Here is a 58,505-nt window from a genome sequence, read left to right on the forward strand (position 1 = left end):
ACTTGCAAGTGCATTTTTTAGGGTTTTAAACCGTGACTCCACCCTGGAGTTGACCATAAGCGGCTGAGCATGCAAATACATTTGTCTAATCCCCTTGGCTTGACTCAATTGTTGAGTCACAAATTATTTAGAAGTTTCGTATTCTAAATCATTTCAAAAACCTATTTTTACGACTTTTTCTTCAATGTGTTAATGAGGAAAAATATTTCCTTGCTGAACAATAAAGAAAAAAAAAACTTTTTTTAGAACAATTTATTTTTTTTCTAATAATTACAGTTGTTATTTGAATTTTCAAAAAAGAATTTTAAAAAAATATTTAAAAAACAATATATTTACAATAAAATTATATTTTGAAATTAATTTTTTTTCACTCCTTTCAATTGTTTTAAAGTAAAAAAGATTTAATTATTCTTAAAAAAGAAAGAATATAAATAAAATTTAATTTAATTAAAAATTTAAAAAAACTATTTACAATAAAAAAATATTAACAAATTTTTTTATTACTTGAATGATTTAAAATTTTTATTTTTGTTAAATTCTAAAAACATGTTGGAATGCATTCCCGGCTCGTCTTTGGACCCATGCAGTATGCTTACATCCAAATGGTCCCGGGCTTTGGTGATTTTGGAAAGCATATTATTATTGCACATTGTAGGAAAATAAAAATAAAAATTATAGTTTCTAAAAGCTGAGATACAGTTGATGAATTTTGTAAAAAAATATTTACCTGGATCATCCTGGCTTCCTTCCACTACATGAAAACGGAGGCAAAATTTAATTAGTCACATGTATATACTGCTTCAATAATTACGTACTTCATGAAAGTAAGTCAAAACAAAATTGGAGGCGCAAACTGACAAATCTTATTTTTAATTTAGAACATATTAAGGTGAGAACACACTAAGCAAATCTCTGCCAACGAAAGACAACCAATATATTGGGCCGAATGTTGGTTGCTACCACATTGGCCATCTCATCAAACCATGGGTTGAGTCCAAGGATTTGGCCATGTGGAAGTTGGCTCTAAAAACAAACAAAATTTGTAGATTTCTCAGCACTTCTAGTTTTGTTGTATGGTCTTGCAGATCCTCCTCTGGCCAGTGTGTCTGCTTTTTCGTTACCTAAAATTCCTTTGGGCCTTGGCACCCAAGATATCCATCAGGTTTTGTTTTCTGAGGTTTTGTAGATTTTGGATGCATTCACTGACTAATTTTGATGTGATTTTTTATATGTTAATGCTTTAATATTTACTTGGATATCAGATCTTATAAGGATTTTGTTACCAGTGAAACCTCTTTTAAGATTTTCTAGGGCACAAGCATTTATGTTATGTATTCTCCTTGAAAGACGAAGTGTACTTTCCTGATGAGTTGCATTGCTCATCTTGTACAAAAAACACCCGATCGAGTTCCTTTGTTTGTTTTGGAGTCATCTGGATACTATATCATTGTGTCTGAAGCTCTCCTGACTTCTTCATTTCCTTTATAAGATATTGTAAAGAATGTTTCCGGGATCATATAGTCAGTCCCCATTTCTAAGAATGGGTGCCAGATTTTGTTAATTGTGGTTGTGTGCCCAAATTGTTTAGTTCCTATCCTGTTTGATTGCTTTTGGAGCCTACATGAGCTTTTCCTTGTCTCTCCTTTTATAAATGTTTCCAGTGGAGGTAGCAGATTTTCTTCTACACTTGTAAGGGTTGTACTCATTGCACCTTTAATACACAGGTTTCTAATCTTTGTATGCTGCCTAGTGATTGAGTAGCTCTTTTTGTTGAGCTTTGGTCCACCAGATTAATGATCCATAGGTTATTTTGGATCTTGTTATTGCCATGTATATCTGGTTTTAATCCCCAAGATTTTGCCTAGGGTTCTTCTTGTGGTCATTGGCGATATTTTACTTTTTGCTGTGGTATGCTGCAGGTGAGGGTTCCAGGTTAACTTTTTATCAAAGATTAGTTTTTTAAATGCAGCATTTCATTATAGAAACGTAGGCCTTGTATTTCTGTTTTTTTTCTTGGTGAAAGCAATTAGGGTAGTTTTTGAGGGGTTTGCTTTAAGTCCCTGTTGTGAACACCTTTCACTAAATATGGAGGAACATTTAGTGCTCTTTGGGTGAGCTCTTTAAATGTTGAGTAGAATTTTCCCCTGATTAGTATGATAATATCATCTGCATAGTCTGATATAAATTCTATATGAGATCATACACTACCACATTCCACAGAGGAGGACAGAGTATTCCTCCTTGCGGACATCCTCTTGCCACCACTGCTTCTACTTTTTCGTGGAACATGGAGGCCTGCACTTTTCTGCCATTTAGCATTGGTTTTATCCATCTGCAGCAGGTTTTGTCAGTTTCTTGCTGTTTGAATGATGTAACCATTGCTTCAAAAGTTTAATCAAATGCTCCTCCAATGTGCAACAGGGTTCCTAATGCTATTTCTTGATTGTTCAGTGAATCCTCTAATGTATCGTTATTTGGTGTAGTGCTGATTCACAGGATTTTCCTTTCTGATAGGCATGTTGATATTTATGAAGGGGTTTTTCTTCTAGCGAGCTGCACCTTACATCTTTTCTTAACTAGCCTTTCAAGTACTTTGAGTAAAAAAGATGTTAGACTGATCTGTCTAAATGATTTTGCATCTGTGTAATTTTTCTGTGCAACCTTCGGAATAAAAACTACTTTTTCAGTTCTCCATGTGCTTGGTATGTCCCATTGCCAGTTGCCAGGCAGCTTCTGTATATTTTTACAAGTAGAGGGAATAATGTTATTTCACCCTTTTGTAGGAGTACTGGGTATGTCCTGTCTGTTCCTGGAGATTTGAATGGGCTGAAGTTGTCAATAGTCCATTCAATCTTTTCATAGGTGATTACTGTTTTGGCTATTTACCAATCTTCCCTGTTGGCTTTGACAAGTTCAGTTTTAAATCCATTACAGTTCGTGGTCCGATTGAGCAAATAACTTTTTTCAATTAATATTTATGAAAGGTATTGGTTGAGATAAAATTCAATGTCACGAGCGGGATTCGAACCCACGATTGTTCCTTATGTTCAGGTTGGCAGTAGTTTTTGATTTTGGAAAGTGAATACTTATTAGAAAATGTTTTCTTCCCCAGTAACTCGCTGTATTTCTCCCAGTTTGTGTTTTGGGTTTTTCTACTGGTTGCAAATGTCGGATCAGACTCAGAGCTCATAAGCGATTATACATTTTAGTTCATTTTTAATGCATGTTCTCGTGTTTTGTCGCATGCGGTCATATATATTTCTTCCCTTATCTCCCAGCCCTGCTACTCTACCTTTTACTAGCCAGGGTACATGGATAAGGGCTACATGTTCTCTTTGGCCACACGACAAAGCACTTTACTGTGCTGGCGGTTTGCTTGAAGCACCCTCAGCACAGTCTTTATCTTTACTGCTTTTTTTATTTAGATGGATGGTAGGCACTGTTGCCATGAGCCATTCCTTGGTGCTCTGGTTTTTGCATGTTATCAGGACAGTCCCTTTTTCAAAGTACCTATTCCTTAACTGAGCTTTTACAGCTCCAAACTCTGACCGGCTGGCTGTTAGTTTGTTCTTGCCCAGGTATTTGTCTGACACCACAGCCATTTTTAACAACACTGCTGTCGTTGGGTTAAATAATTAAGTTGGGGGGGGGAGCCCTGTTCTAAACTGTTTCTCTACACCTGGCCTGACTTCATTGTAAAGTTCACCCACATTGAATGTGTTAAGGATTATCAATGAACCATTAAACTTTGAATAAAACTAATATTGTTGGACATCTCAGTTGATGGGATTAAATTCTTTTAATTCATGTTATAAAAAATTAAATTCACTAATTTCATGATCCGCTTGACCAATTAATATATTACAATTAATTAAGGTTTTTAGTTGAGATAAAGTCAATGGCACGAGCAGGATTCGAACCCAGATCTTCTTCTAGATACGCCGTAGAATTTTCTCTCCTTTTTGCCATTTTTCAAATGTTGTGTAATCGGATCGGATTCTCGACGACAAATGAAATGGCCACTGAGAGCTTTAGTGAACTATACTTCATTTTAAATCAGGAGGGAAAATTCAAAAAGGTGGGGTTGAGATGGGAAGTGGTGCAGCGGCGTATCTAGCCGAAGATTGTGGATTCAAATCCCGCTCGTGCCATTGACTTTTTATCTCAACTAAAAACCTTAATTAATTGCTATAAAAAATATTCATTTACACATAGTCAAAGGTATGCGTTTATACATTTACCTTATAGTAAAAGAAATACACAGGGCAATATAAACAAGACCAAATAGGAAAGATGTACTGTTTTTTTAATTTACATTTATGTTGTAAATAAGTTAGATTATGCCATTTTTGTGGTTTTGCTCAAGTACCATGTTTACAATAAATAATGAATCAAGTGATCTAAGTAAAAAAATGAAAAGAGAAGAGAAGAAAAGCAAAATGCTAATCTTATGAATTTGCGTACCGATAAAACAAAAACAAGAATTTCCGCAAGTAATAATACATTTTTTGTTTCCACCAATTTGAAGAAACCATTGAACAAAAAACAATGAAACTATTCTTGTGTTAACAAGTTTAGAAACTGAAATTAATATTACACTATAATCAATACAAAATTAATAATAATAAAAATAAAAAAAAACATAAAATCCATTTTACCACCATCACAAATTTATTATAACATTGCGTTAATGAGAATATTTAGTTTATTGTTCAACTCAAAAGGTACAAATAAATAAATGTATATATTGCAGGCCTTTGAAAAATAATATATAAAAAATGAAGGAAAAATACAATAAACTTCTTTAAAAAGAAAACTGATCACATTTTTAAACTAACGTATTTTAAAAGTTACAACCAATTAATTTAGTTTATGTTGGGTTACATTGAAGTGTTCTTGGTTCAGTCAAGTATTCGTCACTTGTACTATTCCTGTATCCTTTAGATTGTTTCATTGCTTCTTCTTCAGGGATCATTTCAACCATGTTCACTTCCTCAGCGTTATCCGGAATAATTTGCTCAACCCTGTGTAAAGCATAAATATGTTAATAAAAAATGAAAAAGTTTTTAGTGGAAGGAGGAAAAAAGGGTGAGACGAACCTTCCTGGCAAGCAGGATTCTAACTTGGGCACTACCTCCGGAGGAAGATGTGAAGGGAAATTCACAAGAAATTGAATAATTAGACGTCCTTTTTCGAAAGGGTTTTTGTATTGAGGCATCCCCTCGCCAATGATGCACTTCAATTCCTTGTGCTTGATGACCTCGCCTTAAAAATAAATAATGTGTAATTTATATAATTAACATATTTGAACAATAAGTGAAAAATAATATTAATAAAAATTACCAGGAATAGAAGTAATAAGAAGATGTCTCCCGTCTAGTGTTCGTATAGTCTTCTGGAATCCGCACAGTGCCTCAACCAGTTCTAATTTCATCATCATAATTAAATCATTTCCAGATCGTCTATTGAAACAAAAATAAACAAATTAATATCAAAACAATCATTTATAGAAATGTTTAAATATAAATTAAATATGAACAAAGTTGCAACGAAAATTTGCTCACCCATATGGGACATCTTCTGGTACATAATGTCTAAAAATAAATAAAATGGCTGTCAATTGTATTTTAGCTCTTTTTCGAATAAATTGAGTCTTGCTTTCAACTTTTCCAAATCAAGGTTTTATTCGATTTGTTAAATAAAAACAGTCTTACATAAAAGTGAATTTTATTCCAAGCAAGATAAAAAGTAATTAATTAAGGATTTTAGTTGAAATAAAAAAGTCAAGTGGTAGAGTAGCGGCATATATATCTAGCCGAAGGTCGTGGGTTCGAATCCCGCACGTGACACTGACTTTTTTATCTCAACTAAAAACCTTAATTAATTGAAAGATATTAATTGGTCAAGGAGACCATGAAAACTAGTGAATGTAAAAAGTAATTTTAAAAAAGTGCAAAACAAACACCTAATAATTTCTTAATTTTTAACATAAATGTAAAATTAATTAATTAATTTTCTTTCCATGCAAGTTATTTAATACCAATGAAAATGAAGATTTGTTAGTCACTTGAAAAAATAAAATATATAAAAATACTGAAGAAATATTTTGTACATTTTACAGCCCCTTATTTTTTTTAACACAACTGGGCAGCAAGGGTTTTGTTTTGTTCAACAGTTTTATTTGCATTGAAAACAAAAGTATACAAAAAGGTTGTTATTCTAAAAAATGTCAAGATTTCTATGGTTTAAAAGCTTAAACTTCCTCAGGATTTTGTGGCAGATAAGAATATTAAAACCACGATAAATGTACCAGAGACCCCAGTATGAATATTAAATGAAAGATTACAATTCTCAATGGATGCTTCAACTCACTTAAAAATTGGATGTTCCTCTTCTTCTAAAATGATGACAATATCACCAGGCTCGAGATCAGGTTCTTGGTTGCCTTCTCCAGTGAAAACAACTTTCTGCTCATTGTGCATTCCTTTGTCAATGGGAAATTCAATTATCTTTTTCTGATGTATAACCTAGAGGAAAAACAAAATTAGGATTACATTTATTCAAGTTTTTATAATAGAAGATTTAATTTGAAATACTAACTTTCTTTCCTTTGCAAACTGTACAACAATCTTGAGGCTTAATAATTTTCCCTTCACCTCTACATTCCACACAGACGGACTGGATTTGTTGAATGATCCCTGCTCCGTACTGTTGTATTTGTACTTGCATTCCGGTACCGCCGCAGTTCCCGCAGTTTTGAATTGCGCCTTTCTTACCGCCCCTTCCTTCGCATTTCTCACAGATCACGTTCTTCCCGACCTGGACGTTCCTGACACCGCCGTTGTAAAGCTCTTCAAGGGTGACCGAAAGGGGGTAAACTATGTTCTTTCCCCTTCTCTCTCTCCTCCTGCTGCCGAATGATTTACCGAAGAAAATATCGTAAATGTCCATCGGGTTCGAAAACATGGAACCACCTCTTGATGCACCCTCCTTCAACGCTTGTTCTCCACCCTCATCATAAATCTGACGTTTCTCTGGTGTTGATAATACTTCATATGCTTGTGAAATCATTTTAAACTAAAAATTACAAATTATAATTAAAAACAACCAAAAAATTAAGATTTATAATTAACTTTTTTTTGTAAAAAGCAGTACCTTTTCTCCCTCATTTGGATTTTTGTCAGGGTGATATTTGAGAGCAAGCTTCCTATAAGCCTTTTTAAGTTCTTCCGTAGAGCAATTAGGCTTTACGCCCAAGATATCATAATAAGTTGTCTCTTTCACCATTTTAGTTGTTCAAAACTACAAAAGAAAACAAAAATATTAATATTTTATTATGCAATGCATATAAACTTCTTAACTATTATAGGTAACAAAAAAGAAAATGTTCGTATTTTAAAACAGGTATGTATGTATACTGAATATTCCTAAAACAAAAAAGTAAAACCTCAGATTGTATGTTTGAAATTTGTTTTAATACTGTTGTCATTTTCAGCCAGATATTGATTTTTAAAAATCAAAATTTTTAATGATTTTACTGTCTTGTAATTTTGTCTACCTATCCTTGTGGTTTCAGTGTGTCTGTCAAGACAGACCGAATGGTTGGTAATGACAAATTAACCAGATCACCCCATAGGCCACAAGAGGAAATCTCACGATGTAAATTAGTCTATATGATGGAGGTGGGGTGAGTATGTACACTCACTTTTTGCAAATTATGTATTACAAAGGTTAAATTAATCTAGCTGAATGATTGAATGTTGACCCAAAAATAACTATCCTTCTGCCTCCAATTGTGGGGAAGGGTTTACAGTTTATTATATTTCAAGCGCTCTTTATGATTTTACACTATGCCGCACTAAAATGAAACTATTGAGACGTGGAAGTTATAAAAGATATTATTTTGTGGTTTCAAACTGTTACAAAAAGAAGTGAACCATTTATAAAGTGTGTATTACAGTGACATGTGTAAGGAGAGTGAGGATGAATACACATATAGAGATGGAGATAGAGATGTTGAAGGAGAGCGAGAAAGAAAATACATGACCATCGTTTTTCATTTCAATGTCATCATCTGATAAATATATATTTTATTTATTTTTTTATTAATTCAGGTATACACTTTAAACGTGTGTGGTGTTTAGTGACTGTTAGTTAATGATTATTTGTAGATCGTGAGATGCGGTCTGGTGTGACGGGGGGCTCAAAGTGTTTGTTTTCTGTGTAGATGTGTCATTCTGGAGTGTCGTGTTGAGAGTGAAGATGATCTCAATAATGATCGAAACGTTGGCATGATAAAGAAAATGTTTTTTTAAAACCTATGTCACACCAGACCGCATCTCATGATCTCCAAATAATAATTTTAATTAACTTTAATTTCAAAAGTTGTACTAGCAAGATAACTGTTGTCATGTAAACGTTCATTATTGAACCTTCATACTGTTGGACTTTGGAGCATTAATTTTGTAAGTACCTTAAAATAATTTGTAAAACGATTCAACAATAAAAACCTACAGTTAACCTTTTTAAACCAACAATAATCATTATTCAGCCAAAAAAGAATGTTATTTTAAATGATCTTAGTGATCCTTCCAAAACTCTTTCTACTTAGAGTAATGTTCTATATGAAACGAAACAGCAGTTAAGTACGAAGGCAAACATTCTTAAAATAATATCATGGCGTTAAGAATTGTTAATATTCAAGAAAATGAAATGAAAGAAATCAAAATCAGGCATAATAGTTTTATTTAATTTAAATGTAATGAGTTAAATTATGAGAAAAATTAGCATAAAATTTCTTAGAAATAATTCTTGAAACAGAATAGTGATTCTAAAAGCACATAAAAGAATATGATGGTATGGTGGATACGAAAAACTGGAGTCCCAACTAAGCTCTATACAGCTTAATATACATGTTTATGAGCTCGCAACACGTGAATTAAGCCCCCGTGTGCCGCTTTTTCTTACATCAAAGAAACTCATTTTCGAACAGCACTGGGACCAAATACAGCGTCACCGAGATCCAATCCTGCCCCAGACCTTCCACACTGAGGAGTTTCGTGTCAATTTTCATTGCCGCCACCAGTCCCCTTAGGCATCGGACAAGAAGTCCAGAGGCAAAGGTGGGAATCTACTATAACCACTCACTACCATGGTCTCCACTAAGGGGTTTTAGACTTGAATTTATTACTTTAATGGATCTTTGTAATCCTTCCAAAACTTACTTGTTTGAGTAATGGTATATGTAAAACTGTACAGTTATGTATAAGTACGTAACTTATGTACAAGTACTTAACTTACGTACAAAAGCAATAGTACTTAAAATAGCCTGTTGTGAATTATTAAAACTAAAAAATTAAAGAAAAATCAGGCAAAATATTTTTATTTTTAAATGTAATGAGTTAAATTAACAGAAAAATCAGCATAAAATTTCTTAGAAAGACATTCTAAACAGAATGGTGGTTCTAAATGCACACAAAATAAATTTAATATAATTGGATATTCAGTTCAAAAAGGGTTTTAAACTTGGTTTTTTGTGGGGCACTGGTCGCAGCAATAGTTTGACATTCACATGGCACTCATAAGGTGGTATGGAAAAGGCCCGGGTTTGAATCCAGTTTCCCTACACATACATAAAAATGGGCTTTTTTCTCAAAAACACTGGCACCTTCAGTTCACATAGCCTCGTAGTTGAAATACCCTCATTAAAAATTTAAAAAATTAATTAAAATTATTATTTGATCCTTACAAAACTTAAATTAAGTTATTTTATATGTGACACTAGATGGTTTTTAAGTACAAAAGCAATAATATTTGAAATATCATGTTCAGAATTGTTACAACTCAAGACTTGAACAAAATCAGGCAAAATATTTTTATTTAATTTAAATGTAACAAGTTAAATTATGAGAAAAATCGGTTTGAAATTACTTAGGAAGTCATTCATGAAACAATGGTGTTTCTAAATGCACATAAAATATGTCTAATATAGTTTAGGGATGGATTTTTTTTTTTTTTTTTGCAGGGCATCGTAGCTTAAGCGTTGACACGGTGCTCATAAGGTCGTAAGGTAAAGGTCTCTTGTTCGAATCCAGCGTCCTTGCATTCAAACCAGACACCATGCAAATGTTTTTTTTTTAAAACAAAAATACAGATACCCTGAGGATACATATAACCCCATAATTGAAATACCCTCATTTCAAAAAAATAAGTAAATAAAAAAGTTTATTATTTTAAAGATTGATCCTTACAAAACTCTTACTTCTTAAAAACAAAAAAACCAGGTTTATTAATTTAAAGATTCTTTACTAAAGGTTTTTTCTTTCAAAAACCAACTGCAAGGATTCATATAACCTCATAATTGAAGCATATCACGTTAAAAAAAAATTAATTAAATTACAGGATCTTGTGATCCTTGCAAAACTACAAAAATTGTTTGAATACTGTCATATATGGAACTATATATTTAAGTACGAAGACAATAATATTTAAAAAGTAATATCTTTCTCAAAAGAAATTAAAAAAGGTTAATTACTTTAAAAGATCTTTGTGATGCTTACAAAACTATTACTTCTTTGAGTAATGTTATAAGTGAAACTACACGGTTTTAAGTACGAAGGCAATAATATTTAATAATAACAACTTTCTCATTAAAAATAGGTTTACTATTTTAAAGGATCTTTGTGATCCTTACAAAACTCTTACTTCGTTGAGTAATGTTATATGTGAAACTATATGGCTGTTAAGTACAAAGGCAAAAATCTTTAAAATGTCATAATGTGGGGGAAATTGGGAGGAAAATCACCATAGTTTCTTAGAAAGTCTTTCTTGAAATAGAAGAATGGTTGTGTTAAAAGCAGACAACACAAGTTTAGTATCTCGTGGCATTGGAAATTCAGCACGAAAGGGTTTAAAAACTAGGGTTTATTGTTTAAAAAGGTCCTTTGGGATCATTCCAACTCTGTATAATACGAGCCTTGGTCGATGCTGAACAATACAAAAAGAAATAGTTTCCTACGAGCTTCCACGCGATGCCCGAGACAAAAGGATAATTGAAGTTAATTTTGAATTGCTACATTCGTGTTTTTGACAGTCATTGTTTATAGATATCTGAACGCAAAGACGCAACGCGACAAAGCGTCTTTGCTAATTCAATCGTAAAATTTTTGCTAAGTCTAGTGCTACTTTTACTTTTTTTTGTTTCAGGAATATTCGACGTGTAATGGCAGGTCTGATGGGAACCATGGCGAATCGCTTTTTTGGTTATGTCCACCGAGTCCATTACAATTTGTTCACAACTATGCACGTCACTTGAAAAGAGAAAAATATACTTTTAACGCTCCAAATAAACTAATTTATATTTAAGATATTTTTTCTATTATAAGATGTATATGTCTAGTTTAAAAAATAAATAAAAATAAAATTATGGGGTACGTTCTTTTTATGATATTCTGAACAATAAAAGATTAATTTATACTTCAGAATATACAGGAATAAATAAATCCAAGTATGTATGAAATAGTATTAAGCTAGTACAATTATATTTTAATAAGAGAAAAGGGAAATAATTGAAAAAATGATGCAATAACTAGAAATTACTAAATTATTTCGTTTTTTCGAAAATCAGCTTACAACTTGACTAGAACAGTAATTAATTGGCAAGAGAAAAGACGCAAGAGTTGGGAAGAGACTTTCTTGACACGGACCGATGGGCTTAAGGGCAGACAAAAGAAGCCCTCGTGGTGTTGGAAATTAAGGCCAAAATGGGTAGAAATAAACTTGTTCAATACTCACTTGGTTTCGACTTAGAAAAAGAGACTAATTGCAATTTCAAATTGGACAAAGTTTCGAGAGGAACAGACTTATACGACTTGAAGTGCTTAACAATACTGAGCGGAACAGGATACGTCCTTCGGGTCCGTATAGGAATGGAACGTTCTAGAATATTCTCAAACCCTGTTTCTGCTTTATTGACTAGCGGCCGGAGGGATCTTCCTCGTCCCATCATGCCAGCCTGTTTCATATGACTCTTTCCAACCTTTCTAGTTATATTCTTAATATATTTCATAAGCATAAAAAACATGTGATTTATTTAAGATGACGTGACTTTATTTTTCTAATGTTTTGTCCAATTTTTATTATACATGAACATATTTCTGGCGGGAATCAACGCGGGGAGTTTAAATTTGAAACTCAATAAACCTTATTGCTAGACGTCCCAAACCCCCAAACGTAAAATTAAAAACTAAATCTAAAATTAAAAAACATTTATTGTGATCTCCACAGACATGTTTTCGCTATGAAACAAATGCCAGCCTCTTTTAAGAAAGTTTTGGATGAGACTGCAAATTATTAGTTACACCAAGTCCCAGCCATTGAAGTCAAGACTTTCTACAATATTATATGACAATATGGGAACCTTTCATCATTCCCTGCTTCTCTATATAGAAGTCAGATGGCTGCCTTACAGAAAGTACTTTTAAGATTACAGGAATTACGTTTTTTAGTTTTATCTTTGTTGATGGATCATAATGTCAAATTGGCCAATGTTTTCAATGATGTATATTGTCATTTATCAGATATTTTTGTGAAAACGAATGAGATGAGTCTTTCTTTGCAAGGGAAGATAATCACAACTTTTGACCTTGCAAACGCTGATTATGAAATAAGTGAACACCTTCGAAGTTTGGAGAGGTCTGTTGAGCATAAGCACTACTTCCCAACAGTTCGAGATAGAAAGACTTGGGTGATCGAACTGTATACAGTTTTGACAAAGCCAACCAGGCTTCAAGTGCATACAACTGTTTGATAGACATTACTTCAGACCCTACCTAGAAATCTACTTTCGAGCCCAATACTTACCCCCATTTTTGGCTCCATTGGAAAACAAAAAATTTCAACCTCTCGAAAAATCAAAACGTGTTCTTCCATTTGGCACAACTTACTTACGCAAAACAGGATTTTATACAGCCACCTTAACTAAACTAAAGCTGTCTAGATGCAGAACTAGATATCCATCTTCAGCATCAAAAATTAAAACCAACTTATCCAAATTGTGCAAGCTAAAACAACCTCACTCTTCCCATTAATTCATTAATTATTATTATTATTACTTTTACAATTGGCTCGAGTTTTACATACCTATTGATTCTGTTCTGTCCAATTTGATTTTTGTGTTCCGGATTTTATATACAAAGTTAAGTATGTATATCTAACGTTTGTTTGCATAGTGATTTCCCCCTCGATCACCTATTAGGAATGGACTGGATAATTTATAAAACTTTAATTTACGACATACTATAGATATATAATTTTAAATACTTCAATCAGAGGGTCCGCCCTGGATTTTGTTCTGTGAAAGGGGTCTGCTGGCTAAAAAGTTTGAGAAGTCCTGCCTTAATGCATTAAACCAAATTTTCAATTGATCAAATTATTAAATTGATAGAACACAATTATTAATTGATTCTGATTTATTAAGCTCATCTCTGCACGCAAATGTACATGCATACAAACGTGTACAGCAACAGAGCAGAGTCTATCATTTTCCGCAGTCCATCAGCAATTTTAGCTTTTGTAATTTACAAAAAAAATTCCGACAGGCTATGAGAATAACTCTCATTGGGTGTTGGTAGTCTGAGGTCAAACCTCGGTTTTATCCGTCCAGCCACTGGGGACGAGGATGAACTCCAGGGGCTATTAACACTAGATCATTTCAGTCCCAATGCAGAGGATAAGCGGATTGGACCAATGGATTGTAAACCGTGACCCCATTCAACCAATATTTGTAGCCTGGTTTGGCCAACGAATGAGTAGATTACTGAGCCCATTTGGACCCAGCAACAGATGACAAACACAGATGATAAATCAAATGACAGCTCAGTTTTCAGGTTTGATGAAATTTAATGAAACAATAAACATGTAAATACTAAAAATACAGTTTCTTCACACATTCTGCGTTGTGAACAATGAATTATTTTCATAACAATAATTTGTTGGTCATCTTCTTCAGGGTTCAGCTGATGTTCTGAAAGTTTACTGAGGTACTCCATCACATTGCGGTATGTTATGTTTCCTTTAAAATTAAACTTACTCCAGGTTGTGTTAAAAAAATCAACCAATTCACGAGCATCTTTTCATCGGGTTTTCAGAAACTTTTTTAATGCTTATGAATTTCATATTAGATTCAGCTTGGATTTGTTTGATAACAGTAATTACAATATGAACAGTCGGATGGGGTGAGTAGAATTGACAGTTGTAGTCTGCGTAAAATGATTCTGCAATATTTGTAGTTCATATGTTTGTATTCAGTGGGGTTGACGCCTATATTTGTGGGGAAATGTGCAGTCATCTGCTATGTAATTCGTGAGGGCATAGTAGCTGAATTCCATCACTTTTACAGGTGCATCGGCCATCAATGATGTGAACACATACACCAGGGCGCTACGCTCAGCCCCTTTTCGACTCACAGTTGGTCCAGCTGGGAATTCCCCCAACACAATCTCTTTTTAGATTCAGACCCACTCTCTGAAATACATTCTTTCTTATTTACATACCATTCACTCAGTTAGGGTGTTGGAGTATTTGATATTCCTTCACCCATATTATATGACTAATATAATTGAGGTCAATGGGGTACTCAATTCTCACGCCAATAAATTCATTCACAAGCAAAGAAAGAAAATAGACCAAAATGTATGGCAATGTGCGACCTATCAAAGGCATTCGACAGTTATACGTTCTGTTTTATTAAACAAATTGTATTATAATGGTATAGGTGGAACTTTGTTGAATTTTTGTGAAAAATTCATGGCAAATAGTAAGTAAGTAGTTGCTTTTAATAGAATGAACTCAATTCAGGGTTTAGTGGAATTAAGAATTACGTAAGGATCTATCTTTTTGTTATTTACTTTCAACAAATACATATACTATTAATAAAGACAATTTTGTTAGCCATAGCTACTTTTTATGCAACTGTGCTATTGATGTATTGAAATCAGAAATCTTAGATTATTTCAGGGCAATTTTTGTTAATTTTATGATAAGTAAAATTTATGGTTTATACATAAAATTAAATTGACAAGACAAAATTAATTTCATATGTAAAAAATCAACATCATTATGCTATAATCATGCTATTAATGCTTAACGGTGTTATAATCTTATCATTCTGAGGATAGTTACTCTGAATAAATATTTAACACAGATGTGAAGTAGGGGTGCAAATTGAGTCTCTACACCTATTTAATATATTTATTACTGATCTGTCAATCTATTTGAAAGGTGAGATTACTCTATATGACAAAAAATACATATATATCTTGATAATATTGTTGTTATTAGATAATGCCTTAATTTTACAAAGTAAGATTTCAAGACTAAAGAATTATAATGATAGCAGGAACTTAAATATAGTTCTAAAACAAAGAACAGGAAATTCAGAAACACACTACTGTGTTCAAGAACCATTCTTACATCTGGTGACATGCCTACATGCTCTTTATAAAGAGCGAAAGCATGACAAGCTTCTAGTAAGTGGGACACATATAGCAACCTTTTTCTGTATAAGGGGCATCTGATAATGCATATTTATGCTTGATTTCATGTAAGTGAAGAAATATTTATTTTGGATATGTTACCAAGCATGAATATGATGTGTACCACGTATAGACCTAAATTATATTTGTTTTTTGCCCCTTGCTGCCCAAATAATTTCCTTGTTCAATTGCAAAAGATATACTTCTTTTAAGTATGATGTATAAAGTAAAATGTAAATTTTACTTTATACTTTTAATATACTTATATTTACTAAAAAAGTAAATTTTAAGTATGACATACATTATACAAAGTATTGCAACGATATGTTGGAAATGATTTACATAATGTTATTATATTGAAGTCAGATAGATCTTGCTCTGGGTTTATCTCTCCTGTTCTCAGAGCCCATAAAAAAGTAATACTTCATATGAAAAGTAGATATTCTGAATATATGGTTTTATTGAGGATACATTTCAGGGGCCATAATTTATTAACAATATTAATGATTATTTGGAGGACACCCCCTTATTTCTGATATATCTCTCAAAAACATACACCTGCTTGGAACTTCGCATAATAGAGTATTAGGGCAAAGAAAAATTTATTAATTGAAATATGTTTTAAAAAATGTTAGAATATTACATTATTGTAGCAAATAAGCTTCCACCATATTTTTTGTTATGTACTGTTTTTAGAACTGACTGTCCAATTATTTTTAACCTAATCAATATTTTCTTGACTGTCTATTGGATATAAACTGTATTAATCAAATGAATCACCTTGCCACCCATCATTAAAATTAACTGTTAATAATCACACTTGACTAGTGATTGAATACTTGGTATTGTGATTTTTAACTAAAGAACTGCATACTTTGATTTTAATTATTAATAATTCGTGAATTAGAATATGGCTAATTGGAATATGTTTAGTACACTAATACAGCTGTTATTTAACAGTAAAATTTTGAAAAATAAAAATATGTATGGTAAAACCAAAATATAGGCAATTATAATTTAACATAATTAAAATAATTATTTATTTATATTATTACTTACCTTACTCTGATGACAGTATCTCACCATTGATGATGGCGAAAGGCCGATATGCATATGACAAACACAATTAAAGAAAATAGGCAGACCAAAATGATCGGTAACAGCTGAATTATAGTTATAGACTGTTACCAGATCTATTTTATTCAATTTTCAAAATCATTTCTATTCATTCATAGCAGTTACTAAATTTGAATTATTTATAACTTTTTATGAGATATAAAACAATTATTAGATATCTTCACTATACAGTCGCAACAAAGCTTTTTCTATAGTTTGGTCTTTTCTAATAACTTTGGTCTGGTTGATGACTATTGTTACTGTTTTGTCTATAACACTATTCCACCGATGATGATGGCAAAACGGTGGAACAGGTCTGACATGCAAACCAACAAGGATGAGCAGATCAAAATGATCAGAAACGACCAAGCTACAGGTTCATTGCTCTTCGAAAAGAAATCTCGATATCGTCATTTTTTCTTTTCACTTTTGAAGATTTTTTTTAACAAGTATCATATGCTACTTAAGAATTTTTTAAAATCTGTAATTGTACTTGAGAAATTGGGATAATAAAAAAATTGTCTAATTTTCATCATTTCAGCTAAAACTAACTTTTTCATCTCAACCAAGAATAATTTATTACAAGTGTAGTTTGTGGCACCACCAAGCACATACTGTATTATCAAGGATAATTGTATAACTCCTGCTTGTACATTTTTCCTAAATTATTTTTCTTTCTATAAAAATAAGCATTAATTATTTTAGTCATACAGTTATTATTCAATGACTGTATTATACAAATTAACATTAATCATTCAAAAATTTAACTTTTATGTAATAAATTAACATTGATTAACCAAGTGCAGCATTACTTTTATATACACCTGATATCAATTATTCACAAAAAAAACCACTTTTGCATAACACGACATAAATTATTTATAGATAATGAATTTGAATGGGTAAAAAAAGAAATAAATGAACACAATGTATTATATTTGAACTGAACTGTATAATGTAAAGCCATATCACCATTTACATACATATTTGGTATAAAATATCACAACATCGAAACACTGGTATTCACCAAACAGGTACAAATAATGGAAAAAGTTACAAATGTTGTAATTAAGAAAACAAGAATTATTAACTAAAATCCTTAAATACACACAAAACCAACTAAAAGTTGCCCTTCAATAAAGAAGAATGGAAAAATAGAATGTTATAGTAGAAAACCAAAAAGAAAATAAGATACAATTACTGACCCTTGTACAAAACAATAAATTATTTAAATACCAACTAAACATATGTAAATACCAAAACAAAAAATTAGTGTATAACAAGATTTGTGTATGGTGTTACATATAGAACAAATAATATTAAATTATATTGTCATTAAAACAAAAACAATAACAAAAAAAAACAAATGCCTGGATAAATGCATGTCAATGTGATTCTCAATACATTTAATTTCTTTAGAAAGAAGCTTTGTCTCTTAAGCCTAAATAATAAAAAACCAAAAAACAGAAAGTATAAAGAATATACTCTTCACTTTAGTACTTAAATTCTAGTTGGATAAATGTTCTCAACTTTAAAGTACTTTAATCCTCGAGGGGAAAAAAAGAAAAAAAAACTATGTCTTCTAAATGAAACTCTTCCAGCGTGTTCAATTTAAATGAAAAGCAATGATAAAAATGTAGCCACATTAAGTTTTTAAAAAATATAAATAATTAATTTCTATTTTTGTTAAAGTATTTACCTGTAAATACTAGAATAAATGCACCATTGTGATATATAAAGAAAACTAATGCTATTTAAATTGTGATAATGTAAAATGTCTTTTACACGCAATAAAAAAAACGAAATTTTTTTTTTATCCGTAAGCTTTTGAAAGATAGTTTTGCTAAACTAAAGTAAATGAATTTGTGATAAGTCCTTAGATTATTAGTTTACAAAAATATTTATCGCGAAAAATTGCAAAAATAATTTGCCCAAACTTTGGTGTTAACATTTCTTTCTTAGCCTTAACGATTTGCATTTATTTAAATTTCGAAGGCAAATTTATTTTAGAATAATAAAATTCAATATGGGACTTTTGATTAGAGATCAATCGCCCCGCATACATTATTATAATTTTTCAACATAAAACGTTATGTCTTAAAAGGCTCAGCAGTTTTTATAACCATGTGAAGCCAATTAAAAATATAATCTACTAGTTCATCAAACTTCGTAAGAAAACAATTGAACCTAATTTGCAAATGCTTTTTGTGTTGTTTACTATCTTTCTTATAGCTCAAAAGCATGTTTGAATCGGGATTAAAAGCAGGCCGCTTAATTATAGGCCCTGGCTGGAAGCTTTTAACTTATTCAATTGTGATTCTAAATCCTCTATCCTCTTGTCACGATTTGCCAACTGCTTTCTCAACTGAAGAACTTCATCATAGAGCCGATCATAAGCTCTCTGCAACTGTTAAACATTTATATTTTTATAAATATATTTCTGTAGGAGTTGGTTTATAATGTTAAAATTTATTATAAAACCAAGTTGTTTGTTTTAAATGTATTGTATTGTATGTGATTTATTTGAATAAAAATAAAAAAAACAAATTGTAAGTTTAATAAGACTTCTTGTCTGACTTTTTTTTTGTAGCCTATAGTTTTACATATATTTATGTTTTTTGCAGGCAACCTCAAATTTCCTTGAAGGCTGACTCAGTCCTAACATTGCTAAGGATGTCGAAAGCTTGGCAGTAACAACTGAATTTGCCCCTTTTTAAAAAAGGATTGAACTCCACACTCACCCCATAATTTATAATTTCTACTGAATTTGCTTTCTTTTTCAAGGCCATATTTTGACCCAGAACGTTTGTGAGTGAAAAAGTGGCCAATATTTCTTACACTGAAAACAGCAACTTTATTACGAAGATATGCAATTTTGGTCTTTCCTATTATTAATGCGTACATGTTTAGCAGTCATAATTAACCATAACAATTAGTTCAATTAATTATTCTTTTTCACTAAGGTCTTGGCTAAGATGAAAAAGTCAGTGTCACACAATGAAAATGAATAATTAATATGGTCAATTATGACCACTAAACATGTATGTATGTTCCCCATGGCCATTTGTCACACAAGTCGCTGAATCAAATCCTAATACACAACATTTGAAAAATGGCAAAAAGAGGGAAAATTCGAATTGTAGGTTACTACTGACCAGTTCACATCTCCACTATTTGTCCTTATAATTTTTCTACCAAGCAATTTTAGGATTTTACTGTGGTCATTAGAGGCAGAAAACGTGTTAAATTGATTCTTAAGTAAGAAATAATTACAATTAATTAAAGTTTTTAGTTGAGATAAAAAAGTCAATGGCACGAGCGGGTCTCGAACCCATGATCTTCGGCTTGATACGCCGCTGCTCTACCATTTGAGCTATCGTGACCTCGATCCACTTGGACACCAACCTGGTGGTCCAAAAGGTGCGGTTGAGATAGGAAGTTGGTGTCCGAGTGGATCGAGGTCACGATAGCTCAAGTGGTAGAGCAGCGGCATATCAAGCCGAAGATCGTGGGTTCGCTTGTGCCATTGACTTTTTTGTCTCAACTAAAACCCTTAATTAATTGTAATATTAATTGGTCAAGTGGGCCACGAAATTAGTGAATGTAAGAAATAATATGAAGTCTACTTCTTAAAAATTGAAAAGTTAATTAAACAATGAGAGCACACTTGGCACTCAACACGACAGACAAGAATGACACATCTACACGGAAAACAAACATTTTGAGTCCTGAAGAGGATCTCAATATAGATCGAAATGTTGGCATGATAAAGAAAATGTTTTTCTAAAACCTACATCACACCAGACCGTATCTCACGACCTACAAATAATCAATAATAAAATTGAAACTACTGCATCAAAATTGATAATTTTATGCTCAACAACAAAATTTTATTATTTGATTAAACATAAAAATAGTCAAACAATTATTTTATTTATAAGATGCTGATTAGACGAGACATTCTTCTGGGCTGAGCTACTTATGAACCAACAAGGCTATTTAAATTTAAAAGGTGGTGAGACACAAGTTTTTATGTGCAACTTTATGTGCACCCTAACCATCCCTAAATGAGGGTTCGCAACAGCAGAGGTCATATAAACGCTCAGGGTGCCGGTGTTTTTGAAAACAAAAAACCCATTTGTAAGCATGTCGGGTAAGAATGCTGAGCCGCTGGATTCGAACCTAGGACCTTTACCGTACAGTGATGAGCGCCGTGTCAACGCCTAAACCATTGTGGTAACTGACAACCCTTTTTATTCTTATCATATTTTAACTATTGTCAATTATTTTTTTTTTTTTAAGTTTCCATTATTACTTTATTATTCAAATCAAGTTCATAAGTGCAAGATAATTTTTTTCATTATTCCTGTATCTTTCTTTTCTTTAAAAAAAAATTCATATTTTTAATCCAATAATTTTTTTTAAATTGTACACTCAATCTCAGCTCTCTCTCTCTCCTTCTATTTTTAAATCAAATTTTAAGAACTTTTTATGTATGAATTAACTATTAATTAAATTATTCACTATATTGTTTTCATTTTTTTGTTATTGTTTAACTCACCTGATTCTGACTCTTGGGCGACATTTCCACATCGATTTCGTTGTTTTTATTGTTCATTTTTTCATCACTGAAAATTGTCTTTCCAAATTTTCTCTGAATCTGTTGGAACTTTGTGCATTGATTTGTCGATGTTTTTACATTCTTTTCATTTTCTATACTCGTCTGAAAAAAAGGAAACAATTTTTTAAAATTAAAACAGTTGTATATGTTTATTTTTAACTAAAGACAATAAATAAATAAATAAATAAATAAAAGAAAAATTGACGCAAACCAAGCAAAAATGATTTTATTACCTTGTTAATGTTAATATTTTTTCATTTCTGGTGAATTTTCAATGACAAAATGACTTCTTGTGTCACATTGAAAGGTACTAAACACCTCTCCATTTAGAAACAAGAATATCATTTTTGTTTTTTTATATTTGGAAGATGCAGAATAAGAAACTTGCAGTTTGAAAAAGCATGCAAAATTGATTCTTCTGAACGACAGTGATTTCACTTCATGCGAACAAACAGTCAATTCTACATCTGTACTTGTGCTCATAAACGAGGAAAGGAGGAAGAAAAACAAGAGCGAGAAAGTGAAGCGAGAGAGATGAAAAATGAAAACAAAAAAATTATATTTCAAAATTAAATGCATCTTATATAATATATGTACAATATGGTAACGATAAGTACTTTTTTTTAAGAGATCAGTTACTATTTAGTGAATAAATTTGTTTGTAGTAATTTATTGATTTATTAAAACATAACCGATGCAATACCATGATAGGTGGGCTGGTTTGTATATAGTGCGTAGGAATCGTGTTCTGCACAACATCAGGAACAAGTGGCATTTCACGTTGCTAAACAATACACAAACAAAAACAACATTACATAAAGCATTTATAACTAAAATTAATTTTGATATGTTAAATGTTTAAGGAAAATTATTTAAAATCAGCCTTCAATAACAAGTTTTATACGGTGCCATGCCAACAAATTTAACATTTTTAGCAGTTGTTTTATTTTGAGTTATATTAAATAATTTACAAAACCCTTTGAACATTTTCTAAATTTATCTCTTCCACTGAAAAGTTTTCTTTCTTTTTAATATATTTAATTCTGACTTTTTGACTTTCATTTAGGGTCATTTCTAGAATAATTAATTAAATCTTAAAGTAAATTAATTAAATATCAACAAAATTTAGTTTTTGTTTTACTGAAGAATAGATTCCTAAAACAATATTATTTTTTCATAAAATGAGAGTAACGGTCGCCCATAAATTTGGCCATTCTTAACAAAAAGCTTGGTTTTTCATTAAAGTTAATACAAATAATGGTGATGAATTTTTTTTTAAATTTTTAAGCAACTGACTTACATCCAAAGGTCGATAATCAGGTGTAGTGCATTTGCTCAAAAATGCAAATTTCATTTGGTACTTATTATTAGAACCTGTTGTAATCCCGTTATTTATTTTCGGCTTATGAGTTCTTATTCCTGCCCCTGAAATTACACACACATTAGCAAATTAAATATTTTGTTTGTTTTCGTGTATTTTACCGATTTTCATTGACATCAGCTGTGGTGGCCTGTTGATACCGTTGACCCAATCAGAGGCAGACACTGCCGGCATGGGTGCCGCTGTATCCGGATACAAATCATCTTGAAACTGATCACTCTGTACAAAAAAAATACACCACTATTTATCTAAAAAAATTAATTTTGCAATAATAATGCTTACCTTTCGCGGAACTATCATTGAGATCGGTTCACATAATGCTTTGGTTGTATGCAGCTTATAAAATCTAAATATTTCACATTTGCTTATATCACATCCTCTCTTTGGCATAAAACCCAGGCTTCTCTAAATGTACAAAATAAATTAACATACAAAACCAAACATAATTTGTTTTTAAACAATGAATAATAAAAATCAATTTTATTCTAATGCACTAAAAAAATTCAAAAAATGAACTATTTCTATCATAATATACATTTATATAATTCAAGAATATATGTACAAAATAAATACCTGAGGTAATCCTGACAAGAACTGATTAAGGAAATGAACCCATGGTGATGAGTCAACGATCTCATAGTAACGAATATTTCCATCCCCCTGAAATAAATTTATTATTAAATTGATTCCCCTTAATTATTTTTTTTTTTTTTTAAATTGTATAAGACCTTTCCAGCTAGGAAGAGTATATTGGTGTCATAGTCAAAATACGGCAATATAACACCTGAGGAGGAATCGATAACTTCATTCGTAAGCGGTGAGGTGAGCGAGTTCTCGTGCCAAATCGCCAATTGTCTATCGCTGTGGCGAGAAAATCCAACAGTTGCCAAAAGTCCATTCTTAAGGTAAACAACTTTACTACTACGACTACTACCATTGTGGCAAAGACCCTCCTATAAAACAATGTTTAATTTTAAAAAAATTACAAGTATATAGAATATTAAAACTTACCGAGATCACTAGACCTGTCCTCGGATCGATAACCCTTAACTTTTTATCTTTACAAGTTGTAGCAAACCTTGAACCGTCCCTGTTGAAAGAGAGACTTTGGACAACATCCTGGTGGCAATCTATAACATTGAGAGCCTCACCTTTGCCTACGTCCCAAAAGATGACCTGAAATACAAAATGTTTAATCAATAGGGGAAAAAAAACCTAGTTGTAAAGATTTAGCATCACACTATATGAAGTGATTGTATTGAAATGTTTTGTGAAAATGCATCAATGATTTTTATACATATAAAAAGAGTAGTTCATGTGGAACATTTGGCTTACAAGGTAGTCAAATCCGACACTGGCGATGACATCCTCTGCAGTCGGATGCCACTCAATGTACCCGACCCTTCTTTTGTGCCCATGCAAATCGACTAACCATTCAGTCAAATTCCCATCTAAGCCGCCTTCTGGTATATACCATACTTTTATCTACAAACAAGGTAGAAAGATACAATTGTCAATAAAGAATTTATACCCCAATGAGGATTAAAACATTTTATAACATCAAATAACATTAATAAAGAAAATTCTTTGCTTAAAAAAATAAAAATTCATTTGAAAGTCAAATTTTTCTTTGTATAGAATAAATTAGTAGGTATAAAAAGTTTTAATTTGTCACCAATTTTACATATTATTTTTTATCTGAGCCCATTTTCTTTCACTACTATTTCTATTTGTATCAATAATTACATATCTATTTATATAATTTAGTAATATTATTTATTAAATAACATTAGTACAATATCCTTAACAAGAAATTCAATATTCTCTAGATAAAAAGACAAGACTAAAAATTTTTCAAATTAACAACTGGATTTTGTTCATCATTGCCATAGAAATGATGCAAACAGAAAAAAAGGTGTGAGAAGTTACGTGAAATGTAAAAACATTTGTAAGAAATTGTGCAATACCTGAAAAACTATTTGTGAGAAGTTTGTAAAACAAGGAAAAAGCTATGAAAATTTGATTGAAATGATAAACTGATCATTAGAAACTGATAAAATGAAAAATAACTGTTGATTTTAAAGCTATGTAAAATTAGAATAGCTATTTGAAAGTGTGGCAAAATGAGGGAAAATCCAAAAGGTTGTAGGTTGAGATGAGGAGTGGGTGTTTGAGTGGATTGAAGTCATGATAGCTCAAGTGGTTAAAATATCGATGTATTGAGCCTCAGGTCGTGGGTTCGAATCCTGCTTGTGACACTAACTTTTTCATCTCAACCAAGACCTTATATATAAAGTATAATTAATTGCAATTAGAAAAGCAGTTGTTAGTATTTTTATAAAACCAGAACAAGACTTTATTGAAACATGCATAAAATATGGAAATAGTTTGTGAGATTTACATAAGATTAGATAAGCAATTGTGAGGGAATGCACAAAGCTTGAAAATAAGTTTATGAAAAGCTCGAAAGACAATGAAAGTGGTTCTGAGAAATTACATAAGATTAGAAAAGCATTTGTGAGAAATGGTTTAAAAATAGAATAGAGAAATGGAACCCTAATTTATATGCAACAAAAATCCTCAAATATGCCATATAATTTGCAATATCAGCTAAAAATATGAAATTACTCAGCATGAATATCAGAGACTTCACCCAATAGATAGACAATAGATAACTTTTTTAACCTAGACATATATTTTCTCTTTGGTCTAGAGCATATTCATTTGGAAAGGGAATAAGACAGAAAAATCTGCCACGCATAAAATCATATAATTTAAAATTTTAAAAATAAGTTTTTGATCTGAATTAAAACACATTGATATTATTTCAAAGTTAGTTACAGTGTTTATCGCTCATCAAATATTTGTAACTTGAAAAAGACTTCAATGTCGACAGAAATGATGGGAGTATACTTGTAGGAACTTAAAATAACAGGATTGTCGATTCTCTGTACAACAACTTTACTGTTTCCATTTAATATTTTATTAATTTTCCCCAATTCAGTCAATCCTGTGTTTTTGTCAAGCATTTTTCTAATTTCTGTTTTGCGAAAGGAAAAATCCAACTTGTTATTTTAGAAGTTGAGCTCCCACTTTTAGCATTTTTTAGGTATACTAGGTTGAAAATATGAAAGAGAACTGAAAATGACTATTTTGGTGTTTTAAATGAGGTCTTTTTCCACAACTTCATAAAAATTAATTTTTCAGAAAAGCAAAAAAACTACACCTAGAAGTTTTGAAAACAGGGCCTCAAAAAGGTACTGATTATTTCAAAACAATCCTATTGTCAGATTGCTTACGTCTTTGCTCTTGGCAAGTGAACTGAAATGCGAATCAAAGTTTAGATTTTTTTTCTACTCATGTTCTTAGTTGCTTCATTTATTTTTATGCAATAAAATTTTTTTAAAAATTTGCAATAGCCTTCAAATAATATTCATCAAAATAAGCGGAATAAAATTTAAATCACTGTACTATGGAGATATGGTTTTGATAAATATCTGATCACCATGGACATAAGTTTTAGCAATACAAATATGCAATTGAGTACAAATCTGAGCTCTAATCAAAAATGAAAAAAAAAAAAAAAAATAGGTTGTGAGTAGTACAAAACTAGGAAAAAAGTTAAAAGAATATAATCAGTATTAAATTAAACTAACAAGTAAATCTTATAAAATTATATTTCTTTAGATATTGGTTCTAAAGTAATGTCTATTTTAGACAAACAATGTATAACAGTAAACAGTAATACAAAAAAATTACATTTTGTGGTAGTTCTAGTGCAAATTATCAATTTGAAAAAATTTACAAAATGGTAGATATATTCTTATAGTATCAAAGCAATTTTAATCAACTTACGGTACAATCATCACTGCATGATGCAATAACATTATCATCAAAAGGGTTCCACTTAATGTCCAAAACTGGCCCTGAATGCCCTGTCACTTTGTACGAGTTTGGATCAACTCGTCCTGTCTGTAAATGAGGTTAAATTTAAAAAAATTAAACAGTCACCATAAGTATTTTATTTGTGATAGTGGTTTTTTAATTATATTTTGTTCAAAATTTGTCTACTCTAATACAAAATATTATTTCTTTAATTAATAGTGTATTCTGATTATAATTTTAAAAGGATATACGTTCATTATTTCTCTTTGGCAGTTGTTTCACCATTTTGCACTTGCTTTTTGTATATTGCTTATAAAGAAAAATATAAATGTGCAACATTGGTGTGTGTCACTGGTTGGAAAGTATACACAAAATCCGGATTCCTGCTTGCTGCTTACAACCAGTTTGTGGGTATAACAATCCTTTCCAACCAGCGAATTGATTATACTCACCCCACCTCAATTATTTCTATTGATGAGCGTAACCTGTGGCTTCAACACTATGGTCTATTCTTGGCGGTTAACTTGCAAGCAGCAAATTCATAAATGGAGACAACTGACAACATAACAGGCTGCAAATTGTGTCCTTTTATAAGTTTTGTAAAATGTAAAAAAAATTAGATTTGTAAGATTTTTTTTTTAATTTTGGTTTTCCCATTATCTATGTGCTGCGATGTGTACTGCTAAGTTGGTCAAAGATGAAGCCCAGGGGCCATTGATCAACGCAGAGATTGGGAAGAGAACGCAACCTTTAGATTTTTTTTTGTTTTTGTTATTTTAAATTGGCTATCTCCATACTGAGGACGCTGATGAAAACCTGTACCTTTGGTCTATGGGGTGATACCTTTAATTTGATTCTTACCGATAAATCTTTGTCTACCTACCCTAGCTGGGTTGGTATGTCAGACACATTTCAGCATTTCTTCAGTATGTTGACAGGCCAATCCATAGTAGGCAGACCAAGATGGCCAAAAATGTAATATTGAGCAATTCCATGATCCAAGAGAATCAAACTTTAACCAAAAAATATATATATATACTCACTGATCCGATGGGCAGTACAAGGAATGCACCTCCTCCAGCAACTTCTGTAACGACTGCAATAAACTTTGGATTGACAGCACAGAAGTGCGAATCATGAGCGTTCTTCGTTATATTGATGTTATCGTAGCACTGCTCCCTTTTCAACGGCTGTCCGTATACATGGCGGAACTTTGAGCTACGCACGCCCCGGAACCAAAGCTGGAATTACAATACGAAATGATTGAAACTGAATCAAAACACGCATTTCGGACAACAAATCTGAAAATATTTTACCTGCGTGTTTGTCATGTTTTTATAGCAAATTCCCTTAACAAAAAACCCCGAATAGTTTGTAATGCAAAACTTAAAATTTCATTCAACTGTGCAATTGAAAAGGAACGTATGTGATAAGTAGAATAATCTAATCTAGTGCTACTTGTGAATTATCTCTAAAGCCGACTTTTTATTTTTTTTTTTATTTTGCTTTTGTTCTAATTGATTATTGGACACAACAGTCTATTTACAATGACTGGCTGACTGAAATACAAAATCAACAAGTTTCCTCAGAGCAGTAGGGAGAAAAGGAAAAACAATGCAGCCCGATGTAGGAAGATTGGATAACTGTTATGGTCCGATAATTTGCAGCTAATTAACAAAGCGAGTTGATACACTGAATCCAATTTTATACGGTTCAGCCACTTTAAATGTTACGCATCAGGTAAAATGCCTTTCTCGCAGACAGAGAGATAAAAAAATAATACAAAGCATAACTCTCATCGTAATTACATCCACACACAAAAAAATTAAAGGAATGACTTCCGGTCCTGTTCAAAGTATTCATAGTCAAAGTTCCGATCCTGACTTAAATCTTGACTTCAAAAATCATATCTAGTACTTTAATTTTTTTTAAAGAAACGCAGTTTTACTTGCATTACAGGAATAAACACGGTACCCTCCAGGGTATTCAGAGAATAAATTTTGCGGAGAAAAGAAAAGTGTCAAAATACATTGCTGAACACTTACCAGAGAATCGTTAGCGCCCTGGGAAGTACCGAGCCTCATTTTGTGTCTCCTTCACGCATAAATATGTTAAAATTCGGCCAAATCCCAACTGTTTAAGTAAAAAGTTCTACATTTTAGTTTTTGCTCAGAGGATCAGTGTCGTACTGTAATTACAACTCGGTATTGTCTGTTGTTGCGTTTATGCAGCGATGAAGATTGAAGAATAGAGATTCGATTCTTTTGGATCGATCCTCCTAAAGGTCATTGGAAAGGTCGTCAACAAAGAAGTAGCATACAACGACCCGGAATCGACCGACGAGGATTCCACATAATTTATTAAAATTTTCGTTTTCTTTGCACATCCCTAAGACTTGAATCTTTAAATCTTTGCAAGCCTCGTTAATGACACAATGAAGTTTCTAGTCTAAAATTTTCTCCCTATTTAGCAACTTTTGCATTTTTCAACTTGTACAAAAGGTTTTTCTTAAGCATTTTTTCTTTTATTTCTAATTCTTGACTTAAAAATATTTAAATTATTTTTAGAAGATTTAAATTAACATTACCGAGATTTGCAAAGATTCGACGGTTCAAGTATAAGTTGGAAGGAAGAAGGACTTGAGGAATCAAAAGCTATTTTTGATTCTTCAATTCTTCTTCCTAATCACGTCAAATCATAAATATTCGAATCCTTTCAAATGCCGAGTATCTATAGAAGAATGTTGATGGGTTTATCGTAAATATTACACCATAAATAACAGTGAAAAGGAATTAAGATAAAAAAGTCAAGAAAGACGATAAAAATCTCGTTCATGTGTCATAATCATTAATCAGAATTTTTTTCTCAGTTTTACAAGCTTTGGATTATTATTGATCAACCCATTCTTCAATTCTCCAAGTTCTCCTTTTTTGGTTTTTGTTCACCTTTCATGATTTTTAATGTTCAACCATCCCATTATTAAAAGTTATTAGTAAATTTTCCTCTTTGATAATGATCCTTAATGTCGTTATTTTAATATTCGTTTTGTTGGATTATTTCCTTTTTCTACATTAATGCCTTTATCATTTTGAAGCTTTACTTCTTAAAGTTCTAAATCCCTTCAGTTCAAGACTTAATCTTCAAAATTATGAAAATATCATTAAAATGTTCATTTTAGTAAAAGATTATTTTTTTCAACTTTTAATGTTATTTTTCTTAGCCTTCTATTTTATTTCTGGTTTTTGACTTTAAAATACACACTTCATAAATTTCATCTTTAATTTATGGAGCATTTAAATTAACAGCATTGTGAAGATTTGCAAATATTCAAAGGTTAAAGTATAAAATATGTAAAGGGAAAAAGATCTTGAAGATTCATAAACTATTTTTATTCTTCAAATTTTTTGATGGTGTCCATCCTGATTTTGTGGAATTCCATAATAAGATGATGGATTGGAAATAAACCTCTTTGGACTTAGTCGTCGTCTTGGTATTTGTTCAAAAAGAAAAATTTCATTCCAAATAACCCATTCTTGACAGACTACTAGCCAAGTTCATAATCGTCAAGACATCCACTTTTGAATTTACTACAATGTAAAAAACCATCAAACCACCTTATGAAATAGAAAAAGTCACCGAAGATGGTCTATATTAAGCCGAAACGCGATTGCCTATTATGGAAAAGATTATTTATTTCCAGCCCTTCCTTTTGTTCTTCAACTTGCCAAGCCTATAATTTTCAAGTCTTCAAATACTGGATCTATAGAAGAATGTTGATAGGTGTAATATATCCAAAAATAAAGATGAAAAGAATTTAAGAAAAAATCAAGAACGACATTTTTACCCTTAAATCTTCAAATATCTGGAAATCTTGTCCTGTCATTTTAAACTTTAATCTTTATTTTTATTTTTATTTTTTTTCAAATTGCCTCTACTAAACGTAAATTATTATTAATTTCAGTCATTCTTCAAGTTCTCCTTTTTTGTTTTCTGAACACATCGTTCATTGTTTTTAATGTTTTACCTCTCATTTTTGAATCCATATATTCTTAAAATTTTCTCCTACTTAATTAAAATCCGCTATTTCTTTATTTTAATTTTAACTTCAATTTTAATTTAATTCTTCAAGTTCTACATCCCATCTTCATAAGATTTAATATTCAAAATTATTCAAATCTTGTTTAATCATCAATTTAATCCTTTGCTTCACTTTTGCCGCATTTTTCATAGCATAAGTGTTGTTTAATTTCTAATTTTTAACTTAAAATATTTTAATTAGTTTTATATTTAATTATTGAACATTTAAATTAACATTATCGAGAGTTGCAAAGATTCGACGATTAAACTTTTATAAAGATAGCGGGAAGAAAACTGAAGAATTAAAGGCAATCTTTCATTCTTCAGTTCTTTCTTTACAGTTTGTCAAGCCCTTTTAATCTTCAAGTCCTTTAAAGCGTACATATTTGATTGACGTTGAAATGATTGAAGATCAAAAAGTTATGAAGAACAACCCTGTAATCTTCATATCATTTCAAATTTCTTTTGTGTATCATTTATTTAATGGTATTTATTTATTTTTTACTGACAATAATTTTTTATTATTATTAATTAGCCCATTCTTCGATTCTTCTCTCATTTTTTTGGTCAACTTTCACGGTTTTTCTTGACATAGCTTTTTCACTTTTATTTTCGGTTCTTGACTTTAAAATACTAGTTATTTTTTATTTTAATTATGGAATATTTAAATTAACAACATTATCGAGATTTTCAAAGATCAAAGATTCAAATATAAATGTGGTTGGGTGTTAGGAAGAACTCGAATTTTCAATTTTTCTTCCCAGCTTGTAAAGCCTTAAATTTTGTTCTTTCAAATACCTTGAATCTAGAGGGGGATATTTAAATGTTTAACTTCCCATAAATAACGAAAATAAAAGAATATAAGATAAAAAAAGTCAAGCTTTCCGGACTTTTGTCTTCAAATCTCATTCGTTCGTTCAATTGATTTATTATTATTATTATTATTTTTTTATTTACTAAACTTGAATTATTATTATTATTAAGTCCATTTGTTCATTCTTATAGTTCTCCTATTTTGATTTTAAGGTCGTCCATGATTTTTAATGTTTTATCCCTACATTTTTTGGCTTGTCATTGGCTTTTGGCTTGTTTTTTTAAAGTAATTCTTTCATCTTCTAAAGATCTTTAAAATTATTCTTCATAATCTTTATTTTAACGTTTTATAGCATTGCATTTTTACTTTTAGTGCTTTTTTCTTGACATGAGTTTCTTCATTCATTTAAAGACCTTGCATTCATAATATATTAATTATATTTTTATATGTATTTATCGAACATTTAAAATAACAGCATCGAGATTTGCAAAGATAGTAACATTTAATGTATAAAGGCGTGGGAAGAAGAACTTGAAGAATCACAGATCAATTTCTTTTTCCAAGCTTGTCAAGCGTTTAATCTTCAAATCTTGGCAATTCTTGTTCCTCTATTATTTTAAACTTTAATAGATTTTGTATGTTTTTCTTGGGTTTACAAAACTTGAATTATTATTAATTCAATTGATTATACTTTTTATCTAAGGTCTTGGTTGATATGAAAAACTTGGTATTATGAGCGGGATTCGAACCCACGACCTCCGGCTTTTCCTCTTTTAGCCATATTTTCAATGGGCTCGAATCCCGCTCGTGAAACTTTTTCCAAGGAAATGCCACCCCTCAACACCAACGGCCCATCATGGAATGCCACCTGAGGAATCATACAGTATGGCGCGTAGCTTTCTCTTTATCACGGATAATGTGCCTTCCAATAAACGACAAGATATTTTAAGGGCTGTTGAAAATGCAAGACATCATCTCGAATTTTTACCGACTTATTCGCCTAAGGTGTACTACCACAACACATTTTTCCGTGACTCTATATGAAATTACGCCCTTCTGAAGATTTGAGGCCAACTCTCGCCTCATCTGTAAAGAGGAACTCGTCCCCAATCTTCCAATATCCAATTCACATCTTCCCGTGCGAAGCCTGGAAATATTCTGAGTTATGGTAAGAAGAGGTCCATAAGCCGATTGGCGGACCCTAAGGTTATTTTCATTGAGCCTTCTTCTCACAAGGCTCCTACTGGAAGAAATTGAAACACTTCGGACTTGTTTTATCAGATTTCTTATTTCATTTATGCTGCAGTATGAGTAGAGCCTTATGACGGATGAATGTCTATCTGTCCTGTAGACTCTAGTTCGACCCTATGACGCTGAAGAACCCGTCCTATTAAAGAGAGATTTACATTCTCCTGGCGACCTCACCCTGGCTGTACCCTTCATCTAATAATGTTATGACTTTGATACTGTCATACTCACTCAAATGCCTGACTGGAGCCATTGAAAAAAGTTTAAGAATAACATCAATTGAAATCACCTAAGTAAAAAGATTAACTGAAAGCGATCTTTAGGCGTTGAGAATTGAAGAGCATAATGCTACTCTTTGTGTAAATGGGATTAAGTACAAAAGTTCTAGGAAATAAACAAGAATTTGATATTGTTTATAATTATTTAGAGATCGTGAGATTTTCTTTTTAGTGCCAACGTTTCAATGTTTATTGAGATCATCTTCAGGGCCTGGGATTTATGGCTAAATAATCATTACAAAACGGTCACTAAATATTACACGTTATACCTATTTTGACTACGATAGGTCCTAATTAGCTGTAACTAATGTAGAAAGATAATGAATTTAATTTTAAACTAAATAAATTGAGTGGTGCGTTAAATTTGTCCATCAGTGTATTGGCATATCTTCTGAAAGGGACTTATAAGAGCATGTTATGCTGAAGTGGTAGATACGAAATAAATTGACTTTACTGTACTGGGGAAAAATAAGTAATGTAAAAGTCAAATTTGACTGGATAAAATCTATCTTTAGTTTCAATTAATTATTCTTTTTATGTAAGGTCTTGTGGGTTCGAATCCCGCTCGTGACACTAAGTTTTTCATCTCAACAAAGACCTTACATAAAAAGAATAATTAATTGAAATAATTAAAATAGTCAATTAGACCACTGAACATAAATGGAATACTTATTTTTTGTGTAAAAAAGGGATATTTTTTCGTATCGTTGTAACCCTGTTGGTAAGCACGGCTTGCTTGTTGCGGTGTTGGCGCTTGTGCCGCTCAGGCGCTGTCTGTTTTGTCCGTTTTCCCCGGATCGAGCTGTGATCGTGTGAGTTGGCTTTGGCCTGTCGGACGGGATTTCTATCTTTGAGCCAACCCGGACGAAAGATGGCGGACAAGGACGATTCGGAAAAGACGATCGCTGAAGATTTGGTCGTCACCAAGTATAAAATGGCAGGCGACATCGTCAACCGTAAGTTAAGAAGGAAGTTGTAATAAATTGAACGAGGCGGCCGCCGGCGTCGGCGCGGCCACCGCTCGTCCCAAACACGCCAACGGCCCATATGGGCCCGCCGTTCCAGTTCCGCTGTGATTGAACCGTAAGGCCATGTGGCCGTAATATTTCAGACTTTGTCTTCTCTCTCTACGATTTCGGCCTCATCAAACTCGGTCCATTCCTTTCGACATAACCTAGCAGAAAACGTTGTTGAGATAATTTGCAGTTTATTATTTCCCGAATAATTCTCAGTTTTTCCCGGACGTTAACAGAATTGTTTTTTCACAACATACTCCACTTTCGGTGTTGAAATCCATCCTATAAAGAAAATAATTCTACGTAATAATAATAAAAAAAACTACCACCAAAAAGAAATTACCAGCAAAATGTAGTTAGTTTTACCATAATATTGCCTACTTATGACCTACATTATTATATCAGATTAAAATTAAAGTGTGTTTAACCATAAGGCTTACGGCCTGTATTATCATATAATCAAGTGGTAATTTTGTCATTTCAGTTTGGTTAACATAAGCTATCCAATACGGAAGTCAATAATAAAAATAAATAATAGCAAGTATTGCTTACTGATGAGACCTGTATTTAATCTTCAAATGGTAGTTTCAGTTGGTTTTATCATAAGCTTGCTGGCTTATGACCTGCATGATCGTATAACCTTCAAAAGAAATTTTTTCATTTGAATATTTAAGATAAAGTAAAATATTTTATTCAATACAAAAATTAACCAACAAAAAATAAAAAATACTAGCAAATATTGCTATCTGATGACCTGCATTCAATCTTCAAATGGGAGTTTCAGTTGGTTATATCATAAGATAGCTGGATTATGATCATCAAATCTTCAAAAGAATGTTTTTCATTTGAATATTTATGATAAAGTAAAATAATTTATTTGTACAAAAGTAAGTTAACAAAAAAAGAAAAAAGAAGCAAATATTGCTACCTGACGACCTGCATTCAATCTTGGAAGTTGCAGGTGGTTTTATCATAAGATTGCTGACTTATTCCTCCATGAACATATAGTCTTCAAAAGAAAATTTTTCAATTGAATATGTATGATAAAGTAAAATAATTTATTCAATACAAAAATTAATTAAAATAAAAGTGTATAAAAATATTAGCAAATATTGATGTCTGATGACCAGCCAATCTTCCTGGGATCTTCCAATGGGAGTTTCAGTTGATTTTATCAGAAGATTGATGGCTTTTGATCTGCGTGATCATGTAGTCTTCAAAAGAAAGTTTTTCATTTGATTATTTAAAATAAAGTAAAATAATTTATTCAATACAAAAGTTTATAAACAAAAACTAAAAATAAAAAATACTAGCAAATATTGCTGTCTGATGACCTGCAACAATCATGGAAGTTGCAGTTGGTTTTACCATAAAGTTGCTGGCTTATGACCTGCATGATCATATAATCTTCAAAAGAAACTTTTTCATTTTAATGTTGAAGATAAAGTAAAATAATTTATTCAATACAAAATTAATTAATAAAAAATAAAAAAACTAGCAAATATTGCTTACTGATGACCTACATTCAATCTTCAAATGGAAGTTGCAGTTGGTTTTATCAAAAGATTGCTGGCTAATGACCTGCATGATCATATAATCGTCAATTGGTCATTTTTCATTTGAAAATAGGTAAAATAAGCTATCTAATATGTAAGTTATTAAAAAATAAAATAAACACTAGCAAATATTGCCATCTAAACTAGTTTTGTCATAAGTCTGCATGCTTCGGCAAGAAAATTTTGCCTTTGAGTGAAAATTTTAAAATGAAAGTATACAAAATTAGTCAGTAAAAAATTAGTAGTTTTTAGTTTAAAAGTATAAAATTTTAACAATAAATGAAGAAAAAAAATAATACATGTAAAACTTGTGATATTATTTTGAATGATTTTTCTATTCAAACTTTTCCAATGTTTGTGTGTACATTTTTTAGTTAGATCCATTTTGATGCGCCTTTAGCCTTCTCAGAACATTTTAGTCCGCCCTAACTAATATTATTGCTAATTAGCAATTTTGTTCTTTGTTAAAAGCATATTCACATACTCATGTAAGCAATTTAATAAAAGATTTTATCAAATTTCAGGCTTAAGCCACGTGGCAGTTTTGTAATGATCATTAGTTCAATATTTAAAAGATCGGCAGCATGTTCCTATCTGATCTGATTGTTTGGAATTTTTGCCTGATTGGTGCGGCCTATCTCAATATTTGTACATTCAAAACATGAAACGTTATTAAAAGACAAATTTGCCTTTATTCTATCTTGAATAAACAGAGCTCTTTTTTCTTTGTTGTTTTATGTTCAGGATATAAATTTTACTTCTGGTAGTAGTACAATGTTAAGCGAATTAAAAAAAAATTTTTTTTGTTTGGTGTAATCTTTCCCAATGTATAGATACATTAAAAAATGTTAAAATATAAAATTCAAACTGATGCCAAAAAAGCTGAAATCAAGTGCCTTTATGTTACAGGTGTATTGAAAAAGGTGATAGAGAAATGTGTTTCTGGAGCTTCAGTTTTACAAATTTGTGAATTTGGTGATAGCTTACTTACAGAAGAAACAAATAAGATTTTTAAAAAAGAAAAAGAACTCAGGAAAGGTAAAGGTAAATTGATAAATTAACATGTACCATTATTTGCCAAGTTTACATATTATTTTAATACAAATTTTTAGGAATAGCATTTCCCACTTGTGTTTCTGTAAACAATTGCATTTGCCATTTCTCACCCCTATCGAGTGAACCGGACTTAATTTTAAAGGATGGTGATGTCGTCAAAGTGTAAGTGTATTGAATTTGGCCAATGTTAGATGTCATTTTTATTTTTTAATATGTAAATTTATGTGAAATATTTTAGTGACCTTGGCGCACATGTGGATGGCTTTATTGCTGTTGTTGCACATACTGTCGTTCTGGGGGCTACCTCGGAAAACAAAGTGACAGGCCGAAAGGCTGATGCAATGCTTGCAGCTCATTATGCAGCCGAAGTTGCACTTAGGTTGCTCAAACCAGGAAATCAAGTAAGTCGTATTTCATATTGATTGTCCGTTCAAGTATTGTATCTTGTTTCTTATTGTAGACATACACCATAACTGATTCAGTACAAAAGGTGTGCGAAGCATACCACTGTAAGCCAGTCGAAGGTATGTTGTCTCACCAGTTAAAACAGGGGAAAATAGACGGTGAGAAGACAATCATTCAGAACCCGACAGATGCACAAAAGAGAGAGCATGAAAAATTCGAGTTGGAAACTCATGAAGTCTATGCGATGGACGTTTTAGTTAGCACAGGCGAAGGAGTTGTAAGTTGAAATAATAAACGAATAAATAATAGATATTGTTAAGAATTACTTTTACAGGGAAGGGAAATGAATACGAGGGTTTCAGTGTATAAAAAAACTGACGAGGTTTACCAGTTGAAACTAAAAGCCGCAAGAACGTTTTACTCAGAAGTGAGGGAGAAGTACGGTTCTATGCCTTTTACTCTTCGTAGTTTTACAGAAGAGAAAAAAGCAAGACTAGGAGTTAACGAATGCGTGACACACAAACTTATAGATCCTTTCCCAGTACTGTATGAGAAACCAAGTATGTATCATTGTCTTTATTTAGTCCGTATTCCAAATAATTTATTTGATTTGATTTTCAGATGAGGTGGTCGTTCAATTTAAGTTTACAGTATTATTAATGCCAAATGGACCACACCGGATTACCGGGCTGCCATTTGAAAGTGATGTATGTGACTCAGAGTACAGGATAGAAGATAGTGAACTAAAGGTGGGTTTGAAAGTATATTTTTGAAAGATTATTGGTAATTCGTTCATGCATGAATTCCTATTTAGGTTAAATTCAAGCATGATAGTTTTATTTTATTTTTTATTTATGTGAAAACGTAAAGTATTTTGAGGCCTATAAGCTGATAAAATGGAGGCTTTATCAGCTCCATCATCCTGGTTATTTTTGTTGATTTGCTTTTCAGTATTTCACCATCTTTCAGTGGTTGTCTGTGAGTAATTTAGGTTAATTGTGTTCCTTCCAATTTTAATAAGTTCATAAAACAAAGGATTGCGTTTACATTTTACAAAATCATTTAATATATTTTAACATGATAAAGCAAAGCAACCACTGAAACAATAAATCCAGGATGATCGACATCATTGTACAGTGTAAATGTGAATGTGTTAATTTTTTTTTTTCCAGGCATTATTGACTAGTTCAGCTAATCCTAAATCAGGTAAGAAGAAAAAGAAGAAGGCCATTAAGGAAGAAACAGCAACTACTACAGAAGTCAGGCTGCGAAATGAAGTGTAAACCAGGCATTGATAAGTTGAGGGAAAAACAAAAGAGAACATTTTAGGCGATTACAAAAAGAATGCAATTATATTTTGTATATAAAACAAATTGGAGATGTCAACACAAAGTGTTGCCAATTTTGGCAGTGCCTCAATTTTTTTCTTTTCTTTCAAGTCAATATAGAATTTAAAAAACAATTACATCAAATTTGTAGAAAATGAAAGAGGACATTTTCAAAACCTGTTTCAATTGTATGCAGATTCGCTAACATCTTGTTGGTACTGTTTTTAATTTTTTTTTTCTATTTTGTTTATAGATTTTTTGATGTTTATGTACATTTAAGATAAATGTGCCTGTTTTGCAATAATAACAGTTTGTCTTTGAATTTTGTTTTTCTAGTGCCGTAAAGGCTCAGTTGCTATCAAAATGTGTAAGTAAAAACTAATAAAAAAAAAAAAGAAAAAAAGAAGAACAAGAAAAGAAAGAAAAAAAGTGAATAGGATGTACAAAAGAATCCTTGTTTCACCTAAAATCTAAAGTATCAGCAATACCATACTTAACATTTCTTTGTAATGTAGAAACTCAATTATATGGCCAAAATCAAATGTGTTCATATTCCTTTAAGGTATAATCACATAAAAAAAATTAACAATACATTGTAAATTGACGATATATACATCTTATTTTGTCTTGACATGTCAATATTTTCCACTCTTGTAATAAATCATATTAAAAAAAACAAATCAAATTGACAACATGGAAAATTGAAATGGAAAAAAACTATTGTGACTGAATTTTCTCATGTGTTTACAACACGTTGTTACATCCAGGAGACTGTAAGACCTGATTGTTGGTTTCTACAGTATTCTAGTTTTAAATAAAAATCCAAAATTTACGCCTATCAATTGAAAACACCCATATGTTAAACCAAATTGTGGTTATGTTTAAATAACTTCCAAGTTTGATTGTGGTTGGTGTGAAAATCGATCACAGCTCTTACTATCTGCTTGGTATGAATTACCTTAAAACAGATGGAGTTTATAAGTTTTAAGTATAAAATTAAAACATCAACTGCAAGCTTATTGAATATTCTAAATTGTGGAGAATAAACATGAATCCTGAGTCTAAAAAATGTTAGTTGAACTTGGTGAAATGTAAATATTTAATAGCAAACTTGGAAAAAAGTGTTTTAATGAATCAAGGAAAACGCAAGCTTACACGTACTAAAGACCGCAAATTAATATTTCCACAAGTGTATACTGTAATTCGGTTTTGAATGTGGGGAATAGCTGGACTCAAAACTACACGTGCAACAGGCCACCAGGGTTTGTCAGGAACAATGCCTCCTCTACACAATTGTCTACTTTAATGGTTGGAAAGATGGTCACTGTCAGTCCCTCGGCAATCTTGGGCTATGTACATTAGTTGATGATGGTTCATTCTGAAGTACCGTCGAGTAGGAGGTGTATCTCGTTTGTACCTTTGACGCTAGAAGAAAAATAGCTCCCAAAGCCATCCCTCCCTACTACCATTGTGCCTCAGCCACTGCATCCCATCCTACTTCTATGCAATGGCTTGTTGATGTGGGTTATTGTGCTATATGTCATAGTGTACATTTACAGTATGACATACACATGAACACAATCGATTCTGGTTGGTCAATAGGTAGTATGAAAAACTAAGCAGCTGGGTGGCCTGATTCATTCCAACTGAAAAATTAGCCAACTATCGGCAAACTGTTTATATTGCATCGGTTAACCAGGCAATGCTATATGGCCCATTTGCACAAAGATTGCCAACATTTATAATAATTTTAACCCATTTTAAAGAATAAAAATTTTTGGTAACATTTTAGAACACTTGGGTAAAAGCTGTCCAACATAGCTTTGACCTGTGACTACATGTATGAAATTGGCTAATGTTGAACAGCTCCACCAGCCAGCCAAAAAATTTGTTAGCCTACTGTTGATAATCTGATAGTATTTAAAGTTGCTTTTACTTCAGTTGACTCATTTACATTTAAGATTTTGAAGGATGTCATTCTATGGTTTCTAAGAGCAATTGTATTCCTGATTTTCCTGTAGACGCTCTTTACAACATCCATTAACGTCTCAACAGATTACAAAGGAGAAGAATTCAGGAGGTAATGAGATACAATGATTTGGTATTCACATAGCACCAAAACCAATGAAGGAACAGGATCAGGTGTTTTCTGTACAACCTCAAAATAAGAGCAATCAAACTCATTAAGGAAGTACATCTCAGTCTTTCAAGCTGGAATAAATGCCATCCAAAACAGGGAATCAATAACCTGTTATTGTCGGTACCAAGACACAAGGGAATTTTATATAATGAAAAGGTAGACACACTGGCCAGAGGAGGATCTGCTGCCCTATACCTATTTTTGGGATGGCAACAGTATAATGATAAACAGAATCATCCGTCATCAGAATGGACCCGAAAAAGATATTGGATAAATTGTAGAAGTGCTAGATACAGTAAACTTATGTTAAAACAACACTGGTAAACTGACTGCTACAGCTAGAGTGGGCCAAACTCAGAGGAGTGATAGGAATATTAACCGGTCACTGGCATCTGAGAAAATATCTGCATAACATAAGAATGTTCAATGCTGACCCCATTTGTTGGTTATGGAACAGTCGCTAATATCATCTTTGAATGTGAATCAACCCCTCAGTAGAGAAAAGGATACAAAGAAAACCCTGAGAAAGGATTGTATCAACGCCCTAGTACTTCTTAGGAGAAAAATTGAGTCGATAGCACTGAACTAAGGAACATTAAGCCAGAAGGCTGCAGTTCTTGGGGAACAAAAAGCTTCCTACATAATCATCATTCCTCTTTTGCATCTACATGTGAACCCTTACTTCATCTACAAATTTCAATTTTTCTCGTTGTAATCTAAAAATTTTAATACACATTATTTTGCAATAAATAAATAGAGGAATCTAAACATAACAATAATAAATAGCATGTAGATAGATGGTAACATGTAATGCTTGTCAGAGAATATAGTGTAAGAAAATTATAAAGAATTAAAAAAAGAAAGAAAACAATAGAAAAGTTACACTTAAGAAGGCACATTGTACATACAAGATAATAATAAAAGGTATTTACAAAGTATAAATTATTTAACAGTAATTCTTGGCAGATTTCAATTGAATAAGTCAATAGTAAAATTATTTTGTTTTATGATTATAAATAGAGGAGAGGAGAATGTTTTAAATAATTCATTTTTCACTAAGGATCGTTGTAGTTGGGTGAATTTGGAATACAATGATTAGATAGAATAAAACTAGAGAGAGTGAGAGATCAGGTAAATCTATTTGTGCTTGAAGGGTGGAAAATAATACCAAAAAATTTGCTGGTCAAACCAGGCACATCCCACTGTCTTTTATATTTTGTGCCAACAATGAAAATAAAATGGGGTGTTGGATATACAGAGTTGATGTCATTAAGAAAATTCCAGTCATATTCAATCATAATCAAAAAATTTGTTTCAGTTTGCTTCAACCCAATTGACACGTCCGATATGTTTTAGGCCTTGTATGTTTTATAGTGAATAAGACAAAGTATTTAATGCACAATATCAAAAAACATAAATAGTATTGTTGTTTCATTATTATTTCTGTCGCTAATTATGAATAAATCTTTACATTACTTTTGAACCATTTTTGTTTAGTGGTCTAATGGACCAAATTACTTATTTCAATTAATTATTCTTTGTATGTAAGGTCTTGGTTGAGATGAAAAAGTCAGTGATTATTGTTATTATTAACGTGTAATTTAGTGACCATTATGTAATGATTATTTAGAGATTGTAAGGTGCAGTCTGATGTGATGTATCTGGCAAAATTCAAAAGTCACGATAGCTCAAGTGGCTAAAGCTATTGAACAGGAGGTTGTGGGTTCGAATTCCACTCGTGGCACTGACTTTTTCATGTCAACCAAGACCTTACAAAAAAAAAATTAATTGAAATAATTACTTTTGAATATAGTTAACAGAATCAAACAACTCAGTATAAGTCATATAATAACATATTTATTTACATAGACTAAATTACAAGAAAAGATGTTTAGTTCAAATAGAATTTATTAACTACGATTCACTGCCTTTAGACTCTTGGTTGAGCTGATTGGACACCCAATCCGCGCTATATCTGTAGAGAGTGCTTGCGTGCTCAGGCAGATCCAATATGAACTTGGTAGCCGTGACGATTCCATGGTTCCAACTAGTTTTCACATACAAGGAGACTTCTGCAGCCTTGGGCAGTTCCGGAGTCTACAATTAATATAGGGTTGTAATTATACAGTAAAAGTAGTTTCCCCTGATTGTATATTTATACCTCTATGGGTACTTCTTTCAACAAAGGGACAGCAAGCTTGTACAAATCTTTATAAAGCTGTTCGGTCTTAGAACTGTCCTTCCAGACGCCGTACTCTACCGAGTAGTAAATCGTAGTCCCAACTATTCCGAGCTTAGTTCCAACTCTGAAAAGTAATCGTTTGTAGTCGTCGTCGAATTTAAGAATACTCAATTGCATTTACTTAACGAGTCGTGACATTCTGACTTATTCGATATTAATCTGCTAGGCGAATATATCCTTTTCTTCCTTATTCTAGTACTATCCTCCTAAACAAATTCTTAAGCTATACTAGTTCTATAACCTGGTTGCAAACAACCTCTACGTCTACAGAGCATTGATCAGTGAGCGTAGAGGTCCGAGGAGGGGGTCTATAGATGTCACACTTTACCATGTGTACATTTCATTGACACATACATATGTTCAATGTTTCAAAAAACTTTCTTTTGTTCGTTTATGGCCAATGAATAATTTTCAACGCTTTCTTCTTGTTAAGATTTAAAAAAAGTATTATATGGAACATAGAATTCTCAATTGTCTAATGTCATCACCAACAGGCTGCTTTTGTCATGTAATATAGTATTAAACCTGAAATTAATTAAAAACACAAAAAGCTATAAGAAGAGCTTAATATACATACAAATATACTGGCATGTTCTCAGTATTATGAAATAATGATCAACTCATTAGTTTAAAAAGTATTGCTGTTTTTTTTTTGTTTTTTTAAACAATATCAATGTTACACTAAACTACATAACTAGACCTATTCGTTCTAATTTCTCTCCATACTTCGAATTAGCTATTAATTAACTTCCCTCGGTGCTAATTTGCTAATTTTTTTCAATTTTTCAAAAATACTAAAACTGATATAGAAATTTATTTATTTATTTATTTACGTATCGAAATCCACTATAAAAAGACATTTTACAATAACAAAAAATATGATATATGTAAAAATACAAATAATAAGAATAAGGACATATATGCATGGTAACAATATAAATGATAAATATAAAAATACAATTAAAGAGTAAAAAACTGAACAACAAAAATGAAAGACATAATTACTAACCAAATAAGGCAGAGGAAACAAGATAAAGCTGAAAGACAATTGAAACTACTCTAATTAGGTACATACTTAATGAAAATAATGCTCTTTGTAAATATATAATAAGACTACAGTGAGAGAATTAGTTGAACCAGTAAATGAAATAAATTGTAATAATTTTGTACAGTATGAAATATAAAAGCATGCAACTAAGGTTGTAGGATATGGTTTTTCACAGATTGCACAGAACTATTGAAGAAGTCAATGCTACTGCAGATGTTGTTACTCTTGATCATCATTCTGTGTAGAGGAGAAGAGAGCATGTAGTTAGAGCTTTGGAATTCAATATAAAATAATTTATAGGTTTTAAGAGAGTGCGAAGGGACATGTATCTGTAGTTGAGAGAGGAGAGAAGGACTATCAATGAGATCGTTTAATAATTTAAATACAAAAACAATATCAAAGTAATCCCTTCTTAGTGCCAGTTCGAAAAGTTTAAATTCAGAGCGGATTCCAGGGTAGGCAGAATTCGGAGGAAGATTGAGTTTGTAGGAAAGTTTTTTTTGTTTTGTTTTGTACAGATTGAAGAATTTTTTGATAATTTAGATAGAATGGGTTTCAAACAGGTGTAGCATATTCTAGTATGGGTTGTACAAAAGTTTTATAAAGATGGACAAAACATAGAGGATTTTTAAATTCATAGGTGTTCCAGATGATAAAACCTAGCTTCTTCATAGATCTATTTTTTATTGAAGAAATATGTTCTTTAAACTTGAGCTTTTGATCAAAAAGTACACCAAGATCCTTTATGACCTCAGCTCGCGTTAAAAGAGCATCATTATTTATGTTTATTGAAAGCAATAAAAGAAGATTAATGAACAAAATGTTTAATTTATAAAAGAAAAAATATTTCTTAAACAAATTAAAAATAATAAAAATAAAATAATAAAAAATTAATGCCTCTGTAAAGAAAAAGCTAAATAAAAAAGAACTGAGTAAGATGAGCACTGATTTGAAATGTTCTTTGAAATATTAATGTCTTGGCTCTAGGTATATAAAAATGGGTGGATGGTGTTTTTATTTTGTATCAGGAAATATTTGAAATGGTTTTAAATTTACTGTAAAGTAATTTGTAAAAACCATGAGAAGCGATCAGGAATGAAGTATTTTAGAAAAAACCTTTTCCATTTTTTGACGTTTCGACATTTATTCAGGTCATCTTCAGAACCTGAATGAATTTAAAAAAATACGTTGACTGGAAAAAATACACTATCGATGTAAATAATATAAATTTACTGTAAAAGTAGGAAATGGCTTGGGTTTTAATAAAATTAAACATGGAACAAGCAAGTAGGTATTGACACTAGGGTACAATTTTAAACCAGTGTAATGTTTCCCTTTTCTTTAAAATATAACTATATCGAACACAGGAGTTCATGGAAAGCTGGAGTGACCTGTTAACAGGGAACAGGTCATTAACCCTCATTAAACACAGGGGAGCAATAATCAAAATGAGGAAAAGCAAACAAATCAAGTTTTTTATACCGGAAGTAGGTTGGGTAAAGATTTTAAGTTGATGTATAATAGAGTTAACTTTCTTTAAGACATTTATGAAGTGAGTTCTCCAATTAAATTTAACATTAAAGAAAGCACTTATATTTTTAACCTCTTAATTTTAATCTATTGTATCGCCATAAATTTTGATTGTATTAACTGAAATGTGATTTAATTCTTGTTATTTTTTTTTCCAAAAATTATGGCTTTGGTTTTCGAATGGTCAATGATGAGATCATTAGTATAAGCCCAACTAATTTTTTTAATATTGATACTACATTGATGTGGTCAAATGCATAATTAAGGTCATGCAGCTTTCAGTGAATGTAGATCTGAAGGTCATCAGCATAAAACTTATATTTACAAAAATGTAATACCTTATTCCTTATAAACTCAGTAAGACATATGGTAAAAACCAAGTGGTCCTAATATAGATCCTCGAGGTACACTACCGAGAATAGGTTGGAATGATGAATTAGAGTCCCTTCAACAGCCTGGAGTCAACTAGTAAGAGGAGATTAACATATTTAAAGCAGAACTATAGGATCTTAAATTTTGAAGTTTCTCAATAAGTAAAACATGGTTAATAGTGTCAAAAGCTTTATAGAAATTAAACAGGCCAAGAACAGTAAAGTTATCTATCTATGTTTTATCTTAATCCTTGGCCAGATCCAGTAGAGCTGTGGGTGTTGAAGCCACTCCAAAAGCCTTGACAAAAGTCAAGATTAGTTTCTTTAAAATGTTTATTTTGATCATGCATGAACCTTTCAAGGGGTTTAGTCAAAAAACAGAGTTGAGAAATAGGCTTGACATTTTGAGAGATATCTGGGAGAAGTTTTTAGGGATATGTTTAATGAAAGATATTTTCCAAGACAGAAATTGTTAGACAATAGTTAATGATGTGAAGCAAGACAGATCACTAGTAGATGTATAGCTGTTAAATTACCATTTAATTCGTGACCAGTTAAGGAAGATTTCTTTCTTGCAATTTGGTTAAGATGTGTAGAGTTCCTTCAATCTGATGATGAGCTGTAGGCTTGAAATCCGGGTAGTTGAAAACAACTTACTGAGTAGGAACTATCTTTTTAAAAAGATTGAATATCACACTCACTCCACCATTTCCATTGATGTGTATTACTGTCTACAAGTTGAAAGTAGGAATTTTGGTGGCAGAAAGGAACAGCCAGAATTTTGGATAGTTTGGTTGAACAAGAGAGGAAATAGGAGTAATCAAAGTGATGAAGTAAATCTTGATTTTTTATATGAGGCCAAAATCATTCAATAGATACCATGTTTGATTTGCGTTGTCTATCTTTGCAAAGATGTTTAAAAAGTGATTAGATTTTTTAAAAAATATTTGCATTTTATTATTGTTGGAAGGTTATGTACATACATTTTTTAAATAAAAATTTATCTCTTCTTATGATAATAATAAAAAATATTTAGAAATGTAAGGGAATGAAATTTATTGTTACAACTGGCCTTCCAGGTCCATCACCAAGGATCAGGTCCATGCATATATTCTTTTCTTATATGATAAAATATTTATTTTATGAACAAAATAGAAAAATAAAAAATATAAGTAAGACAATAATTAATATAAATAAAAATATACATTTTTGTTTAGAAATATTTATATTAAAATGTAAAGGGAGGTCCGGAGTACCCGTGCTTAATCCATCCAAAAACAACTGGACGCAAACGACTAACCACTTAAAATAACAAATAATTCTCTCTAAATAATATTAAAATGTAAAATTTGTACTACATTAATAATTAAATCCATTATATTTCATGGTCCCATTGACCAAATAACTTCTTTCTTAATTAATTAAATAATCTTTTTATGTAAGTATTGGTTGAAATGAAAAAGCTAGTGTCACGGGTGGGATTCGAATCGACACTAGCTTTTTCATTTCAACCAATACCTTACATAAAAGATTATTTAATTAACAATTAAAATTGTTATATAAGAAGCCACCAGAAGACCCCATGATATCATCTTTAAAACCCTGGATGCCCAGTGGTTTTAAAACTATAATTTCAAGTAATAGGAGAATGGAAAAACCACTGGGTTCATAAAAATAAAAATAACCCTGCCCAACAGTGGCAGGTTAAGAAAGATATTGGCCCCTGGAAAAAAGGAAAAGGCCACATTTACAAGATTATGCTTAGGTCATACAAGAAAAACGCAAGGGCACCTTCTGGTCGGAAAGTGACCAGATAGGTGCCACAAGGTTGGAATAACGGGTGAGCACCTTTTCAATTGTGGAAGGCTTGACTTTATTTATTGACCACAGGTTTTCCTTGAACAAAAACCATCTTAATATTTCGATCGTCTCCCAAATATATAAATTTTTGTACTAATTCAAGCAGGTTGTGAGTAGCAAGGGAGCAACTCATAGAGCCAACTTTGACCTCCATGTCGACAACAAGTGCGTCAAAATCCTTGCCGACTTGGAAATTTCCAATAGTTTTTTCTTTGTTTAAAGCTAGAAACAAAAAACTTTAATAGACAAATGTTATTGTAAAATGGTATAGAAATTACCCTCTGCGCCTCCTAAAGTGGCTAAATAAAAGGCTTCGTGGTAGGTGAGGGGCTTCACTTGTTTGCCTAAAATACTAAGGTGATTTGATGTTGCAAGGGTGGTACGCATTGCGTCCATGATACTCAGGCTAATTCCACCAGATACATCTTAAAAAAATATTTTAAACAATTTTCATATTTATAAAAAAATAATATAATTTAATACCAGTTCCCAGAGCTACTTTAATTTTGTTGTCCAATAGTCTTTTAACATCACAAAGTCCACTTTTTAAATAAGTATTGGAATTTGGACAATGCACTATAGCTGTCCCTCGTCTAGATAACAGCAACAGTTCATCATCCAATAGATGAACACCATGGGCTAAAATAGTCTAGAATTCAATTTTAAAATGTGATAAAATTTATTATTATTTTTTTTTTTCAATCAATATGACACCTTGTTAGTCAACAAGCCAGCTTTGTCATAAACATCAGCATAGTTTGCACAATCGGGAAACAGTTCCATTGTAAGTTTGATTTCTTCCAAATTTTCAGAAATATGAGACTGAAAACAATTTTTAAATCAATGATACCTTAAAACTGTTGTAATAAAATTACCGTGAATAGGGAAATTACTTGAACATATAGGTCGTACTTTTCAGCAAGTGAACCGAGTTTTTTTAATAGATCCTTGTCACACGAAATTGCAAATCGTGGAGTTATTACAGGTTCTACAAGAGAGCTCTAAAAGTTGAAAGATATTAAAAGCCAATTTTTTTTAAAGATAAATTTTTATGTTTACATTTAATTCAAAAACATCTTTGACAAACTCTTCTGTTTCTTTCAGTGATTCATCCGTTTCCTCAAAGTAATCTAAAACTGAATTCTGGTTCATATTAACTTTCCCGATAAGCGCTCGCTGGCCTTTTCTCCTAACTATTTCAGCAAGTAACTTCGAATTATTTTTAAAAATCGTGGAGAAATAGCAAGCAGTCGTCGTACCACATTTGAGAGTTGTATCCTTTAAATTAAAAATAATTATTTCTTAAACAAAATAAATAAATAAAAATTCGACTTACAACAACATAGTTATAAACAGTTTCAGAAAAGTTCACGTCCTTGTATTTTTTCTCGAGTGGAATTGTGTATGTGCTAAGCCAGTCTAATAAACTTTTATCCATGCCTAGCCCCACATTTGGAAATTGGGGAGCATGAATGTGTCCGTCTATAAATCCAGGGCACAAAAACATACCAGGTTCCAGTTTAAAAAAAATAAAATTGTCTCCAATCATTCTTCGAATTTCATCCATACACTCACTATCTTCCAAAGCCACAATCTAAAAACCACTTTTATTTGAGTAAATTGCTTTTTCTTATCATTTAGAAAACATCCACCTTGCCATCTTTTACTGCAATTAATTTATTTTCTAAAGCTGTGATTCTGTCTTTCGAAACGCTATGGACAATTGGCCCTTGAATGATGATAGGTGGCTAAAAATCAAGAAAGCAATATTTAGACAGTTTCAAAAATAACAATTACTTTAACACTTGACTCTAAAGTATTTTAGTTTTAAACATTTCAATTTGCATTAAATGTCATATGGGTGAAAGGCTGCGTACGTTCTTGTCCAGCATGTAGAGAAAGGTTAATTAAAGGGAGCAATCGAAACAAATCCTCTCTATATAGGGAGCAAATAGGAATTCCACCTGATATGAAAATTGTATTCGATCAAAGCATCAAAAATTTGGATTCCTGTTTCGATTTTTGAAAAAATAAGACTGTTTTATTTTATACAGTACTTGACAGTTATCTCATTTTGTGTTTATTGAGAGTGAATGTGTAATGTGAGAAGACTGATGGAGGAATATCAAGTACTCCACCAGCCAACTTGAGTTAATGTAAATAGGAAAGAATACATTTAAGAATGAATGAAAGTAGTAAGCATTCCTAGGTTTAAAAACTGCATGCATTGCAGGCTGAAATGACCTACCTGTTATAAGTTCAATTCTGAATATGGTATGTATATTCTGTATCGGCAGGATTAAGCATACACTAATCAATTAAATGTTATAAATAACAAAATGTGTAAAAACTAACGTTATTTATATAATTTTTTTTTTACAAAAGTTCATGCCAAATTAATAAGTGCCTTAAAGTTGTTGTTCGATTCAACAATTACAATTAAATAATTTAGCATTTACTTTTATAAATGTTTGTTGCATCCAAATAATGAATAAATTTGTCAAAAAGTCATTTATCAACTATTTTTAAATTATTACAGTAGCCAAGAATGTATTTAAAAACAGTTTGAAATATATGTAACAGACAATACATAAATAAATTATTGTTATTACATTAGTACTATCTTACTTACAGCAACATGATTATGAAAATCGATGCATGTATTTTTAGAGATGGATGAATGAAAAAAATCTCCCATTTTCTTTGAAGTCCTCTAAAATATATATATAACAATACAATAAGCCTTCAAATAATTAATCTAAACTGCAAAAAATAAATAAAATTCTAGTATTATATGTTGATGTCATTACATAAGAAATGTCCTATTTTATAAATATAATGATTATTTGGAGATCATAAGATGCAGTCAGGTGTGTAAATAATCATTAATTAACGGTCACTAAAACTACACATTTATAAACATAGTCGACTCTTGGTAATTCAAAACCCAAGGGACCATAAAAATAATTCAAATTATCAAGAAGAAAGAAAATCAAATTATTAAGTGTTGATATGCAATTATTAATTGAATTGTACATATATAAAACACTGTAAAAATAATGAAAAAGTGGAAATAGATCAACTGTAAAATTGAACATTGTTATATGCATTATTAAAAAATTCGTGAAGCAGTTTTTGTTTCAATGTAGCCTGTCTAAACGATTTTCCAAAGTGACTAGCGCTGAGAACTCATTGACAAAACATTAACCGCTGAACATAACAAACTAGAAAATTCCAAACAACTTTAGGCCGTAAGGAAGGAAACAATACAAGGAAATTTAGAGGAACAGTACAAAGAAAAATTTCCAATTATAAAGAGGTGGAAGTGGCTCCATTTCAATTTATAGAAATGTTGCTCTTTCTCTCTTTGTTACGAAAAATATTTTGTATTATCGAGTGTATCCCAATACATAATTTTTATTTGATTTACCAAAGTGACCTTCTGAGTTCACATTATCAAAAAAGTTGAGATAAGGAGTTGATTTCCGAGTGTATCGAAGTCACGCTAGATCAAGTGGTTAGAGCAAGCACCAGCGTATTTAGCTGAAGGTCATGGGTTCGAATCCCACTCGTGACACTTTTTCATCTCAATCAAGACCTTAGATAAAAATAATAATTAATTGAAATAATTAATGTGGTCAATTATGACCACTAAACATATGAATTATCAAGTTTCAAATTAACAATAGTATATAACCTGAATGTATCAAGAAAGGACAATATAAATTCTAAAACATATACCTAAACCACCTATGAACTCTCTCAAGTCTGTCAGCATCAATTAAACCATAAAAAATTCGTACATACTCAATATAACTTCTACACAGGAACTAGAACAAAACTCTTACGTCAAATAAGTCAGTGAAATCGCCAGTTATTTTTTTAATGAACTAAGTTTCTATTAATATTGGAGATCATAGAATCAATATGATAAGAGAATTTGTTAATCATTAAAAATTACCACGAGATCTAGTATTTTAGATACTTCCCCACCTGCTTACCCTCAATAAAATAAGCAGGTTTAATTTTATTCTTAGTTTTCCTTTTGAAAAACAACTTGCACTTTTCATAATTCATTCTACATGTTGCATGGCAGCACTCCAACTCAAGATATACAGCATTAAACTTTAAACCATCAACTAATAGAGATTCAGAACAATCCCTTATGTATGCAACTATGTATATAATTTTTTTGATAAATTACTAAATTGTAAGATTTCTCTGTGAGTCTGTGGGGTGATGATTTGGTAGTAAGGTCGTTACTGATCATTTTAATTATTATCCTTGCTGGGTTGGTATGTCAGACGCATTGTAGCATTTTGCCATCTTCAGTACTTGACATTTTGTCAAAAATGCCCAGAAGTCAGAAGCTCTGCTCTGTAGTCATGGATGTAAGCAGGGTAAGGCAGCAACACTCCCAACACTCATGGAAGAGCAACCCAGGCTAGGTATACCAAAATGATTAGTAGCGACAAATTACGTAATAATTATTTCCAAAAATTTTGCTGTTTTACCATAATTCTTACTGAAGCATTTATTTTTTATTTCATTACTTTAGTTACACAATCATAAATTAAATTTTTCATTTAGATCTAATGAAAAAATATATTATATACACAATTACCATACCATAATAAAAAAAAACATACTATGTACTATTTTTTATCTAGCATTTAAAAAGACATTTGCGCTCTTAAAAATTTATTAGTCAGCCAACAGAATTTTCATCATTCAAACAGCACTACGTTTTGATCGCTTAAATAATTTGTCAACTCAGAAAAACCTTCTGAAAAAAAGACTGTCTTTTAAACATACTCAAAAGAAAAAGTGTGTATTAAACAATCATTATCAATTCTGTAAACCAAACTATAATTTTTTTTTAAGCATTTACTTCAATTTGCCAATTATTCCATTTGACAGCTGTTCTGGTGATAGCTGTGAATTGCTCATCAACAAATATCCTCAGTGGTTGAAGATTTGGGAAGTTTAATGAACTAAAATATAAATTATATAAATTCTAAAATGTGAATACGTATACAAAGTTTGGGATTCATGTGACAGAGTGATAAAATAATCAAGATTTGGAAGAAAACCCGCAAGTAGAGACAGACCCAGTAAGTGATGGTTCAGCATGAGTTCACCGACTAGCAGACCAAAAGCCATTATCAGCTCCATAGATAGAACTACAGAGATACATATTTGAATTGCTCTTCAACCAACACTTGCATTGGTTGAAGATTTGAAAAGTTCACTGAAATAAATTCTAAATTATATAAATATATAATATATATCTAATAATATCTTAACGCACTACCAAATTTTGCATGCAGAAGTGACAAGATATAGTAAGGAATACGTCTTCCCAAACAACATAACTCACAGACAGCTTAAGGTGGAACAAAGCGAGTGATAAAAGGCAGACTAGCAGGATTGTGAACGTTCAAGCTGTAACTGCATCAACGGTGAAATTTTAAAAACAAAATTTTTAAATTATACTGCCTCCAGGGCATCCATTTCTTCAGTTCTACAGGGTAGCATATGGCCCGTATTTTCTCTATACTAATGATTTTCCTTTCTATGAGCGCATAACAGATTTTGTAGCATAGCTCTTATCAATGAGGAGCACAATTTAGTACATAATTGATTTATTTTAAATAACACAGCTGTATAATGTAAATGATGAAATACTAACGTTGACTATAATAATTATAATAATACCAAAGTAGCTGCAACTGTTCAATCAAAAAACAAAGAATATTTGTACACAATACGTAGATGATTTTAATTCAACTATCAAAGATCTTACTGAATTTCGGTCAACCTGTGTTAGATAAAAACAGGAAATTATAATCATTTATAGTGTGTTTACGTCAACATTCTCAATCTGACATGCCCACGTGGCAGGCTGATGAAATAACATCTGATACGTGGTAACTTCTGTTGTTCTGGTGGTTAGATGCCATATTGACATGTATAAATGATGAAACACTGCTGAGCAAAGTTATAAACTCGAACGAACGATCATCATAGCGATATTCATTAATTTTTCGTTTGTCAGTTTCAAAAGAACTAGGCCAGCTACATAGATCACGATGATCGGAAACGACCAAAGTACAGGTTCACCACCTCGGAGACCTAAAGGAGAAATCCCACAACATAACATTTTAATCGCTGTATAATGGAAAACCTAATTAAGGGGAAAATTGAAATTTTCGACAAAGTATAAAAAGAAGCTGATGAAAAAAAAAGGTGTACAAGTATACAAAGTTGAAAATTCACCTTCACGTGACAGGCTGATAAAATACAAGTACAGCTAAGCCTTAGTCATGTGTTGACTTTGTAAAACTTCATTTGAAAGCACTTTCTGAATTCGATCATGGATTAATTGTAATTGCATTAATTTATTGAGATTTTATTATTTTAAACGCGGATATTGTACCTTTTGATAGACCATTTAACTAAAGAGGTTCTTCAACGACTTGAACAGCAAATAGCACAAGAAATCTTAATATTAACATTCTCGTAAATGTTACTCTTGCCAATTTTATTTTTCAAACTTCATCTAAACCTGTAAGAATTTTTGTAAGAATTTTTCTAAAGAGAATACATATCGTTGAACACTAAATTTTCATTTTCTTTTTGCTCATTTCAGTTTCAGAATGTGAAATGAAAGAAAATTACGTCGGACCGATTTGTTCAAATGATTGATTAACACATTGCCGTCAATCGTTATGTAATTTTAAATTTTTACAATCCACGACGCCTGATTTTTTCATTCTTAATGCTTCCTAGGACAGGCTCCAGTTATTCATAAGTTATAGTTTTATTATTATTTTTAGTAATCCATACAAGTATTTAGTAGTCATAATTGACCTATTAATTATTTTAATTAATTAGAGCTGAAGGTGGTGGGTTCGAATCCTGATCGTGACTTTACCTTTTTCATCTGAACCAAGATCTTAGATAAAAAGTATAATTAATTATTTTTACTACTGAGATTTTGAGAGCTTTGGTTTGAACTGATGTCGTATAAATCTAACATATCTACAATTTATTCTTGTATAAACAGGGATTTCGTTGTTGATAAAAGGCTTGGATTTATGATGTTTATTTAGAACTCCAACGGTTTTTACTAAGATTGGTTTTTTAAAAATTACTTTCATTACTTTGGTACATTAACCGTCAAGCTTTTCTTCTACTACTAATCCTTGACGTTTATTTGAAAATTTTGTCGGAAAATTTACAACATTTAACACCTGCTTTTCGTTTTTACGATAATTGACTTCAAGGTTGTTAACAATTCTGTGATATTGTTTGTAATTGTTACGTTTGGTAAAACGTGCAACTTTGCCACTTTATCTGACATTGTAGTTTAAAAAAAGATAAAAATAATTAAATTGGTATTAACATCTTCATTACTTTAGGAGGACTAACGCGTGATACGGCGAGTAGACTCAACCACTGAAGATGACGAGTATTTCATTAATAAAATACAAACATTAATGCATCAAAAAGGTCTAATAGCGCTTAAAAAGTGAAATCAAAATCATTTATACAGTACTTCAAATAGTGTACTCTCAAAATTTACCCTTTGTGTTTATTCTTATCAACTATGATCACTTATTTGAATATTTGAAGTGCAAATATCTCTTAAATTGACTAATACATGAATTAAATTCAGATAAGCAAAAAATTTAGACCAAATCTGGGTCCAATGTATGCAACTGATGGAACGTTTTATAGATAAATGTTTAAATTTTGAGATTTCTTCATGGATCTGTGCGGTGAATCACCTGTAATTTGTTCATTACCGATCATTTTGGCCTGCCAGATGCGTTGTAGCCGTTGTGGTTCTTTGCCATCTTCAGTGTTTAATATTTTGTCAATCATGTCCAGAAGCAAAAATTCTGCTCTATAGTCAGAGGTATAAGAAAGATTAGAAATCGACACAAACCTAACACTGAAGACGGTGAAATGCCGAAACGCGTCTGCAGACCAACCCAGCGGAAGACAGGTAGACCAAAATGATGTCATAATATAATTATTTCTAAAAACAAGGCCGTAATTTTTTATCATACTGTATTTATATTGGATTATTGGAAGCAAGCGTGTTCCACATACAAAACCCTTAAAACTGTACAAATAAATACACTATAAAGATCAACGGTACATATGTACGCTATAAAGCTGGAGTTCCGGAAGGATCTATTTTGTGCCCGACTTTTTTTTCCAAATTGAAGATTATCTGTTAGAGTTATACACAACAATTATTCTGCCTAGTGGCACGTTGCTATGAGGAGGATCAGGGCAAATTAAAATAGAACCAGTACTAGAAAATAAATTTATGATAATTTTGTCCTAGTGTATAAGAAATAAGCGTCTAATCTCTATGCTGAAATCTAAACCATCAAAGAATAATAATTAAAAAATCCAAAAGGCTTGAATATATTTATTAGCGTGAATCTACAGTGTAAAAGGGTGTAGAGGAATATCGAGTATTCCACCACCCTACTTTATTTTTAATTAACACTACTTTTTTAATTGCAGGTTATTATTGTATAGTTTGGTGATAGATGTATTTTGTATTAATTGCTTTGTGAGAATGAATTTATAAGCGTGAATTTATGTAGAACAAGAGCGTCCATGGCGGAATATCGAGTCCACCAACCTACGTGAGTGAATGATGTGTAAATAGAAAATAATATATTTAAGAATGAGTGTGTCTAGATTTATGAAGCGCATGCATTGGGCGTGGAAAAACATCGTTGTCAACAGCCTGACTCCATTGGCAAGACGTGTAATATTTAACCTAAAATTATTTAAAGGTTGGTAAGCTCGAAAGTTGGGTTCCTCATGCATAAACGTTTTCCCGATAGAATTGTTTCTTGCTATGAAACGTGGATTCTCTAAGATAACAGCAGACGTTCTGGACAGTGGACAAAGGAAAAAAAGCACCACATTTTCCAAAGCCCCCAATTCATAATAAAAAGGTGATGGTGATACTTTGGTGGCTTCATTTGGGCTGATTTACTACAGCTTCTTAATTCTGGCGAAACAATCAATGGCAGAAATTGAAGCCATGCTTGGTCAATCGGAAAAGGCCGATTCTGTTACACCAAGTTATGTGACAATACGAAAACTGTTGGATCTTTGGTTATGAGGTTCTGCCTCAACCTCCCTATTCTCCAGACCTCTTCTACCAACTACCATTTTTTCAGACACCTGCACGTTTTACAAAAAATAAATAAATAAATAAAATAAAGTAAAAAAATCTATAAAAAATACCCCTTTTCAGAGAGTATAGAGAAGTTGTAAAAAGAATAAAAAATATTTTAAATCATTGATTAAATTGGTTTTATTTTATAACCATAAACCTGCATTATTTTACAGACAACGCAACTTTAAAATAAATTGACAAATTCTAGCATTTAGTTTTTAAATTGGGATGGAAACAATAGTCCCCTCAGGATAATAGGGTGAACCATAAAATATGACCAATTTTATTTTCTTGAAAATAGTAATCACATTAAGTTTTATGTTTCCAATAATACCAATATTTGATACCAGTTTAATCTGTAGACTATACTAAATGAATGTGTAAAAAAATTATCTTGTCCTCCCTTCAATTTTGTCTTAGCGTTTGGTTAAACAACATGACGATAAAATTTGAAATTTTGGTAATATTACGCTTTTATTGAAAACGCAAGTTTTCTGCTGTCGAAACAACCCCTTCGGTGCTGCAATTTGAAGAAGAGGATGCTCTCTCTGAACGGACAGTGTGCAGATGTTTAAAAATTTGAAGCCGGTGACGATCAGCCTCGAGAGGAAACAGGGTTCTGGACGAAAATCATCATTCCATGAAGAAGCTCTTCGGGACTCTGTTGAGGCAGACCCAACGAAAAGAGCTTGGAGTTTTCCAATCCACCATAAATCGTGGACTGCATAACTTGGTTGAAGTGAATCGCTCTAAGAGTGGTTCCCTATGAGTTGACCATTGAGCAAGCACGACGCCAAGTAGAAATTTGTCAACATCTTTTAAAAAACGCAAATGACCTTCAGTTCATCAAAAGAATAGTTACTTGCGATGAAAAGTGGATATATTGGAGAAACCCCAAGACCAAGAAACAATGACTAAACTGCAATCAGCTAGTTCTACCAGTCGTTTAACAATGGCAATACGACGAAAAGACTCTCTATATGTTGGAATTACGAAGGCATAATACATTATGAGTTCATTTTAGTAGGTCGAACTATTGTTTAAAACATTATTGTGAGCAGTTACAAAAATGCATGGTGTTCTGACCCAGCGTTACCCAGTATTATGAACTATTCAACAAGATAACGCTCAAGACACACTTCTCGTTACACGGAACCAAAAACATAATTGGATGGAATTGAGCTTCTCCCTCACCCTGCTTACAGTCCTGACTTAGCACCTTCCGACTACCATCTCCAAAGCTCAAGAACAACAAAGAGGTCCAAAGCTCATTATTTTTAAGGGAAAACTTTTAATTTTCTGGATGAGGTTCAAAATGGAGTTGCAGAATTCCGTTCATAACCCAAAGAGTGGTATTGGTGAAGGAGTCCAACACCTGGCCTCGAGGCATATACAACATAATTTGAACATTAAAAAAATGTGTCAAAATAAAATTATTTTTAAATTAGCAAGAAAAACGGTCATTTTTTTATGGGTCACCTATTATTTGCAAATGAATTAATTAGAGTACCGTAAGGTAAAGGTCCCGGGTTCGAATCCAGCGGCTCTGCATTCGAACCCGACACACTTACAAATGGGCTTTTTATCAAAAACACCGGCACCCCGAGAGTTGATATAACCTCTGCTGTTGCGAACCCTCGTAAAAAAATAAATAAATAATTAATTAGAGCAGATTAATTAGTTGATATTTTAATATTTAAAGACCGTTTATAAAGTGCGCATTTGGTGGTTGTAAGATATCCAACGATATTTAGGCAGGGTTCATTCAGGCCTTTTTTTGAAA

At 31.7% G+C, this 58,505-nt stretch overlaps 5 protein-coding genes across 16 annotated transcripts; 1 reads left to right on the plus strand and 4 right to left on the minus strand.

Annotated features, from left to right (window-relative positions):
* Positions 1–4,285: 4,285 nt before the first annotated feature.
* LOC106664910 (dnaJ homolog subfamily A member 1-like) lies at positions 4,286–11,989 on the minus strand. 2 transcript variants are annotated; one of them, XM_014390990.2, is made up of 8 exons: positions 11,794–11,989; positions 7,156–7,302; positions 6,601–7,077; positions 6,373–6,527; positions 5,565–5,594; positions 5,344–5,462; positions 5,100–5,265; positions 4,286–5,024 (listed from the first exon to the last, which is right to left on the minus strand). In XM_014390990.2, the coding sequence occupies exons 2-8, from the start codon at positions 7,285–7,287 to the stop codon at positions 4,871–4,873; spliced, it is 1,233 nt and encodes a 410-aa protein (XP_014246476.1). In that variant the 5' UTR covers positions 7,288–7,302; positions 11,794–11,989; the 3' UTR covers positions 4,286–4,870. The 2 variants fall into 2 exon arrangements, with proteins under 2 accessions (XP_014246476.1, XP_014246477.1); XM_014390991.2 differs by lacking the exon at positions 5,565–5,594.
* Positions 11,990–17,568: 5,579 nt separating this feature from the next.
* On the minus strand, positions 17,569–28,788 carry LOC106664918 (coronin-2B-like). 3 transcript variants are annotated; one of them, XM_014391005.2, is made up of 13 exons: positions 28,582–28,787; positions 27,580–27,777; positions 26,507–26,623; positions 23,987–24,136; positions 23,663–23,827; positions 23,380–23,604; positions 23,225–23,311; positions 22,934–23,056; positions 22,753–22,870; positions 22,571–22,695; positions 21,974–22,054; positions 21,211–21,372; positions 17,569–19,056 (listed from the first exon to the last, which is right to left on the minus strand). In XM_014391005.2, exons 1-13 carry the CDS (start codon positions 28,618–28,620, stop codon positions 18,925–18,927), a joined length of 1,722 nt encoding a protein of 573 aa, XP_014246491.1. In that variant the 5' UTR covers positions 28,621–28,787; the 3' UTR covers positions 17,569–18,924. The 3 variants fall into 3 exon arrangements, with proteins under 3 accessions (XP_014246491.1, XP_014246492.1, XP_014246493.1); XM_014391006.2 differs by lacking the exon at positions 28,582–28,787 and adding an exon at positions 27,853–28,007; XM_014391007.2 differs by lacking the exon at positions 21,974–22,054 and having other exon boundaries at positions 28,582–28,788.
* Positions 28,789–33,700: 4,912 nt separating this feature from the next.
* On the plus strand, positions 33,701–39,152 carry LOC106664912 (proliferation-associated protein 2G4). Of its 2 annotated transcripts, none has more exons than XM_014390994.2 (8): positions 33,701–33,909; positions 36,435–36,569; positions 36,638–36,743; positions 36,820–36,982; positions 37,042–37,263; positions 37,321–37,546; positions 37,608–37,735; positions 38,159–39,152. In XM_014390994.2, exons 1-8 carry the CDS (start codon positions 33,825–33,827, stop codon positions 38,267–38,269), a joined length of 1,176 nt encoding a protein of 391 aa, XP_014246480.1. In that variant the 5' UTR covers positions 33,701–33,824; the 3' UTR covers positions 38,270–39,152. The 2 variants fall into 2 exon arrangements, with proteins under 2 accessions (XP_014246480.1, XP_014246481.1); XM_014390995.2 differs by having other exon boundaries at positions 36,435–36,563.
* Positions 39,153–42,289: 3,137 nt separating this feature from the next.
* Positions 42,290–43,046, minus strand: LOC106664797 (MICOS complex subunit MIC13 homolog QIL1). The gene is made up of 3 exons (XM_014390790.1): positions 42,818–43,046; positions 42,616–42,760; positions 42,290–42,551 (listed from the first exon to the last, which is right to left on the minus strand). Exons 1-3 carry the CDS (start codon positions 42,832–42,834, stop codon positions 42,369–42,371), a joined length of 345 nt encoding a protein of 114 aa, XP_014246276.1. The 5' UTR covers positions 42,835–43,046; the 3' UTR covers positions 42,290–42,368.
* Positions 43,047–47,131: 4,085 nt separating this feature from the next.
* On the minus strand, positions 47,132–53,665 carry LOC106664936 (guanine deaminase). Of its 8 annotated transcripts, none has more exons than XM_014391029.2 (10): positions 53,375–53,665; positions 50,138–50,218; positions 49,158–49,253; positions 48,842–49,099; positions 48,565–48,783; positions 48,399–48,506; positions 48,220–48,327; positions 47,989–48,154; positions 47,784–47,930; positions 47,132–47,727 (listed from the first exon to the last, which is right to left on the minus strand). In XM_014391029.2, the coding sequence occupies exons 1-10, from the start codon at positions 53,474–53,476 to the stop codon at positions 47,519–47,521; spliced, it is 1,494 nt and encodes a 497-aa protein (XP_014246515.1). In that variant the 5' UTR covers positions 53,477–53,665; the 3' UTR covers positions 47,132–47,518. The 8 variants fall into 8 exon arrangements, with proteins under 8 accessions (XP_014246515.1, XP_014246516.1, XP_014246519.1 ...); XM_014391030.2 differs by having other exon boundaries at positions 53,312–53,665; XM_014391033.2 differs by lacking the exon at positions 53,375–53,665 and adding an exon at positions 53,198–53,359.
* Between the last annotated feature and the right edge of the window lie 4,840 nt (positions 53,666–58,505).

This window comes from Cimex lectularius, unplaced genomic scaffold, assembly GCF_000648675.2.
Source record: "Cimex lectularius strain Harlan isolate CLEC.00 unplaced genomic scaffold, Clec_2.1 scaffold105, whole genome shotgun sequence".
Classification (NCBI taxonomy): domain Eukaryota; kingdom Metazoa; phylum Arthropoda; class Insecta; order Hemiptera; family Cimicidae; genus Cimex; species Cimex lectularius.

Excerpts from the sequence above, each read along its gene's own strand:
- LOC106664910 (XM_014390990.2), bottom strand. The coding sequence starts at position 7,287 with ATGGTGAAAGAGACAACTTATTATGATATCTTGGGCGTAAAGCCTAAT. Across the intron at positions 6,528-6,600 it reads CAGTTTGCAAAGGAAAGAAA|GTTATACATCAGAAAAAGAT; the intron begins GTTAGTATTTCA and ends TTTTTCCTCTAG. Across the intron at positions 5,463-5,564 it reads CCAGAAGATGTCCCATATGG|ACGATCTGGAAATGATTTAA; the intron begins GTGAGCAAATTT and ends TTGTTTCAATAG.
- LOC106664918 (XM_014391005.2), bottom strand. The coding sequence starts at position 28,620 with ATGAGGCTCGGTACTTCCCAGGGCGCTAACGATTCTCTG. Across the intron at positions 27,778-28,581 it reads AGGGCGCTAACGATTCTCTG|CTTTGGTTCCGGGGCGTGCG; the intron begins GTAAGTGTTCAG and ends TTGTAATTCCAG. Across the intron at positions 22,871-22,933 it reads CAATGATAGTTCCGCGAAAG|AGTGATCAGTTTCAAGATGA; the intron begins GTAAGCATTATT and ends TTTTTTGTACAG.
- LOC106664912 (XM_014390994.2), top strand. The coding sequence starts at position 33,825 with ATGGCGGACAAGGACGATTCGGAAAAGACGATCGCTGAAGATTTGGTC. Across the intron at positions 36,744-36,819 it reads GATGGTGATGTCGTCAAAGT|TGACCTTGGCGCACATGTGG; the intron begins GTAAGTGTATTG and ends GAAATATTTTAG. Across the intron at positions 36,983-37,041 it reads TGCTCAAACCAGGAAATCAA|ACATACACCATAACTGATTC; the intron begins GTAAGTCGTATT and ends TTCTTATTGTAG.
- LOC106664797 (XM_014390790.1), bottom strand. Across the intron at positions 42,552-42,615 it reads TGAAAGAAGTACCCATAGAG|ACTCCGGAACTGCCCAAGGC; the intron begins GTATAAATATAC and ends TATTAATTGTAG.
- LOC106664936 (XM_014391029.2), bottom strand. The coding sequence starts at position 53,476 with ATGTCAATATGGCATCTAACCACCAGAACAACAGAAGTTACCACGTAT. Across the intron at positions 48,784-48,841 it reads CTGTTTATAACTATGTTGTT|GATACAACTCTCAAATGTGG; the intron begins GTAAGTCGAATT and ends TTTAATTTAAAG. Across the intron at positions 47,728-47,783 it reads CACTTTAGGAGGCGCAGAGG|CTTTAAACAAAGAAAAAACT; the intron begins GTAATTTCTATA and ends TTTTGTTTCTAG.